The sequence below is a fragment of the Erythrolamprus reginae genome, chromosome 2 (assembly GCF_031021105.1).
Source record: "Erythrolamprus reginae isolate rEryReg1 chromosome 2, rEryReg1.hap1, whole genome shotgun sequence".
Lineage (NCBI taxonomy): Eukaryota > Metazoa > Chordata > Lepidosauria > Squamata > Dipsadidae > Erythrolamprus > Erythrolamprus reginae.
This window is the reverse complement of record NC_091951.1, coordinates 17,443,455-17,502,183: the sequence shown is the minus strand read 5'-3', so window position 1 is coordinate 17,502,183 and position 58,729 is coordinate 17,443,455. Positions and strand designations below refer to the sequence as shown.

General features: G+C 40.3%; 2 protein-coding genes across 2 annotated transcripts; both read right to left on the bottom strand.

The window, feature by feature from the left end:
- Positions 1-1,440: 1,440 nt before the first annotated feature.
- On the bottom strand, positions 1,441-16,626 carry LOC139159202 (vomeronasal type-2 receptor 26-like). The gene is made up of 9 exons (XM_070736553.1): positions 16,540-16,626; positions 15,550-15,792; positions 15,072-15,230; positions 12,131-12,343; positions 11,122-11,248; positions 5,445-5,527; positions 5,134-5,398; positions 4,734-4,835; positions 1,441-2,345 (listed from the first exon to the last, which is right to left on the bottom strand). The coding sequence occupies exons 1-9, from the start codon at positions 16,624-16,626 to the stop codon at positions 1,441-1,443; spliced, it is 2,184 nt and encodes a 727-aa protein (XP_070592654.1).
- Positions 16,627-23,233: 6,607 nt separating this feature from the next.
- Positions 23,234-55,763, bottom strand: LOC139159201 (vomeronasal type-2 receptor 26-like). Its single transcript, XM_070736552.1, has 8 exons — positions 55,262-55,763; positions 52,103-52,995; positions 35,311-35,486; positions 34,369-34,660; positions 33,091-33,885; positions 32,117-32,329; positions 28,930-29,056; positions 23,234-24,138 (listed from the first exon to the last, which is right to left on the bottom strand). The coding sequence occupies exons 1-8, from the start codon at positions 55,761-55,763 to the stop codon at positions 23,234-23,236; spliced, it is 3,903 nt and encodes a 1,300-aa protein (XP_070592653.1).
- Positions 55,764-58,729: the final 2,966 nt, after the last annotated feature.

Below are 58,729 nucleotides of genomic sequence, written 5' to 3'. Positions count from 1 at the left end.
TTGTAATTAACATCATAGTTGTTAAATCAATTTCACAAAGCATTTATAAAGTTTTCCAAAAACAACTCTAAAATCACCTCTTTGATGTATATTACAAAATATTGCAAAAAAAATAAAGATTTTACAAAATTGAAAAGAAAGATGTGGCCCTTCTTTTTAAATTGACTGGAGAGAATCTCACCCACTGACCGGTAAACTTGTTTCAAATATTTGCTTGTTCATTCATTCATTGTTTAAGTTAGTTGCCACACATATTTTTTTGAAACAACTCTAGGCAGCTTACACCATTAAAAAGATTAAAATCATAAAAGAAAAATATTTCTTAAAAAGTGAAAATTGAAATTACAATAAAAATGGAATTATAGTTAAATGATGGGGAGGGAAGGAGCTCAATGTGTGAATGGAGAGGTGGGATTGCCTCTTAGTTCATTAATCATCTCCATTGTGATGCACCATCATTGGGATCTGAAGCTATCTATAGAACCAGATCTTAAGGCTTAAGGAATAAAAAATGGTATTTTATTTGATGCCCATAATATCCAAAATTTGACGTAAAGTCATGTCCTCAGTGAATTGGAAGTTCCACCCCTTGCAATGAAGGCCTATCTACTCACTCTTTGTTTTGTTTTGTTCAATTGCATCATCCTTTCAGACTACAGTTGAAGTGCACATTTGTATTGATGATATTGTATTTCTGTAGACTTGTGTCAATCTATGGAATGGTTCTGCTATCCTCTGATATGTCCCAAAGGTACTTTTTTTCAAGAGGTAAGTATTGTTTTTCTTTGAGGACCTTTCACTTCTAATCCAAGAAGCTTCTTCAACTCTGACTGGATAGTGGAGAATGGAAGGATTTATACTCATTGCAGACAGCTAGTCACTTGGATTCTTTTACAGAGTCATTGAGGCTACTTGGAAGTTTATCTGTGTCCATGGGGCCACCTAAGTAGTGCAAATGGGTGAGGATCCTTCTCAGAACTGCTGAAAGGACTACATTGTGGACTGGAGATGGATGATATTGTATTCCTGCCCCTCATCCCATTCTGGGAAGTCTTGTCTCCTCAGCAGATGCATTATGTTAATATAACTATCCCATTTCTTATCATGTCCTTCACAAGTTTCATGACAATGTAATTAGCTAATTAATTAATTAATTAATTTTGCACTTTTATGATTATCCAAAATTAGCCTTACATTCTTTGTATGTTAATTTCTTTTGATTTCAAATATTCCTTAATTTTCAAAACGAGCATACAAACTCAATAATAACTGCAATAAATAATTAAATAATTGTTGTTGTACTGTTTTTGTATTCTGTGAGCTGCCCTGAGTCTTCAGAGAAGGTTATCATACAAATCTAAATAATAATAATAATAATAATAACAACAACAACAACAACAACAAAGATAAATGTTATGAGTCTGAGAAACCACTTGATGATCAGATACCAACTTTTATCATTAAATGTCCCTTAGTATTTAGATCTGGTCTCAGGATAATAATGTAGCACTTGGGGAAGAAGATGCAGCCCAGTAGCCCAGCACCAGAAGCCAACAGGGAGAAAACCTGCACGGCCACCATGTATTTCCCTTTGGTGCTCAAGTAGGTGGGCAGGAAGGAGATCCAGACACTACAGAAGACTAACATGCTGAAGCTGATCAGTTTGGCTTCATTAAAAGCCCCAGGCAGGTTCCTGGCCAGGAAAGCCACTGTGAAACAAATGGCAGCAAGGAAACCCATGTAGCTGAGAACAACGTAAAACATGGTGACAGAGCCTTCATTGCATTGAAGGATGATCTCTCCATACTGGGAATGCATGTCAGAGTCAGGAAATGGAGGAGAAACTCCCAGCCAGATTGCACAAATTACAATTTTTCCAGCAGAACCAGAAAGGATGATGGAGTTGGCCAAGCTCTTCCCCAACCATCTCCTCACCCTGTTCCCTGGTTTCGTGGCCAGGAAGGCCAGCACTACCATGATTGTTTTGGCTAACACACAAGACACAGCTACTGAGAAGATTATGCTGAACATTGTTTGTCGGAGAAGGCAGGTGGCTTTCCTTGGTTGGCCAATGAATAAAAAGGCGGACAAAAAGCAGAGCAAGAGGGAAACCAGGAGGATGTAGGACAGGTCACGGTTGTTAGCTTTGACAATGGGGGTTTCTAGGTATTTAAGGAATATGGATAAAACCAAGCCTGTTGTTAGAAACAAGAGTACAGCAAAGGAGACCAGGATGATGCCCAAATGTTCTTCATAGGACAGGAAGGTTATTCTTTTGGAGATACATTGGATTCTGTCATCAGTTGAATATTCATCATCTGGACACTTGGTGCATTTTTCAGTATCTGGGAAAACAGTAAGTAATATTATTTTTATAGTTTCTCCTTTCACATTCCAACAAAGACCTTCCTTAGATGATTGTGTGAGACAAAAAAAACATAGTAATTGACAGCCAGTAATGACACAGACTTAGTATGCTGAATAAGTATTATTTACATATATACATAAAGCAGAAATAATCTTGACTAAATGGTGGCAAAATGAGATACACGTAGAGGTACAAGAGATGGAAAATATAGTAGAAAATATAAGGAAAACTAAGAATACAAGAATTAGGGAAATGAGAAGGAAAATATTATGTTCAACTCGCACACTTTCAGCAGAAGGTTAGAGGTAATTGTTGGCACGGCTGTCAAGATAAAGGAGTGTTTATGCATATGATTTGGGAATGCCATAGTGCAGGAATTGTGGCAAAAAGTGCAAGAGGATATAAATAGAATATTAGATATACAATGGATAATCACAAAGGAAATGACAGTATTAGTTAAAAGCAATGTGATGGGAGAATTCAAAGAAATAAAACAAGCAGCAATAGAAAGCGCTCAGGCGGTAATAGTTTTGGGTTGGAAGGATGCGACAAAATGGACAATGCAAAATTGGTATAGGTACAGGGTGGACCATATTCAATTTGAAATGATGGATAAAAGGATAAATTTGGATAATGAAACTGAATTGAAACAACTGATGGGATAGTGGGACAAAGTAAGAAGATATATGATGAGTAGAATCTGAGACCAAGCTACAAGAAATAAATTGAAATCATTCTATAATATGTAATTAGATATTTTGCTCTTGGCTTATACTGGTTTATATAAGAAACATCCCTGATATGGTGGTGGGGTATGTTTATCGGGGTGGTGGGCAATTTTTTTCACTATGCACTGTTTTATATTGTGTGTATATTAACTTTGTTAAAAATCAATACAAATATATTTTTTAAAAAGCAGAAATAATCAACAAGCCCTAAGTAAAATACACTCCCCCCTCAAGGTAAAGGCAAAAGGTGAATGAGCAATCCAGCGTCATCGACAGGAGAGAGTACTGGCGCCCTCTTATGGCTAGTCAGTCAAAGTACTTAAAGTGATATTACAACTGTAAATGTATAAACTACAATAGGCAATTTAACAGACATGGCAATCCCAAATAACAGTATGTACCATGTACTAACAATCTCCTCCCTTGGGGTTAACAATTGTTAAACACAGTTGTAATTAAGGCTTCAGGTTATACCTGGTACAATTATCAATATGTGGTTTAGCCCCCTGCGCCTTGGTGAAATTGTCAGCAAGATTTTCAGTACCTTCCCTACTGGCATTTAGCTTGTCAAAACATTTCTTATCATTGATTAAACAGTATGTCAACCCATTCAGTGTTCCCTCTAATTTTTTTTCGGTGTGGGCGGAAAGGTATAGTGTCTGAGCAGCAGTCCCTTCGGAACTGGGCGGCATAGAAGTAAAAATAAATAAATAAATAAATAAATAAATAAATAAGGAAAAAAATCCCTTCTTTTTTTATTAAAAGAACCTAGCAATTTAAAAAAAAATCCATTACTATTAAAACTAAAACTACCAGCAAAACTATTAATAAAAACAGGTGAGGACTCGGGGTTTTTGTTCTGTTATTATTTAAGTGCTTTTACCATATGCTTTAAATCAAGAGTCACTTCTCTCTCTGTTTCTCTCTCTTTTCTGTCATTTCCTGCCTCAATCATGTTCTCATTTCTCTTTTTTCTCTCTTCCTTCCTCTCTCATCTCTCCCTCTCTTTCTTTCTTTCTTGCTCTCTCTCTCTCTTTCTTTCTCTCTCTCTCTCTCTCTCTCTTCCTTCCTCTCTCATCTCTCTCTCTTTCTTCCTCTCTCTCACACTCTTCCTTCCTCGCTCATCTCTCTCTCTTTCTTTCTTCCTCTCTCTCACTCCCTTCCTCTCTCATCTCTCTCTCTCTTTCTTCCTCTCTCTCACTCCCTTCCTTCCTCTCTCATCTCTCTCTCTTTCTTTCTTTCTTCCTCTCTCACTCTTTTCTTTCCTCTCTCTTGCTATCTCTCTTTCTCTCCCACCTCTTTCTCTCTCTCTTATTCTCACTTTCTCTCTATCTTGCTCTGTCTGTTTCTCTCACTCTCTCTCCTTCTCTCTCCGTTCTTCTCACAGCGGAGGCAGGCGAAGGTGATTTTCAATGTCGGGTGCGCGCGCTCCCCATCCCCCTGCCAGCCAGCCCAGAACATTTAAAATAAGAAAAACCTTCGCCGGCTCTAAGTTCTCATGCTCGAGGAGGGGGTTGGACTATAGGACCGCCAATGTATTTTTCTATATTCTGGTTGCTTCTCTGCTTCCTTGCTGCAGAGGAAATCAAGCAGCCTTTCTTGCTCCCAGCCTCTCCTCCGACCCGTCCTCAACTCACCCACCAGCTGCTGCTGCGACTCTCGGAAGAGCCCAGAAGATACTCGGTGATCCTCCTGTTCTCTCCCCTTTCTAGGAATGCAGTACTTGATGGTTTTAACCCCTTAAAGGTTAAAAAAAATAAGGACACTCGGCACGGCGAGGTGAAGCGACGTTAAGGGGATGGCTCAACCGCTCCCAGGACACTCGGCGAGGCGAAGCGGCGTTAAGGGGACGGCTCAAGCCCCCCCCAACCGCACTTAGCCATGGCGCACTTAGCTGTGTCTTTCAGTTTTTGAACCAGGAGCCAATCGCCAAAGGTAGGCTTTTGCAAAAGGTAGGCGATTGGCTCCTGGGCAGGGTTAAAAAAACACGTGCTGACAGCTGCAGCTAAGCGCGCTATGGTGCATAACTCAGCTTACAGGGATCTATGGACCCACTATCAGCAACCCACAAACCACTCTTAACATTCCTGGCTTGCTTAACATTCCTGGTAGTCACAAAGATATCACCAGGTTCTTCCTTCCGTTGACAAAACTTTGCAATATGTCCTTTTTGTTTACAAATGTAGCAAGTTCTAACAGAAATGTTTTTAGCCATAAAAGTCTTTTTCTGCTGAGGTTTTTCTTCTTTAAACTGCAAACGGTCTCTGCGAAAATTCTCTTCTTCCAGCAATCGCCCTGTAATCTGTCAAAGTAAGTTCATCTTTGGACAATTGTATATGTGCTCCAACCCTGTCCTGCACATATTTCTTTTGCAAAATGTCCCAACACTTGGCAGCTGAGCTCTCACCACGAATGTGAGTTAATTGCTGGTCTGCAAGTAAACCACACATTAACAAACCACAATTAACTCTGCCACTGGACCCATAACCAATGTTGGTATGTCTCGGTGCAGCTAGGCTACATGACATTAGACATATGCTGAGCAGAGATTAAGGAAGAGCGTGGATGTGTGATACAGCCAGTAATGACACAGACTTAGAAACATAGAAACATAGAAACATAGAAGTCTGACAGCAGAAAAAGACCTCCTGGTCCATCTAGTCTGCCCTTATACTATTTTCTGTATTTTATCTTAGGATGGATATATGTTTATCCCAGGCATGTTTAAATTCAGTTACTGTGGATTTATCTACCACGTCTGCTGGAAGTTTGTTCCAAGGATCTACTACTCTTTCAGTAAAATAATATTTTCTCATGTTGCTTTTGATCTTTCCCCCAACTAACTTCAGATTGTGTCCCCTTGTTCTTGTGTTCACTTTCCTATTAAAAACACTTCCCTCCTGAACCTTATTTAACCCTTTAATATATTTAAATGTTTCGATCATGTCCCCCCTTTTCCTTCTGTCCTCTAGACTATACAGATTGAGTTCATTAAGTCTTTCCTGATATGTTTTATGCTTAAGACCTTCCACCATTCTTGTAGCCCGTCTTTGGACCCGTTCAATTTTGTCAATATCTTTTTGTAGGTGAGGTCTCCAGAACTGAACACAGTATTCCAAATGGGGTCTCACCAGTGCTCTATAAAGCGGGATCACAATCTCCCTCTTCCTGCTTGTTATACCTCTAGCTATGCAGCCAAGCATCCTACTTGCTTTCCCTACCGCCTGACTGCACTGCTCACCCATTTTGAGACTGTCAGAAATCACTACCCCTAAATCCTTTTCTTCTGAAGTATTTGCTAACACAGAACTGCCAATACAATACTCAGATTGAGGATTCCTTTTCCCCAAGTGCATTATTTTACATTTGGAAACATTAAATTGCAGTTTCCATTGCTTTGACCATTTATCTAGTAAAGCTAAATCATTTACCATATTACAGACGCCTCCAGGAATATCAACCCTATTGCACACTTTAGAGTCATCGGCAAATAGGCAAACCTTCCCTACCAAACCTTCCCCTATGTCACTCACAAACATATTAAAAAGAATAGGACCCAGAACAGACCCTTGTGGCACACCGCTTGTAACCTGACCCTGCTCAGAATACTAGTATGCTGAATAAGTATTATTTACATATATACATAAAGCAGAAATAATCAGCAACCCGCACATAGTAAGCCCTAAGCAAAATACACTCCCCCTTCAAGGTAAAGGCAAAAGGTGAATGAGCAATGCAGCATCATCGACAGGAGAGAGTACTGGCGCCCTCTTATGGCTAGTCAGTGAAAGTCTTTAAAGTGATATTACAACTGTAAATGATTAAACTTCAATAGGCAGTTTAACAAACATGGCAATCCCAAATAACAGTATGTACCATGTACTAACAAGAAGGAATAAACCTCTGCCAGTGCCCAGAGAAAAGAAATGGTCCCTTTGCTCTGGGCAGTCCAGAGCAAACGGAATGTTTTCCTTTCTCTGGGCACTTGGAGAGGGAATAAACCACTTTGCTTGTGGTGACTCCCTCGCGCTGCTTCCCATACATCCAGCACGAGGTTGCCTCTCAGAATGTCTGGATATGGAAAGGCAAAAGGGGGTGCTTCACTCTGGCCAGATCAACTTGGCTTCAGCCAAACCAAGGAGTCACCACAGTGAAGGAAAGGCACCAGCTACAAAGCAAGCAAGCAAGAGGGGAGCCCTTCAGCATGGGAAAGAAAATGAAGCAGGTAGCAGCAGCAGCCACCTTTCGGTCAAAGGATTGGGAGATTTCCCCCTCTCGCCCACTTGGGTTTCTCTCTCTGGCGCAGTGTATGGGAGGCAGCCTCACGCCAGGTGTATGGGAGGTGTGTGCTCCTCCTTGCCACCTCAGAGTCCCCCCTTTTATTTAAGCCTTAAAGTTTTGGATTTTTTTTATTCCTCTCACCTCACCTTCTTCCTTCTCATGTTTTACTACTCAATCTTAGCATATTATATTGCATTTTAACTTATTATTTGTTCAAATTCCCTCTATTTTAGCCAATTTTATTGTATTTTAACCAGTCACAGTTTTATGACGACCGATGTGGTCCTTTTCCTCGCTTTGATATGGTCGATTGACTAATCAAATAAAGTTGATATTGATGATATTGATTGAGTGACCTTCTTCCTTCGACAGCGACTGTCTTCCTCCTCCTCTTCTTCCTCCTCCTCCTCCCACCCAAATTCCAAGCTTTTATTTCTTTCCTAATGGGTTTGCATGCATTATTTGCTTTTACATTGATTCCTATGGGAAAATTGCTTCTACTTACAAACTTTTCTACTTAAGAATCTGGTACGGAACAAATTAAGTTATTAAGTAGAGGTACCACTGTAATTAGTTTCTGGTTGCCCATCTTAAACCAGTACACAAATTACAGCTATTTTTTTTTAAAGACACAATATATACAACCACCTTGTTGAAATCAATTTAACACAATGCTGGCAAGGGGAACTTCCAGATGATGGGCTGGGGCTGTTGGGTTTCAATGGGGAGGGTGTTCAATAGGGCAAGAGATTAAAGAAAAAAGGCAGCCTTTTCAGGATCCACATGGTGGCAATGTCCCTAAGACATGCATGTATATCTGAATTTACTGTCTTGAAAAGAGTGGCCTTTATTATCCAATTGCAGATGGATTGCTGAATCTTATCCTGATAAGTTTGTTCTTCTATGTTGTGGCATGCATTTGTGAAGTGATTATTTTATTTCTGCAAACTACAGGTCTGCACATGTCTCACTGCATTGAAGAGGAGGAGGACAGTCCCACCCAGAGTGAAGGGAGCATTTCTTTCTCTGGACGCTGGTGGAGGTTTATTCTCTCTCCAAGTGCCCAGGGCCATTTCCATATATCTCCAAGTGCCCAGGCATAATAAACCTCCACCAGCGCCCAGAGAAAGAAATGCTCCCTTCACTCTTGGCAGCGACTGTCCTCCTCCTCTTCTTCTTCCTCCTCCTCCCACCCAAATTCTGAGCTTTTATTTCTTTCCTAATGGGTTTGCATGCATTATTTGCTTTTACATTGATTCCTATGGGAAAAATTATTACTATTATTATTATTATTATTATTATTTATTAGATTTGTATGCCGCCCCTCTCTGTAGACTGGGGCGGCTTACAGCAATGATAAAAACAATATATAATGACAAATCTAATAGTTAGAATCTAAAATAACAATAATACATTTAAAAAGTCTAAAAAACAAGAAACCCCAATATATGAAAACATACATACCATCATATCATACACAAAAAACTACATAGGCAGGGGGAGATGTTTCAGTTCCCCCATGCTTGATGACAGAGGTGGGTTTTAAGGAGTTTTAAGAAGGGTGGGGCAGTTCTAATCTCTGGAGGGAGCTGATTCCAGAGGGTCAGAGTCACCACAGAGAAGGCTCTTCCCCTGGGTCCCGCAAAACAACATTGTTTAGTTGATGGGACCCGGAGGAGACCAACTCTGTGGGACCTAACCTCTACTTACAAACTTTTCTACTTAAGAACCTAGTCACGGAACGAATTAAGTAGAGGTAGCACTGTATATGTCTTCAGAGAGGGGCGGCATACAAATCTAATCTAATAAATTGAATATATTTGAACTCTGAAGCCTCCAACATGGCCTCTTATGGGTCTAAGGTGCACTACTTGGAAAACTGACTCTTCTGACTTAGTGTATTTTTGGGTTTAAAGCCAGGGTGAAATTCAGTAGATTCTGACATGTTCTGGAGAACTGTAGTGGAAATTTTGAGTAGTTTGGAAAATTGGCAAATACCACCTCCGTCTGGCCCCAGAGTGGGGTGTGTTCTGTCTGGGTCACTCCGGAAGCTATGACCAACCCAAAAAGATAAGCCAGACACAGCAGTAGAATCCAAACACAGTTTTATAATGGTAAAGAGAAAAGAAGCCAACAGAAAATGTCCTTACAAATCAGGAAAACACTGGAACTCCAAATAGATACATGAAGGCAATTGTTCATACAGAAACACAGGATCCTTAATGCCAAGACAAGGCTGTTGAGATAACAGACATACACCCCCCACGGGTCTTCAAGACTGCTGGGCCACAAGCCAGGAACAGAAATGCTGAGAGACAATGCAGATAACAGCAACTCCACTCTGATAATACTCCACGCTGCCGAAAGAGTTTGCCTGCCTTATAAACCCTTCCCTGCTAATGAGGACCACACCCAACCCCCTGGTGTTCCTCATTCAACGCTGATAATATTTCTTCAATTGATTCCTCCTTTGATCTATGCGTCTCTGTCGCATACTAATGATAGCTTGTGCTTCGTCATCCAATGACTCCAGAGACTCCAGAGAATCCAAGCTACTGGCTTGAGAGCGCCCCTCCCCAGGGCTCCCATGCCTTTCTTCCTCGTCACTTTCCTCTCTGCTCTCATCCTCCCCCGGGCATGGAGCCAGCAGAGACTCAGCTGGTCTTTCATCTGACTCAGGCTGAACCACAACAGGGTGGAAATGGAGAATTTGCAATATTTTCCCCTTGCTACGCCCACAGAACCGGTAGTAAAAAAAATTGGATCGCACCACTGGTTTAAAGTGTGGATATATTTTATTTATTATTATTTATTATTTAGATTTGTATGCCGCCCCTCTCCGAAGACTCGGGGCGGCTATATTGAGTTGATTGAAAATCCTCTTGAGCTCTTCATATATTCCTGCAACTTATGGATTGACAATGTTGCTTTCTTTGTTCCTCTCTTCCTTGCCTATTATGGAGGAGCTCCTGCTGGGTCTCTTTTTGGATTTGATGAAGGCCCAGTTCAGATAGCTACATGTGCTGAGGGTTTCCTTGATGTGTTTTAGGTTTTTCTTCCCTCTTTGCTGGTAGGGAAACCTTCAGCATGGTGCTGTAGGGGTCTGATAACTCCTATTCTGTGCTTCAAGGATAGTGAAAATCAAAATGTAAATATTGACCACTGTATGTAGGTTTTCTGTAAATTTCAATATTAAGTCTTTTGTTTTTTCTTCTTCTTTGAACCCTAAAACTCCTCCCACGTAGATCATTCTGTTATGTGGTTTTAATAAATATTGAATGACTGAGTGAGTGAGTGAGTGAGTGAGTGAGTGACTGACTGACTGACTGACTGACTGACTGATTGACTGAGTCGGTTTGGGGGGTGGTTTTTGTTTGTTTGTTTTTTGCCTGTAAGATAAAATTGATTAGGAAGAGCAAAACTCATTGACCTGAAACCAATCTTCAAGTTTTCAACAATTTAGATAGTAAACACAGAGGGAAACTTCCAAGCTGACAAGTAGAAAAAATACTTCCTTTAACAAAATTCATCTTGCACAATCCACTAATTTCTTCCGTCTCTTCCTGCCTTATTCTTCAAGATTTTATACTTTATTCCTTATTCCTTATTTATGGAATAAATTGAACACATTCAAAATAGAAATGAAGAATAAAATAGTCACGTTTGCATATGTCTTTTAACATGCATTTTGGTTTGGTTGAAGTTTGGGTTGAATCCAATGCCTTTTCCTCTGGCGTCACTCACCTTCCTGTGTTGAGATGGTCCCCTCTGGACAACGAATACAATCATAGCAGCAGATTGGTTCTTCCTTCTGAGTCCGTTTTACAAATCCAGGGTGACAATTATCCACACATTTGGACTGTGGCAGAGACTAAGCAGGGAAAAAAATCAATTCCAAAAATTACTGCCAAATTTGTATTTAAGTTGATTAAAATTAGTGAGGTGAAATCATGAGAACATGTTACTCAAAAAGAGTATGCCAGCACATGGGACATGAATTTGAGCCATGTGTGGGAATGGGATATTTCTAAAACCCAGTTAGGTATTCAAGACAAGGTGCTTTCTATTGAAGAATTACACTTTTGTTGTTAGTCGCTACTTTTGTCCAACTCCTTGAGCCCCCAAGAAATATAGCACTTCAAAAATCCCAGCCCTCCACTATCTACCAAAATTAAAACTACTATTAGATGACATGGAAAGACACACCCACATTTATTTATGACTTAAATTTGGAGAATTCTTTGTTTCAATGGAAGACTTAATGTAGATGACAATCAAGATAAGCAATTGCATTCAGGGGCTAAGTAGCAATTCATTACAAACTGATCCTCATAATTTAAATTGTCAAAAGGACTTTTGGGATGGGGGCCAAAGTTAACATTTAATCCTTCATTTTTCTAGTTTAAGGCATTATCTCATATTTCCTTTCTCTCACTTATCATATATATTCTCTTTCTTTCATATATCCTCTCCTCTAAGTTCACTTTTACCCTTATATATATTACTACATGTCTATTTTTCTTCCTATGTATTTGTGTATTGGACAAATGAATAAATAAAAATAAATAAATAAATAAAAATAAAATTGGACAAGTCATTATGTTTCCATTTTGACTTAACACCTTGGATCACCTTCCTGTCAGTAGGAGGTCTATTCCAGTGGTGAAACAGAGGTATAAATAACTCTGGTCAGACATGGGCTCTTTAAAAATATCTGAGCCTGCTCAGAAAAGTTTTCAGTATTTCCAATCACCTTGTTCAGCAACTTTAGCCGTAAAAGAGCATCTTGATTGGTAATTAGCCTCTGTGTTTCAAAACTCCCCAGTTGCTCTTTGATGGGATCCTTCTTGGAGAAAAGCAACCAGCTTATGATATTCAGATCTGCTGCTACGTTTCCACTTCGGTCCAAGTATATTTTCTCCCGGGAAAAATTGCAAAATTCATTCTTCTCCAGAAAAGGATGGAACTAGAATTGAAATATCCAGGAATTTTGAAAGCAATTTGAAACATCCTAAAAGAGGGAACAATTTTAAAGCTCAGCCAGTGAACAAGAGATGTTCAGTCCTCCCTTCACTATTTGCCTAAATACTATTAGCACTTAAACTTTATACTACTTCACAGTGCTTTTACAGCCCTCTCTAAATGGTTTATAGTATCAGCATATTGCCCCCAACAATCTGGCTCTCCATTTAACCAACCTTGGAAGGATGGAAGGTTGAGTCAACCTTGAGCTGGTCAGAATCAAACTCCTGGCAGCAATACTTACATTGTAACCACTGTGCCACCACACCTAAATGCAAAGATTGAACAGCCATCAGTCTGAAAAGCTTAAATTTTATTCCTGCAATGAGGAAGGGTTAGACTAAATGCTTGCAGGTTTAGCTGAAATTTAGGAATATAAAATTCTATCATGCTAATTACAAATCCATAATGTATACATTTTAAATAATTTTTATAATAGCAGTGTTTAATATCAAAATATAACTGTCATAATGCCTGCTCTTTGGAATATAATCCTGTGAACTAAATCTGGCTTCAGCTTGGCCAGATTGGTGATTCGAAGAACAAGTAAGTTGAAATGGTTCCCCTACATAGCCTTTAAAAATTTTTCTAAATAGGAACTACAATATTTTGGGAGTATAAGACACACTTTTCCTCCCCCGAAAAGAGACTGAAAATTTGGGTGTGTCTTATACTCCGAATGTAGGGTTTTAAAAAAATGTTTTTCCCCCAGCCCTACTGACATAGTAATGATCTTCACGTCTTGCAGGATTTTTTCATTGCTACTCTGAAGAGGTTTTTTCCAGCCCTTACCAGGGAATAAAATAATGTGCTGAAGCTGATCAGACTAAGGATGCTAGCCAGAGGAATACCTGGTTGGTAGATTTTCCCCCTATTTTCCTCCCCCCAAACCAAGGTGTGTCTTATACTCTAGTGCATCTCATACTCCAAAAACATGGTAGGTTTGATGAATCCTAGTTAGGAACCCATACCTGCCTTGGCTCTAGCCCTTGAGTTCCCAATTTCACTTTCTCCTCCATCTTTCTCCTTCTAGCTATTGAGGAATATGCAACATTCAAGGCATGGGCCAAAGTCTTAACAAAACTTAAAAAACGGTGTTCATTTTTTATCTGAATTCTGTTCTTTTTCTCTGGCATGTCCAATGGTGCTATCTGGGTACATCGTCTCCGGCCCTTGACAGAAAAGACATGTCTTGAAAAAGAACAGCGAAAAGACTTGTCTTCAAATTTGGAATCCAAAAAAAGATTGGGTTGAAGAGCATCATCGTTTAGCCATTTTCTTTTTTGAAAAGAAAAGGCCCAAATACTATGGATATATTTGTAAAGTGTATGTCTTGTCATTGTCAGTTTCTCAACTGTTGTAGTGATCCAGACTTTCCCTTCAATGGGTCCTGGCAAACCTTCAATTTTTTTTTTATTTTTTTTTTAAATTTTTTATTACAAATATATACACATTTACATACAATATATGTTTTATATTAATACAAGGCTAAATCAACGCGTAACAAATACACGAACAAACAAACATGACAAACAAACAAACAAAAATATTCTTAAAAAAAAGATCTAATTGCTTATTTAAGTACATTAATAACAATAACTATTCACTTAGCATATTTTATAATATTTGTACTTGTATTCCCTTCAGGAGGTAGGTTTTGAATGATTTTTGATTTTAAATTATTTTCTGGTGAAACATGTTGTGTCCTCAGCGTATACCATTTTCTCTTGTAGGTTGTCACTGTTTTTTAAATCATTTAATTCTTTCTTATCCGCCTTCTTTTATTCATATTCAATTTCTTTAATGTCATACAGATCTTTTTTTATAAAAAGGTTTTTTGTATATATGTCTTTTGTATTTTTTTTCTATGTAATGAAAAGGATATAAAGTATTGTTAATTTGATTTTTTCTTTTGAATTTTATTTCTTTTCTTAAACCAGTTATAAAGATGTATCCAGGTTTTATCGTGTTCGGAATCCTCTTTGTTTTTTAATTTAATTGTTAGTGCGTCAAATTCAGCACAGTCTAATATTTTTTTAATTATCAAATCGTCTTCAGGTGGTTCGGGTTGCTTCCAATTTTGAGCTATCGTTATTCTAATTGCTGTCAATATATGAATTAATAAGTAGTGTTTGTTTTTTTCAATTTTTTGATCTATAATTCCCAGGAGAAAGGCTTCAGGTTTTTTATTTATCTTCATTTGTAAGATCTCTTCTATCCAATTCTGCATTTTGTTCCAGAATTTTTTCATTTTTGAGCAGGTCCACCAAATGTGGTAATATGTCCCCATTTTTTTGCACCTCCAACATTTTGGGCTTGTTCCTTTATACATTTTGGCTAATGTTGCCGGTGGAAGGTGCCACCTATAATACATTTTGTATATGTTTTCCTTATAAGCTGTAGATTTTGTTAATTTATAGTTCTTGGTCCAAATTGATTCCCACTTATCTAAATTTATGCTATAACCAAAATTGTTAAATGGATCTGCTGAACTCTATCCACAAGGGAGAAAATTTCTAAAGAGTGTACGAAGACATTGACTTTTCGCCACTTAGAAATGGCATTCTGAGAGGTTCTATAGCTCTAGTCATTGAGAATTGATGTGAGATAACAACACAAATCCCATTTTTGAGAAGCATAGGAGTGAAAGTTCTCATGAAATTCTCTCCCACCTCTGTGTCTGTTGAAAAGAGACCAATCAAAGTCCATCGGAAATGGAGGAGAAGTTGGACAATTCCTAAGTACTGGATCCCATTTTTGGGGAGCATGTGATGGAAAAAGGGAATTTGACTTTTATCACTCAGAACCTCTGAAACAATTCCATAACTGATCTGAAGACACAATAAAGAATGGTGTATTATATTTAGATCAGATGAAATAATAATAATAGTAATAATAATAATAATAATAATAATAATAATAATAATAATAATAATTTAGTAGATTTGTATGCCGCCCCTCTCCAAAGAAATCCAAAATGTAAGCTTTTAAGACAGCCAATGTGGTTCTTATCGACATATTAGAATAGTTTATGGTTCTTAACCCTAGAATATTAGCAAGTTTGAATATAAATATATGTCCCATCTGGGGTCTAAGATACTCCTCCTCATTGACTCTGTTATCCACCCATCACCACCCTTCTCACTTTACCAGATAGAGAAATACACAAATAACCTGTGGGACTTTGTAGGTGCCTACGAATGTTGATATCTGAATTGAGATTTCATCAAGAGATCCATCAAGAACAGCCATCAGGTTGTCCTTCTTGCCACAGCTGTAGTTGGGAACATTGGCCTCTCCAGTTGAGAGCATGTCTAGCAAGGCATCTGAAGTGCCACGGGTGTTTGAATAGTTGTCATGGATGTTGTAGCCCAGTGTCAGATTGTACAAAAGCTGAGAATTTATGTTGACTTGTTGAATGGCAAAAATGAAGCGTAGGATTCTTTTTGGATTAGTAACTGTAATACTGTAAAAAAACCTCCACTGTTTAATTTTTATGAAGGTTGGGAAGGTGGGATAAATATCTGTTATTCACAAATATATCATTATTTGTAGTAGTGCTACTTTTTAATTTGTGCAATGGCCAAGATTCAAAATTATTCAATCATTAAAATGGAATAATCAGCAAAGAGGATTTAACATAACTGACCCAGAAAAGCAATTCTAAAAACAAGCCATCCTCTATTATTACTTGAATCAAGCATTGAATATCAACGAATGGTTATAAAAGTAAGGAAATGCATCGAGCAGAGGCAACCAGAAACTTTTTAATAACCTAGTTATGATTAACTCAGGATTGTACAAGACTTGGAGGGGGGGGGGGGTTGCCCTGACTTTGGATTTGGATCTCTTAAAAGAAGACATAAGAGAAAAGCCATGGAAATTCAAATGATTCAAGATATTAAAACAGGTCCTACCATATACCTATCCTATATGGAGTAACTGAAAGAAAAGAAGACTGGAAATGGAGGGAATGTAACTCCATCCCATTGAATGACTTACGAGAAAGGCTGAAAATAAGGAGCTGTGTTGAAAGACAGTGTTGTATCAGATATCATTGTGGCAATGGAGACTATACTAATGAAGTAGTCTCCTGGCTTGTAATAGCTCTGTAGTTTTTTCCCCTTCTGCTTCTCCAACCTCAACAGGCACTTCATTTTCAGCTTCCCATAGACTGGCTGGGATATCAGCAGAAGCAGAAACAGAAGGAGGAGGTCCATAATTCATGGGGCTGAATCAATCCTCTTCCTATTTCCAAGGAAGAACAAAAGAGTTCGAAGAATTCAAAGCATTCTCACAAGATGGAAATGAGACTGACTTTCTTGACTGAGAGGGAGATAACCGAACTTAACCTGGAAATGAAAGAAAGAAAAGGTACATTCAAGAAGTACAGTCCCTGAATGTCCCATCATTTGTGCAACATGGAGTGTGACCTGAGACATTTATCCTTTCTGATGCAAGATCCCTTTCGAGTTGCTTCAGTCTGATGTTTACATCAAAGGCAATCACTGGAGGAATACCAGGCAAGATCTCACAGACCAGGAGTTTAATAGTTACTTTAAAAAGCAACATCTCCTGTGGGGATTCTGAACTACTTCTGGGCCTCCATGTGCAGAGAAACTGGAGAAAAGCATAGTGAAAAATCATAGCTATACCCTAGGGGGCACTGATCAGAAGTGGCTGTGATCCTTGCTTTCTGTTGTGAGGGCTCCAATATTTGAGACTTTCAAAGGAAGACTGGACTGCCATTTTTCCAGAATGGTGTAGGGCAGTGGTGGTGAACTTATGGCACAGGTGCCACAGGTGGCACGCGAGTCATATATTCTGGCACACGAGCCATTGCCCTTGCTCAGCTCCAATATGCTTGTGTGCACCAGCCAACTGATTTTTACTTGCATAGAGGCTCCAGGAGGGCATTTTTTGGCTTCCAGAGAGCCACCAGGGGGTGAGGGAGGGTGTTTTAAAACTCCCTCAGCCCAGGGAAGCCTTTTGAGCTTGAGGAAGGCAAAACACGAGACTACTGGGCCCATCAGAAGTTGGGAAACAGAGAATTTCCAGCCTCCAGTGGGCCTCCAGGAGGCGGGGGAAGCAGTTTTGCCCTCCCCAGGCATTGAATTAAGGGTGTGGGCACTCACGCATGTGCAATAGTGCACATGCATGCTCGTTTGGCACCCAAAGGAAATAACGTTCACCATCATTTGTTCACCTGGCATGTATTACTGAAACCTGGCTGGGCCCAGAGGGAGGAGTTCCTCTCTCTGAAATTTGCCCAGCTGGGTTTCAGATATGGCATCAACCTAGACCCCAGGGAAGGGGGGAGGAGTGGCTATTATAGCCAGGGAGAGCCTTTGCCTACGTGGACTCATTGCTCCAGAGATTGCGGGTTGCGAGTCTCTCTTGATGAAGCTGGACTTAGGGGTTCAGGTGGGCTTGTTTCTCACATACCTGCCTCCCAGCTGCGTGTCAAAAGCCCTGCCTGTGCTGCTCGAGGAGGTAGCCGGGTTGGCGGTGGTTGGGGTTATTCCAGATGCACTCGTCCACAGTTCGGCGGAGTCTCTTGCGGAAGCCTGGAACAAGGCTGCAGCGGAGGCTCTTGATTGGATTGCGCCTTTGCGACCTCTCCGTGGTGCTAGACCCCGTAGAGCTCCATGGTTCAACGAGGAGCTCTGGGAGTTGAAACACCAGGAGAGACGTCTAGAGAAGCGATGGAGGAAGAGTAAGTCTGAATCCGATCGAACACTTGTAAGAGCTTTTATTAAGACTTACAAAGTGGCGCTCAAGGCGGCAAGATCCGCGTATCATGCCGCCTTGATTGCATCAGCAGAATCCCGCCCGGCCGCTCTGTTTAGGGTGACCCGCTCCCTTCTTAACCAGGGGGGAGTTGGGGAGCCCTTACAGAGTATTTTAACATGTTTTTCGCTGATAAAATCGCTCAGATCCGGGCGGACCTCGACTCCAATTGGAAAACAGAGTCGGCTGACCACGAGTCAGTCGAGGTGATTGGGACCCATACTTGTCAACCTGTCTGGGAAGAGTTTGATCTGGTGACGCCTGATGAAGTGGACAAGGCCATTGGAGCTGTGAGTTCCGCCACCTGTTTACTGGATCCGTGTCCCTCCTGGCTGGTTTCGGCCAGCAAGGCGGTGACACGGAGTTGGGTCCAGGAGATTGTCAACGCTTCCTTGAGGAGGGGATCCTTTCCATCATCCTATAAAGAGGCGCTCATGCGCCCCCTCCTCAAGAAGCCTTCCCTGGACCCAGCCGTACTTAATAACTACTGGCCAGTCTCCAACCTTCCCTTTATGGGGAAGGTTGTCAAGAAGGTGGTGGCACTCCAGCTCCAACGGTCCTTGGAAGAAGCCGATTATCTAGGTCCCCAGCAGTCGGGTTTCAAGCCCGGTTACAGCACGGAAACTGCGTTGGTCGCATTGATGGATGATCTCTGGCAGGCCCGGGACAGGGGTTTATCCTCTGTCCTGGTGCTTCTTGACCTCTCAGCGGCTTTCGATACCATCAACCATGGTATCCTTCTACACCGGTTGGAGGGGTTGGGGGTGGGAGGCACTGTTCTCCAGTGGTTCTCCTCCTACCTCTCCGGTCGATCGCAGTCGGTGTTAGTGGGGGGCCAGAGGTCGACTCTGAGGTCTCTCCCTTGTGGGGTGCCTCAGGGGTCAGTCCTCTCCCCCCTGCTATTTAATATCTACATGAAACCGCTGGGTGAGATCATCCAAGGGCATGGGGTGAGGTATCATCAGTACGCTGATGATACCCAGCTTTACATCTCCACCCCATTTCCAATCAACGAAGCGGTGGAAGTGATGTGCCAGTGTCTGGAGGCTGTTGGGGCCTGGATGGGTGTCAACAGACTCAAACTCAACCCGGATAAGATGGAGTGGCTCTGGGTTTTGCCTCCCAAGGACAATTACATCTGTCCTTCCATTACCCTGGGGGGGGAATTATTGACCCCCTCAGAGTGGGTCCGCAACTTGGGCGTCCTCCTCGATCCACAGCTCACATTAGAGAGCCTTCTTTCAGCTGTGGCGAGGGGGGCGTTTGCCCAGGTTCGCCTGGTGCATCAGTTGCGGCCCTATCTGCTCACAGTCACTCATGCCCTCATCACCTCGAGGTTCGACTACTGTAATGCTCTCTACATGGGGCTACCATTGAAAAGTGTTCGGAAACTTCAGATCGTGCAGAATGCAGCTGCAAGAGCAGTCATAGGCTTACCTAGGTATGCCCATGTTTCACCAACACTCCGCAGTCTGCATTGGTTGCCGATCAACTTCCAGTCACAATTCAAAGTGTTGGTTATGACCTTTAAAGCCCTTCATGGCACTGGACCAGAATATCTCTGAGACCGCCTGCTGCCGCACGAATCCCAGTGACCAATTAGGTCCCACAGAGTGGGCCTTCTCCGGGTCCCATCAACTAAACAATGTTGGTTGGCGGGCCCCAGGGGAAGAGCCTTCTCTGTGGCGGCCCCGGCCCTCTGGAACCAACTCCCCCCAGAGATTAGAACTGCCCCTACTCTCCTTGCCTTTCGTAAGCTCCTTAAGACCCACCTCTGTCATCAGGCATGGGGGAACTGAGACATCTCCCCCCGGGCATATACAATTTATGAATGGTATGTTTGTATGTATGTGTGTTTAGAAAATGGGGTCTTTTAAATATTTTTAAACAGTAATTTAGATTTGTTGTAAATTGTTTTCACTTTGTTGTGAGCTGCCCCAAGTCTGCGGAGAGGGGCGGCATACAAATCTAAATAATAAATAAAATAAATAAATAAATCACTGGTGTAGGGACTCCTGCCCGAGCGGGTGTTGGATTAAATGACCTACAAGGTCCCTTCCAACATACGTAAGTAAGTAAATAAATAAATAAATAATGCTGAACGAAGATAGTTCGTCACTCGTGCAATTGGGCGTTGTCCTTCAAAACAGCCCAACCTATCAAAAACAGCATCCCAAAAAAATATTAGGAACACAAGTTAAAATAGTGAAGAAAATGGTAAGGGAACACCTGTCCAGGAAGAACTTTCTGATGGTGAGAGCAATCAACCAGTGGAACAGCCTGCCAGTGTTGGTTGTGAATGCCCCATCACTTGACCCATTCAAAAGGAAATTGGACTGCCATCTGGCTGGGGTGGTGTAGGGTTTCCTGCTTGAGCAGGGGCTTGGATTAGATGACCTTTCAACTCTAATGATAAATAAAATAAAAGGTCATCCTATTTTGTTTTACTGCATACATCCTGGGTTATTTCATTAAAAAAGAGTATTATAGCTTATGTCTATTATTTATAAAGTTTGCTAGTACATTAAATACTTTTATAAAAGAGAAACTCATTATTATTTTCCTTCAATGACTTGTCATTCTTTGAATTTATTTTCTTTTCCATCTCTTGGGCGAAGAGGCCTGGATAGTCTTAGAGGTCACTTCTACAGCTACAGGTACAGTGGTACCTCTACCTAAGAACGCCTCTACTTACAAACTTTTCTAGATAAGAACTGGGTGTTCAAGATAGAGATATTTAGTGTAATTTTCTATTCTCTTTCTTACATTTTTTGTTTAAAAATAGTTTTTATTGTGTTACAAAAATCTAAAAAGAAGGAAGAGCAGGTACATCATAATTTACATCATTATGTCGACATATAGTATTCGCTATACAATTATTGTACTCATCTCATATAGATATTCTATCCAAATAAACTATATCATTTCAGTAAAGGAAACTTAATATTTCAATACTAAAAAAAAAAAAAATTAAACTATGTATCTGAGTGGTTTTTACCCTCTGACTCTTCCTTCACCCACACCCCCCATGAACTGTTTCTGACAGTTCTAACTTTTTTTGATTGAACGTTATGCGGTATATGGTGGCTGCAGTTTTCCAATATTTTTTCTGCTGTACACTTGAACTAAAGTCCGCTTGGATTTTTTTATTTCTTAATTTCTTTAGAGACTTAACTTCATTTTATTTTTTATAGATTTAATTTTATTTTGATTCTATCCTTTTCATTTTTAATTTCTTATATAAAGCAGTTAGTAATTAGGTTGGTAATTGGATTAATTAGGCAATATTTGGTGATACTATTTGGTTTATTTTTTCCCCTTTGACTACGCTACCGTAAGAATTTTTCAAATGTTTTTTTAAGGGTATTTTATTAATAGGCGTTAACTATTTGTAAAGGGTATTGATTATATATGAAATTTGATAAGAAAGCGATTAGGGGAGATTTGAAACTTTTCAGCCTATTCAATATGAGATACAAGAATTTGGAACAGCTTAAATGGGGTCTTAGCTAATAGTATATTTATATAGCATTAAAAATTGGGCAGCTATTTTTATTCATATGTCAAAAGTGAAGGTGGTAGCATTGTATTCTATAACTTCCTGAAATCGATTTATTGTAAAACAATTTGATGTTGTTGTTATAATTTTTATTGTACTGTGATTGGCGAGAGAAAAGTAAAAAAATTCTTTGCCAAAAAAAATACTTTTATAAGAGAGAAACTCATTATTATTTTCCTTCAATGACTCAACATTCTTTGAATTTCTTTTCTTTTCCCTCTCTTGGGTGAAGAGGCCTGGATAGTCTTTGTGGTCACTTCTGCAGCTACAGGTACAGTGGTACCTCTACCTAAGAACGCCTCTACTTACAAACTTTTCTAGATAAGAACCGGGTGTTCAAGATTTTTTTGCCTCTTCTCAAGAACCATTTTTCACTTACAAACCCAAGCCTCCAAAACTGTAACCAGAAAAGGCAGGGAGAAGCCTCTGTGGGGGCCCCTCTAGGAATCTCCTGGGAGGAAATAGGGCCTCCACCCTCCCTGTGGTTCTCCCAATTGCACACGTTATTTGCTTTTACATTGATTCCTAGGGGAAAAATTGCTTCTTCTACAAACTTTTCTACTTAAGAACCTGGTCATGGAACAAATTAAGTTAGTAAGTAGAGGTACCACTGTATGCGTGTATCAGTAGGAGGTTCTAAAACCTATTGCTATTGGTTTGTGCTCGTGCAACACTTCTGTGCATTCGCAGAAGCATCCCAGGCAGGTGGGTGTTGCCACCTGACAAAACTGCTACCGGTTTGCAGAAACAAGCGAAACCGGAAGCAACATGCCACTGATATGTAAATACTGTATAAATGTTAAATTCCTTTTTTCTCACATTTCAGTTGTCTCCTAAAGGATTTGTCTGCCTTCACTAATAATTTCTCGATAAGAAAAGTTTTTAAAAGTTCAAGCACTTTAATGGCCCATAAATCATATGATTCCTTTGAAGTGGTCATTTTATATTCTGGTAATCAAGCTTCAAGGTTTTGTTATTCAATTTATTAAAAAACAAGACAGATTTTTTTCCCACAATAGAGATTCTTTGTAATTAACGTCATGGTCTTTAAATCAGTTTCATAAAACATTTATAGAGTTTTCAAAAAATGACTCTAAACTCATCTCTTTGCTGTATATTATAAAAGATCACAAAAATGATTTTGCAAAATTGGAAAGATTTTGCAAAATTGGAATCAATTACCACCTGACTGGTAAACTTGTTTCAAACATTTGTTTCTTTATTTACTTATTCAGAAAGTCAGTCAGTAAGTCCTATATGATAATATAATCTTATTTCTTATCTTGTCCTTCCCCAGTTTCATGATTATTTCAATTATTAATTAATTTATTTTACACTTTTTTGTTTATCTTAAGTTAGTCTTACATTTTTGTATGTTTATTTCTTTTGGTCTGAAATAAAATTAATTGTCAAAACAAGCAGGAAAACTCAATAATAACTGTAATAAATAATTAAGTGTTATGAGCCCGAGAAACCACTTCATGATCAAATACCGACTTTTATAATTAAATGTTGTTTAGTATTTAAATCTGGTCTCCAGATGATAATGTAGCATTTGGGGAAGAAGATGCAGCCCAGAAGACCAGCACCAGAAGCCAAGATGGAGAAAATCTGCACGGCCACCATATATTTCCCTTTCGTGCTCAAATAAGTGGGCAGGAAAGAGATCCAAACACTGCAGAAGACCAGCATGCTGAAGGTAATCAGTTTCGCTTCATTGAACGCCCCAGGCAAGTTCCTGGCCAGGAAAGCCACTGTGAAGCAAATGGCAGCAAGGAAACCCATGTAGCTGAGAACAACATAAAACATGGTGACAGAGCCTTCATTGCACTGAAGAATAATCTCTCCAGACTGGGAATGCAAGTCAGAGTCAGGAAATGGAGGAGAAACTCCCAGCCAGATTGCACAAATTACAATTTTTCCAGCAGAACCAGAAAGGATGATGGAGTTGGCCAAGTTCTTCCCCAACCATCTCCTCACCCTGCTCTCTGGTTTAGTGGCCAGGAAGGCCAACACTACCATGATTGTTTTGGCTAACACACAAGACACAGCTACTGGGAAAATGATGCTGAACATTGTTTGTCGGAGAAGGCAGGTGGCTTTCCTTGGTTGGCCAATGAAGAAAAAGGAGGACATAAAACAGAGCAAGAGGGAAACCAGAAGGATGTAGGAGAGGTCACGGTTGTTAGCTTTGACAATGGGAGTTTCTAAGTATTTAAGGAATGTGATTAAAACAAAGGCTGTTGTTAGAAGCAAGAATACAGCAAAGGAGACCAGGATGATGCCCAGATGTTCTCCATAGGAGAGGAAGGTTATTCTTTTGGAGATACATTGGATTCTGTCATCATTTGGATATTTATCATCTGGGCATTTGGTGCATTTTTCAGTATCTGAGAAAACAGTAAGTAATATTATTTTTACAGTCTCTCCTTTAACATTCCAACAAAGACCTTCTTTGGATGACAGCTAATGCTCAGAGACAAGAAAGCCATAATAATTGGTAAACTGAAATATAGATATGGACATAGCCTGGTTGCCCATCTTAAACCTAATGTAGGAAGCTTACAATCCAGTTTAATATTAGCAGTTTTGACTTTAATGGCTGTATGTTGCATCATTTTCTGAGGACAGCACAATTGCACTGTTATTCAAGCTGTATACTCACTACTTTAAATTGTAGCCAAATGTCATTTCTTTAGTGTTGTCACATGAAAATATATACTGTATTTTTCAGAGTATAAGACACACTTTTCCCCCTAAAAGTGACTGAAAAGATGCCAAAGCCTCACCCCCCCACTGGCCCCACCCTTCAACCATTTTTTGCCTTTGTATGTCATATTGTTGGCCTCTGAACGCTCTGTTTCCTGGTGACAACTTCTGAACTATATCAGGAAAACATAAAATATTGCAAAGCCACTCCCCTTTGAATACAGTCCAAATCCTTGTTCCAATGAAGATATGAAGAAAAAATTCCTCACAAATTGTTGTGTATACTCCTGTTCAGTTTGAAGATTTTGAAGATTCTGATTCAGACAGTGTTTATGAATTAGTGGCAGGTCCTGGTTTACAGGTAGCAGAACAAGGTGGAGACCAACCACAGGATGTTTCTATGAGTTCAGACTCCAGTGAAGGAGAGATGGTTAAATAGATGGTTAAATTTTCATTTCAGACAATTACAGAGATTAAGAGAGCAAGTGTCAGGGAAGAAATATTAAGGTGAAGAACAGGTTAATTAATTAAGTAATTAATTTGTCACATCCAGGTGTCAGTGGAGAAGAAGTTTTCAATTCTGCTATAAATCAATATAGAGGTACCGCTCCACGGCTTTGAAGCAAGCTCTGCTTTTTGTGTCTTTTATCTGCTGTTTTTATTACTCTGGGCTAATGCTTCCTAGTCATAAATCTTAAGATAAGGGAGGAATGCTTGGAGAATGTTTCATTCATTCATTCATTCATTCATTCATTCATTCATTTATTTATTTATTTATTTATTTATTTATTTATTTATTTATTTATTTATTAGATTTGTATGCCGCCCCTCTCTGCAGACTTGTTGATTTAACTACTAAAGAATGAGATAAAAGTGTTTGCCTGCAAATGACGTAGTTTTGTAACAGAAGAGAGAAAGAATAAATATCATGCTTTATAAATCTCTGCATTCAGTAAGCCTTTATTCCCATTAACAAAGGCTCTAGCCGGAAACCAGAACAGTATTGAAAATTCCATTGATTGTCCAATGATTTTTGGGATTTGTCAACTACTACTATTCCCAACTTCGCCACTTTGACTGCATGTTGATTTAACTACTAAAAAGAATGAGATAAAAGTGTTTGCCTGCAAATGATGTAGTTTTGTAACAGAAGAGAGAAAGAATAAAGATCATGTTTTTGCTTTATAAATCTCTGCATTCAATAAGTCTTTATTCCAATTAACAAAGGCTCTAGCCGGAAACCTTTTTGGCAATCCTGAAGCCTCCAACGTGTGTATTTTTGTATTTTATCTTAGGATGGATATATGTTTATCGCAGGCGTGTTTAAATTCACTTACTGTGGATTTACCAACCATGTCTGCTGGAAGTTTGTTCCAAGGATCTACTACTCTTTCAGTAAAATAATATTTTCTCATGTTGCTTTTGATCTTTCCCCCAACTAACTTCAGATTGTTCTTGTGTTCACTTTCCTATTAAAAATACTTCCCTCCTGGACCTTATTTAATCCTTTAACATATTTAAATGTTTCGATCATGTTCCCCCTTTTCCTTCTGTCCTCCAGACTGTACATATTGAATTCATTAAGTCTTTCCTGATATGTTTTATGCTTAAGAAGACCTTCCTCCATTCTTGTAGCCCGTCTTTGGACCCGTTCAATTTTGTCAATATCTTTTTGTAGGTGAGGTCTCCAGAACTGAACACAGTATTCCTTCTCTTCTGAAGTTTTTACTAACACAGAACTGCCAATACAATACTCAGATTGAGGATTCCTTTTCCCCAAGTGCATTATTTTACATTTGGAAACATTAAACTGCAGTTTTCATTGCTTTGACCATTTATCTAGTAAAGCTAAATCATTTACCATATTACAGACGCCTCGAAGGAATATCAACCCTATTGCACACTTTAGAGTCATCGGCAAATAGGCAAACCTTCCCTACCAAACCTTCCCCTGTGTCACTCAAAACATGTCACTTAACAAGGGTAAACAAGGTGTCTTTTGCTGCAGCACATGGAACATGAATTTGAGTGCTATGTAGGAAAGGGATATTTCTAAAGTCCAATTAGATATTCCAGATGAGTTTTATTAGTTGCTATTTTTGTCCAATTCTTTGAGCCCCCAAGAACTATATATTTCCAAAACCCCTGCCCTCCACTACCTCCCAAAATTAGAACTACAATTAGATGACATGGAATGACAGAACCACATTTATTTATGACTTTAATTTGGAGAATTTGACTTTGAACGTCACATTATTGGCCTCTGCATATTCTGTTTTAAACCTGTTTCATGCTGCTGTTATCGCCACATTGCCCAACATTTTTGGCTTCAGCATACTGCATTTTTGGCCTTCAAATGCTATGTTTTAGATCTGTTCCAGGGTGGGGGGGGATCACCCCAGCACATTGCTGCCGATCTCCACCTCCACAATTGGATCCGTGCGTCACATTTTTACTGGTAGACAGAGACAGAATTTTTTTTCTTGTTTTCTTCCCCAAAAAAGGATTGTGCATGTTATACTCCATAGCGTCTTATACTCTGAAAAATAAAGTACTTAAATATTTACAAAATGCTATACTGTATATGCATGGCTGGCTTTACTGCCTTCAAAAGAATGGCCTTTATCTTCCAAATGCAGATAGATTGCTGAATCTTGTCCTGGTAGTTTTGTTCATCTCTGTTGTGACATACATTTGTGAAATGATTGTTTTGTTTCTGCAAAGTACAGATCTACACATATCTCACTGCATTGTACTGCATATATACCACATTGCACAGTTTGTATCTGGGTGTTTTATTCCTGAAGTAGACAAGGTTTTTGGCAATCCTGAAGCCTCCAACGTGGCCTCTTCTGGGTCTAAGGTACACTACTTGGAATATTGATTCTTTTGGCTTAGTGTATTTTTGGGTTTAATGTGTGGATCCTGAGCTCTTCAGATATTCCTGCAACATATGGAATGACAATTTTGCTTTGTTGTTCTTTTAATTGTTACTGTTATGGAGGAGCTCATGATGGGTTTTTTTTGGATTTGATAAAGGTACAGTTGGGATAGCCACGTGTTATGTGGGCTTCCTTGATGTCTTTTAGTTATTTTTCTTTTCCATTTTCACTGGTAGGCAAACTTTCAGCCCTTTTGTGTGGGGTTCTGATCACTCCTATTTTGTCCTCCAGCGGGTGGTGAGAATCAAAATGTAAATACTAATCTATGTGTGTGAGCTTTCTGTAAACTTCAATGTTAAGTTTTTTTGTGAGTGGTCCACGACCAGCTCAGTTACTCACAGATTCTGAGGAGGATGAACCAGGTCCATCTTGGTACTCTAGGTCAGTGTTGTTGACAGCTGAGTCAGAGACTGAGAGTGAGAGAGAATTGGAATCTGAGAAATCTGGGGAGCCCCCAGACACTGTAGAAACCCCAATTATGGTAATGTCTGACTCAGAGGAGGAGGGGGACATTGGAGCCCCTATTAGATGCCAGGGTTAGAAGGTCACGAAGCAGACAGGAATATCTTTATAGGAAAAGTTCTAGAAGGTGAGTCTATGGAAGAAAGTCTAGACAGTGAATATCTCTAGGAAACAATTGACCACACCCAGACAGTATATAAGTGAGGATTTATGGGTAAAGAGCTGTGGAGTTTCATCGTTTGTAATGATGGAGGTCCTAAATCCGGGGTTCCAGAAATGCTTTGCTGGCAAACTGCTGTTATCCGTTTAAGTTCATTGTGCAGAGATGCAGCTGTCTGAAGTACACCTGAAGATTCGTGAGTCTGTGATTAGAAAGATATTATAGCACTGAAGAATGTCTAAATTGGATTTGGCTCCCAGTGGCAGCTGCTCTTTTATCTATTATCCAATTTGACCGGGAACGCTGCCAACATGGACAAAAATACTGACCTTGTTTTGTACAACTCGTTCTTAAATATAGTTTTATTTTGGGTTGGAATTTTATGCAAGTGTGTGCTTCTTTGTTCTGACCCAATAGGCCCAAGCAGAAAAAGTCTTTTGTTTTCTTTTGCCCCTTGAACCCAAACACTCTGGTCCTCCCAAGTAGATCATTCTGTTATGCAGATCTATGACCTTATTAAATATTGTCTGTCTGTCTGACTGACTGACAGACTGACTGACTGTATAACTTTTGGCCTGTAAGATAAAATAGGTTTCAATGAGCAAAACCCTTTGACCTGAAGCCAATCCTCAAGTTTCAATGAATTTAGATGGTAAACAAGGAAGGAAATTTTCAAGCTGACAAGTAGAAAAGATATTTCCTTTAGCAGAATTCATCTTGCCCAATCCACTACTTTCTTCCCTCTCTTCCTGCCTTATTCTTCAAGATCTTATTCCTTCCAATATATAATAAATTGGACATGTGTAAAATAGCAATAAAGAGTAAAATAGTCAAGTTCACACATGTCTTTTAATATTTGATCAAATTTTTGGATTGAATCCAATGCCTTTTCCTCTGATGTCACTCACCTTCCTGTGTTGAGATGGTCCCCTCCGGACAAGGAATGCAATCATAGCAGCAGATTGGTTCTTCTTTCCGAGCCCGTTTTACAAATCCAGGGTGACAATTGTCCACACATTTGGATTGAGGCAGAGACTAAGCAGAAAAACAAAATTCATTCCAAATTATCTGCCAAATTTTTGTTTATTAGATAGATTGAAATATAATGAAACTGTGCTTAAGAAAGAAGCTTCTGAACTATAGATCAGGAAAATATAAAATATTGCAAAGCTATTCCCCTTAGAAAACAATCCAAATCCTTGTTCCAGTTAAGATATAAAGAAAAAATTCCTCACAAACTATGACTGACAATCTTAAATGAGGTATTATTTAGTTATATCTGTACATTTATATTTTCAATTCATACAGCTGCCATGCTGGTGAAATAAGACTAAAGACTACTGCCTTGTTTCTAGAATTATAGAGAGGCGAAAGCATGAGAACATGTCACTTAACAAAGGTAAGCCAGGCGTCTTTTGCTGCTGCAAATGGGACATGAATTTGGGCCCTGTGAGGGAAAGATATATTTCTTTTTTATTTTTAATTTTAAAAGCTTTTATTGGAAATTCATAAAAACAAACAGAAGTACATACAGAGAGATAGTAACTATCTCTAGTATCTTCTATAGTAACTCTATGTTCATATATAAATAAAAATAAATTTGAATACATGATTTGTATTAAGAAAAAGAAGGAAGAAAGAAAAGATAAAAAGAAAACATGATCAAACCATTTAATACCTTCTTAATCAATTTGAAAAAGTTTTCCAGATCTTTAAAGAGTCTGGAATTTATCGAATTGTAAATTATGAATATTTTTGCAAATCTGACATCAATAAAGAGAGGTAGAGCTCTCCAAATAGATTTTTATCATATTTCCTCTTTGTGGCATAGGTAGAGTAATTATTCCCTTTTCTTGTTCTCTTTTGTAACTAGTTATACCATTTATCCCAGGTTTTATAGAAGACAGACTCTTCTTTTCCTTAAATACATATCGTTAATCTATTCGTTTTTGCCAGTTCCATTATTTTGTTTTTGATGTGTACGCTGGTAGGCGTGGAGTCTTTTTTCCAGTTTTCTGCATAGCAAATTCTAGCAACCGTAATCAAATGTATGATTAAATACTTGTCATCCTTTATTAATGTTTATATCAACTATTCCCAATAATAATAATTATGGTTCAAATTTAATCTCAATTAGTAAAATTTCTTTTATCCACTTCCAAATTTTTCTCCAATAGTTTCTGGCCTCTACACATGTCCACCATATGTGGAAAAAGTACCTGACTCCCTTTTACATTTCCAACAACTTGGAGAAAAACCCAGATAAACTTTTCCTAGTCTTACAGGAGTAAGGTACCATCAATAGAAAATTTAATAAAAGTTTTCTTTATAAGCGGCAGAGATGGCTAATTTCAAATTGTAATTCCAAAGATTCTCCCATTTGTCCACATCGATTGTATGACCTATATTTTGGGCCCATTTGATCATTACTTCTTTAACTCTCGCTTCCTCCATTTTGATTCTAAATAAGCATTTGTAAATTCGTGAGATTGTTTTCCGGGCCCACTAAAACTTTATCAATTTCTTGATTGTTTAGTTGAAAACCAAATTTTGCAAGATCTGTTTTAAATTTATTTTGTAGTTGAAAGGTATATTTCTAAAGCCCAGTTAGGTATTCAAGACAAGGCCCTTTCTATTGAAGAATTACACTTTTATTGTTAGTCACTAATTTTGTTCAACTCTTTGAGTCCCCAAGAACCATAGCACTCCAAAAGCTCCTGCCCTCAACTACCTCCCAAAATTAGAACTACAATTAGATGACAAGGAAAGACACACCCACATTTATCTATGATTTAAATTCGGAAAATTCTTTGTTTCAATGGAAGACTAAATATAGATGATAATCAAGATAAGCAATTGCATTCAAGGACAGTTTTGCTGTTAGTTGCTACTTTTGTCCAACACTTTGAGCACCCCCAAGAACCATAGCATTCCAAAAGCCCCTGCCCTCCACTACCTCCCAAAATTAGAACTACAATTAGATGGCATGGAAAGACAGACACACATTTATTTATGACTTAAATTTGGAGAATTCTCTGTTTTAGTGGAAGACGGCAGCTGACAATCAAAATAAGCAATTGCATTCAACAGTAAAGTGCCAGGTGTCCCGCTTTCAGTGGGACAGTCACGCTTTTCAATCATTTGTCCTGCGTCCTGCCCCATTTGAAAAATGTCCCGCTTTTTTTTCTCCCAACCAGACCCCTCGGGAAGAGGCTGGAGGGAGGGGATTCCAGTCTCTCTGCTACTGCCTTGCCCTCCCCGCCCCTAACCCAGCTTAGCTGGAGGTCTCTGCAGGGAGGAAGAGGAAGAGATCTCTGTGTGTGAGGAAAAAAGAGCGAGAGGGCCCACTAAGGTAAAGGGGTGCCGCGGCGGGGGTGGGTGAGGCGCGCATTTGCTGAGGGGAGACGGTGGCGCTGGGCAGAGCTTCGGTTACCTCGGCGCTTCTGGAGGCAGCAGCCAGCGCAAGGGCGACGGCCAGGCGCTTCTCTCCAGGCTGCGCACCTCAGGATCTGCCAAGGGGGAAGCACAGCATTGCTTTCCAGCACCTTGGAGCTGGTGTTTATACCAACGCCTACTATCTTGTACATATATGTACATCTTCGGAGAGGGGCGGCATACAAATCTAAATAATAAATACAAATCTAAATAATAAATATTTTGACAAATAAATGTTGTTGTGAGCCACCCTGAGTCTTCAGAGAGGGGCGGCTTACAAATCTAATAAAACTTAAACTTAAACTTAAATAAAATAAATGAATAAAATAAGTATTTAAAATAAGCTTCTGTGTACGCGCAGAAGTGAAAAACAAATTTGTGGCATTTATGGCGCCATTGGGACAACAGGCTCAGGCACATGACAGGCCTGGGTCGCTACCGGTTCCAGAGATTGAGGCTGCCCAGTTACTACTGGTTCTACAGAACTGGACTGAATAGGTAGGAACCCATGTCTGAGTGGGATGACTATCCCTGTCAGTTGAAAAGGAGGCAAAAATAATTCTGGTCAGATATGGGCTCTTTAAAAATATCTGATCCTGCTTTTCAGGGCACACTAAAACCAACTATACTGACAGAAAAGTTTTCATTATTTCCAATCACCTTGTTCAGCAACTTTAGCCATAAAAGAGCATCTTGATTGATAATTAGCTTCTGTCTTTCAAAACTCCCCAGTTGCTCTTCGATGGGATCCTTTTTGGGGAAAAGCAACCAACTTATGATATTCAGATCTGCTGCTACATTTCCACTTTGGTCCAAGTATAGTTTTTCCCAGGAAAAATTGTAAAACTCATTCTTCTCCAGAAAGGGATGGAACTAAAATTGAAACATCCAGGAATTTTGAAAGGAATTGGAAACATCCTAAAAGGAGGAGCAATTTTAAAGCTCAGCCAGTGAAAAAGAGATGTTCAGTCCTCCCTTTACTATTTGCCTAAATAGCAATAGCACTTTGACTTTACACCACTTTACAGTGCTTTTACAGCCCTCTCTAAATGGTTTATAGAATCAACATATTGCCCCCAACAATCTGGCTCCCTATTTTACCAGCCTTCGAAGGATGGAAGGATGGGTCAACCTTTATCTGATAAGATTTAACCTGTTGGCAGCAATACTTACATTGTAACCATTGTGCCACCACAGCTAAATGCAAAGACTGAACAGCCATCAATCTGAAAAGCTTTAATTGGACTCCGGCAGTGAGGAGGGGTTATGCTAAATACTCCCAGATTTATTTATTTATTTATTTATTTATTTATTTATTTATTATTTAGATTTGTATGCCGCCCCTCTCCGCAGACTAGTTGAAATATAGGAATATACAATTCTATCATGTAAATTACAATCTTTATGTACAATGTATACATTAAAAAAAATTATAATAGAAGGATGTAACATCAAAATATAATTGTCATAGTCCCTGCTCTTTGGAACATAATCCTGTGAACTAAATCTGGCCTCAGGTTGGCCAAATCTGTTAGTGTTTTGCAGAACAAGTGAGTTAAAATGGTTCCCCTACATGAGCATTGGATTTTTTTCTAAAGAACTAGTTTTGATGGATCCATATCATGACCCCATACCTGCCATGGCTCTAGCCTTAAAGCCCCCAATCTCTCTTTCTTCTCCATTTTTCTCCTCCTAGATATTGAGGAATATGCAACATTCAAGGCATGGGCCAGAGTCTTAACAACACTATAAACGCGGTGGTCATTCTTTATCAGAATTCTATTCTTTTTCTCCTGCATCTCTACTGGTGCAATCTGGGTGCATCGTCTCCGGCCCTTGACAGAAAGGAAATGCTTTGAAAAAGAACAGTGAAAAGACTGGTCTTCAAATTTGGAATCCCTAAAAAGATTGGGTTGAAAGGCGTCATCATTTGTCCATTTTCTTTCCTGAAAAGAAAAGACCCAAATACTATGCATATAGTTGTGAAGTATATGCCTTGCCATTGTCATTTTCTCAACTACTGTGGTGATCCAGACTTTCCCTTCAATAGTGCCCGGCAAACTTTCGATTGTTAAATGGATGTGGCGAACACTATCCATAAGGGAAAAAAATTCTATGAAGTGAACAAAGACATTGACTTGTTTCCACTTAGAAATGGCATTTCTGAGATGTTCTGTAGCTCTAGCCATTGAGAATTGTTGTGAGATAACGACACAAATTCCATTTCTGATAAGCGTAGGAGTGAAATTTCTCATGAAATTCTCCCCATCCTCTGTGTCTGTTGAAAAGAGACCAATCAAAGTCCATCTGAAATGGAGAAGGATATAGACCATTCCTGAGTATTGGAACCCATTTTGAGGAAGCAGCTGATGGAAAAAGGGAATTTGACTTTTATCACTCAGAGCCTCTGAAACAATTCTATAACTCATCTGAAGAAACAATAAAGAATAGTGTATTATATTTAGATCAGATGAAGTCCAAATGTAAAGTTTTAACACATCCAGTGTGGTTCTCACAAATATATTAGAATAGTTTATGATTCTTAACCCTTAAGCTATATCAAGATAAAGAATATCATATCCAGAATATTAGGATGTTTTATTATAAGCATTTGTCCAATCTGTGACCTAAGATACTGGTCTTTCTCTTTTCTAATAAAATTAACATTCACAAAATTGATTTGTTGTGTCTTCTATCTCTAGAGCACTGCAATTGCAAATCAGTTCATTTTGAACATTTGCTTAAATATTTCATACTTAACATTGTGTCCAGTTTATTCATGTCTTACTTGAGTCCACAATGGCCATGGTGAAAAGCAGTTCTTGAATTCCAAAGAAAAGATATGATTGAATCTATTACCCACCCATCAACAACCTGCTCACTTTACGAGATAGACAAAAACACAAACAAACCTGTGGGACTTTATTGGTGCCTACTAATGTTGACATCTGAATGGAAATGTCATCAAGAGATCCATCAAGAACAGCCATCAGGTTGTCCTTCTTGCCACAGCTGTAGTTGGGAACATTAGCTTCTCCAGTTGAGAGCATGTCCAGCAAGGCATCTGAAGTGCCACGAGTGTTCAAATAATTGTCATGGATGTTGTAGCCAAGTGTGAGATTGTACAAAAGATGAAAATTCTTATTGACTTCTTGAATGGCAAAAATGAAGCATAGGATTCTTTCTGGATTAGTAAATATAATACTGTAAAAAATACCACTGTTTAATTATTATGAAGGTTGGGAAGGTGGGATGAAGATTTAATATTCACAAATATATCATTCTTTGTAATAGTGCTCAATTTAATTTGTGCAATGATCAAGATTCAAAATAATTCAACCATTAAAATAGAATAATCAGCAAAGAGGACTTACCATAAGTGACCCAGAAAAGTAATTCTAAAAACAAAACCATAATTTATTCTTACTAGAATCAGACATTGAATATCAATGAATGGTTATAAAAATAGGGAAATGGGTTGGACAGAGGTAAATACAATTTTTTCAATAAACTAGTTGTCATTAATCCAGGATTGGATAAGAATTTGGGGGCGGTAGATTTAGATTTGGGCCTCTTAAAATAAGATGTAAGAGAGAAGCCATGATAATCCAAATGATTCAATAAATTAAAAACTGGTCCTACAATATAGTAGTAAGTGAAGGAAAAGAAGAGTGTTATGACTGGAAATGGAGAGATGCCCAAGTATGTTGTGTTCAGGAAACTCCGCCCCATTTAGCGACCCCTGCAGGTCTTTCTGTTAATATTTAATAATGTGACCCATTTTACCCAGCTTGGTGTCCGAGTGTTCATTTCCCGTCCAAGGCAATGCAACTCCATCCCACTGAATGACTTACGGGGGAGATTGAGTATAAGGAGCTGTGTTGAAAGACAGCATTATATCCAATATGGTTGTGGCCACTGAGACTATACTAATGAGGTGGTCTCCTGGCCTGTAATAGCTCCATAGTTTTCTTCCCTCATGTTTCTGAAAACTCTGCAGGCACTTCATTCTCAGCTTCCCAGAGACTGGCTGGGACATCAACAGAAGCAGAAACAGAAAAAAGAAGTCCATACTTTATGGGTCTGACTCAATCTTTTTCCTGTTTCTAAGAAGGAAAATGATAATTCGAATTATTTAAAGAACTGTCACAAGATGGAAATGAGAGTGACTTAATTGACTGAGAGAGGGATAAACAGAACTTCATTGGAAAGGAGAGAGAGGAAAGGTACATTCAAGAAGCATAGTCCCTAAATGTCCCCAAAATTTGTGCAACACAGAGTGCGACTTGAGACATTTATCATTTTCTGATGCAAGATCCCTTTCAAGTAGCTTCAGTCTGATGTTTACATCAAAGGCGATCACTGGAGAAATATCAGGAGAAAGCTCACAGACGAGGATTTTAATAATTACTGTAAGAAGAAACTTTCCTCTGGGGATCCTGAACTACTTCAGGGCCTCCATATGCATGGGAGAAGCTGTAGAAAAGCGTAGTGAAAAATCATAGACATACCCTTAGAGGGCATTGGTCTGAAGTGGTTGTGATTCTTCCTTTCTGCACATGTCTAGAATGTGATGCTGAAGGAAGACAGTTAGACACTCAGGAAATTTCAGTCTACTCTCTTGTCTCCAAAAACTCCTGATGAAGGTCACCCAGAACTAAACAGTTTGGTGCCACATTAGGTTGATAACATTATTTATTTATTTATTTAATGTTAGAGTTGAAAGGGACCAGGAAGGCCATCGAGTTCAACCCCCTGCCCAAGCAGGAACCCTATAGTACACCAGTCAAGTGGCTGTTCAATCTTCTCTTAAAAATGTCCAGAGTGTTGGAGTTCACAATGTCCGCTGGTAGGTTGTTCCATTGGTTGATCACTCTGACCGTCAGGAAGTTCCTCCTTATCTCCATGTTGAATCTCTCCTTGGTCAGCTTCCAGCTGTTGTTCCTCGTCTGGCCCTCTGGTGCCCTGGAGAATAAAGTGATCCCCTCCTCTCTGTGACATCCCCTCGTAGACTTGTAGACTGCTATCATGTCCGCTCTGGCCCTCCTTTTATATAGGCTATCCATGCCCAGTTCCCTCAGTCTCTCTTCATAAGTCTTGGTTTCCAATCCCTTAATCCACTTGGTTGCTCTTTTTTGAATCTTCTCCAGAGTTTCAATGTCTCTTTTGAAGTGTGGTGACCAGAACTGAATACAGTACTCCAGGTGTGGTCGGACAGGGCATAGTAGAGTGGTATTAAGATTTCCCTGGTCTTGCAGTGTATTCCCCTGTTGATGCAGCTTAGGATTGTATTGGCTTTTTTAGCTGCTGCTGCACATTGTTGGCTCATGTTTAGTTGATTGTCCACCAAGACTCCGAGGTCTCTTTCGCAGACGCTACTGCTAAGAGGGGTTTCTCCCAGGTTGTATGTGTGTCCAGGGTTTTTTCTGCCTAGGTGAAGGACTTTGCTCTTGTCGATGTTAAACATCATTTTGTTGGTGTGGGCCCACTGTGTTAGTCTGTCTAGGTCTTTCTGTAATTTGAGCCTGTCTTCTAGGGTATTGGCTACCCCCGCCAGCTTGGTGTCATCTGCGAATTTGATCAGTTGCCCTTCTGATAATATTAACTATATTAATTATAGTTCTGCTTGTTTTCTAATGCTAAGGAAGAAATCTGTAACCTTGAACGCTGTAACCTTGAACGCTGCCTAATGTTAAGAATAAGACCTAATGTTAAGAATTTTTTAATTTACTCTTCCATTAGATCCATCATCCAGTTCGCACAGGTTTGGCTGAATCGTTTGTTAATTTTTTGCCCAGTTTTGCGAACTGGCCGATTGCACCACTGGCTCACCATACTCTGCCCCACCCCTCCCACCCACTCCTTAGCTCCCCTTGCCTGCCTTGGCCTCACCTAGTGATGCACACAGCCCATCTGCTCTCTGGTTCCTTGCCCACCTGCCTGCCGCCACCTCTTTCATTTTATTTCTAAAAATATCAATTTTGGGATGATATTTGAGACAAAGGGTCTAGAAATAGATAATTGGCCAACTGTACTATTGGGTAAATGTGGAATAAGTTATCAGGATAAACTTTTTTCCTTTACATTCAGCGTTCATGTAAGACACAGAGAATCAACTCCTCCCCAAGATTCGCACGGTTCCCACTCTCCCAAGTCCCGGCCTTTCAGAAGACACTGAAGACACATCTTTTCTGGAAGGCTTGGGGCTGTCATACATAGATATTTTGTCCCAGCCTATGCTATGACTGAGATATGGATAAATACGGAGAGGGACGGCATACAAATATAATAAATAAAATAAATAAATGTGATTGAAAAGTTTTAAGACATAGGTTTTTAAGGTTGGTTAAATTGGTTTTCGTGCATGTAATGGGTTTTAGAATTTAAATTAGCCTAGTTTTAAATTCGTTTTTTAATATGTTATATTTATGTATTTATTTTTTGTTAGTATATGGTACATAACCTACTTTGGGGTTGCCATATAGTAAACTAACAATGCTGGTCTATGAAAGTAAAGACTGTATCTTTAAGAACTTTGATGGCTTGGCCATAAGATGGCGCCAGCACCATTCCCTGTGGGGGGAGTTATTTTGAGATATCTTTGCTTGCGAGCTGTATTATTCTTTGCTGTGTGCAGTTTGTAATCTATTGTTAATATTGTTGTATATTTGTAAATAATAATATTGTTAATACTAACTCTGAGTCTTTAATTGGCTAACCCTCATTATCTACACCACTGCAACAACTCTGCTGATTGTATGTTGAAGGTTTCACACAGAGCTGCACCGAGACATAATAACATTTTTTATGTTATAAGCCACTCTGAGTCTTCTTCGGAAAAGGGCAACCTACAAATTAAAATCCTCTCTCTCTCTCTCTCTCTCTATATATATATATATATATATAGGCCTCTCCCATCAGTGAAGAAATCCAGCAAAAAATCATCCCCAGAGAAAAATCTTCCATATGTCCAAAACTCTATGGCCTTCCAAAAATAAACAAGGAAGGAATACCTCTCAGGCCAATAGTCAGTTCTATAGGCTCCCCTCTACAAAACCTTGCCAAATTTTTAGCCAAATACCTTCAACCATATACAGAAACTATTACCTCATATGTTCAAAATTCATTCCACTTTATACAAATAATTAAAAAACAAAACCTACAACCCGATGACCTACTTGTAAGTTTTGATGTCGTGTCCCTGTTCACACAAATACCTATTAAAGAAGCCTTGACAGCTATCCAGGACAAACACAAACCCCCCAAATATATCCTAGACCTTACCAACCACTGCCTGACCAATACATACTTCATCTATAATGAACAAAGATATAAACAGATAGAGGGAGCCCCCATGGGATCACCTCTCTCACCTGTCATCGCCAACCTCTATATGGAATATTTCGAAAATAATGCATTAGAGCAATCCAAATACAAACCTAAACTTTGGCTGAGATATGTTGATGATACCTTTGTAATTTGGCCACATGGTAAAGAAAAACTAGACAATTTCCTCACACATCTCAACAGCCTACACCCCAAAATACAGTTTACTATGGAAACAGAAATCAATGATCAACTTCCCTTTCTAGATGTACTGGTCTATAAAAAACCCAATGGCAGCCTAGGACATACTATCTACCAAAAGAAAACCCATACCAACCGTTATCTAAATGCACACTCACACCACCACCCCGCACAAATCACCTCAGTGGCCAAAACTCTCATCACCAGAACCAAACGCTTAGCTGACCATGAGCACTTAAAAACTGAATTGAACAAACTCAAAGATGTATTAATTTCTAATGGATTCAAAGAGAAAACAATAACAAACCTAATCAAAAAAGAGACACCCCCCAAAAAACAAGATCAAGAACAGGACAATGGCACCACCATCCTTCCTTACATCAAAGGCACCACGGATAAAATTAGTAAAATTCTGCACAAACATAACATCAAAACTTCATTTTGCACTAACCAAAAAATATCTAATATCCTAAGGAGCCCCAAAGATAAAATCCAATTGGAATACCAAGGAATCTATGAAATCCCTTGCAAAACATGTGCAGCCACATACATTGGATAAACTAACCGAAGAGTGAGCCAACGCATAGCAGAACATGTGAATGCAGTCAAAAAAGAAGAAAAGACCTCCTCCCTTGTCCAGCACATTAAAAAAACAGGGCACGAAATTGACTTTGAAAAAACTAAATTACTCCACAAAACAGAGAATTTATATAGAAGAATTTCCCTAGAAGCTATAGAAATTGAGAGGAGACCCCTTTGCATAAATAAAAGAGATGACACGTCCCGCCTACCAGAAATTTGGAAACCAGCCTTAAACAACCAAAAAAACACTTCATAATAATCAGCATGTCAATCCTTCTAATAATTATGATTTTAGAATTTTGATATTTGGAAATCAGCCTTAAACAAAACACTTCATAAAAATCTCCATGTCATTCCTTCTAATAATTATGATTACACCAACCAATCAGATCACTGAAACATAATCACCCAATCTATTTGCTACATTCAAAACAAATCTCCACCCCCACACTATATGCTAGGAAGAAATGACAGTTGCTAACATTCCATTTTACAACAACACAAAGATTGGAACTTTAGCCTGATGATGGTGAATGTGATTTCACCGAAACGTCGCATAGACATGCAAAATATTACACAGGGCAAAACCCGAACTCAGAACAATCTACATATATATATGTAGATTGTTCTGAGTTCGGGTTTTGCCCTGTGTAATATTATATATATATAATATATATATATATATATATATATTCCAGCTAAAAACATTTGATACATACAGAATATAGTTGTCGGCTATGAATAAATTAACTGCCTTGAAATGGTCCTGGGTTGGGCCTAGAGGCAAAAAGGAGCTGTGACGTTCCTTCAATATACCAGGGTGATCCAACATAAAAAAACATTTGACATATATATATGTGTGTGTGTGTGTGTGTTTTTTTTGTAGATTTTCACTGGTACAGGTATGACGGTCTTGGTATATTTGGGTTTCTTCCCGTGTAGGATTTGGAAATTTCTGGCGACGTTTCGACGAGGTCTCACTCGTCATCTTCAGGCTGGTGTTTCTGTCCTTGTTCTCAGGCGAACACTGTGAGACCTGCGCTGCCTTCCTTCTATAAATACTGGGGGCTGGGTGTGGTTTGATGGCTCAGCAATTGCCTGCTGTGTAGAAACTTCCTGGTGAGTCCGTGGGGTAACATCTGGGGTCGTTGATGTAGCTGAGGTCTGCTGATTAGTTAATGGTTGTAGATTAGGCGTGATAGCCTGAGTAGTTGGAGCTTGCAGGCTACTTGATTGTTTTGCAATGTGTGTTCTGAGTCTGGTTTCTATGGCTGGGATACGTTTGAGGGCTGGTTTCCAGATGTCTGGTAAGCGGGAGGTATCATCCCGCTTGTTCATATTTTGGGGATGTTTTTCTATCTCGATGGCTTCCATGATTATTCTTTTGCTGTAGTGTTCTGTTTTGGAAATTAATTTGGTACTGTCAAAATCAATTTCATGTCCTGTAGTTTTGAAGTGTTGGAAAAGGGAGGAGGTTTTTTCTTTTTTCCTTAATGCATTCTTATGTTCTGCAACACGTGCATTTACTCTCCTGTTAGTTTGTCCAATACATGTGGCTGGGCAGATTTTACATGGTATTTGATAAACTCCCTGGTTTTCTAGCTGGATATTGTCTTTCGGGTTTCTTAGGATGTTGGCTATTTTTTTATCTGTACCAAAGGCTGTCTTGATGTTGTGTTTGCGGAGAATTTTACTGATTTTATCTGTGGTGCCTTTGATGTAAGGGAGGAGGGCGGTGCCATTGTCCTTTTCTGTGTCTTGGTTCTTGGGGGGGTGTCTCTTTTTTGATTAAGTTGTTAATTGCCTCTCTTTGGAATCCATTGGAAATTAATACATTTGTGAGACTGTGTAATTCATGTTCCAGGTGGTCTTTGTCGGCTAGGCGTTTGGTTCTGGAAATGAGGGTCTTGGCTACAGAATTGATCTGTGCAGGGTGGTGGTGGGATTTTGCGTTAAAGTAGCGGTTGGTGCGTGTTCTTCTGGTAGATGGTATGTCCTAGGGAGCCATCGGGTTTTTTGTAGATTAGGATATCCAGGAAGGGAAGCTTGTTGTTGGTTTCTATTTCCATGGTGAATTGTATTTTGGGGTGTAGGCTGTTGAGATGTGTGAGAAAGCTGTCCAGTCTTTCTTTCCCATGTGGCCAAATTATGAAGGTATCATCTACATATCTAAGCCAGAGTTTGGGTTTGTATTCAGATTTGTCCAAGGCGTTGGTTTCAAAATATTCCATGTATAAGTTTGCGATGACGGGTGACAGGGGTGATCCCATAGGAGCTCCTTCTATCTGTTTGTATCTTTGTCCATTGTGGATGAAGTATGTATTCATCAGGCAGTGGTTGTAAGTCACTGGGTTGTAGGTTTTGTTCCTTTATCATCCCCAAAGAAAAATCATCCAGATGCCCCAAGCTCTATGGCCTCCCCAAGATACACAAAGAAGGAACAACATTCAGACTCATAGTCAGCTCCATAGGCTCACCCCTACAGAATCTTGCCAAATTTCTTGCCAAACAACTCCAGCCCTATGCAGAATCCATCATGTCTCATGTACAAAACTCATTCCACTTCATAGAAATCATAAAGGAACAAAACCTACAACCCAGTGACCTTCTCGTAAGCTTCGATGTCATATCTCTCTTCAACGAAGTGCCTATCAAAGAAGCCCTGACAGCCATCCAAAACAAATACAACCCCCCGAAGCACATCTTAGATCTGACCAACCACTGCCTGATGAATACATACTTCTTCCCATGTAGGATTTGGAAATTTCTGGCGACGTTTCGACAAGAGCCGGGGTGGCGCAGCAGGTAGAGTGCTGTACTGCAGGCCACTGAAGCTGACTGTAGATCTGAAAGTCAGCAGTTCAAATCTCATCACCGGCTCAAGGTTGACTCAGCCTTCCATCCTTCCGAGGTGGGTAAAATGAGGACCCGGATTGTGGGAGCAATAGCCTAGCTCTGTTACAAAGTGCTATTGCTAACATGTTGTGAGCCGCCCTGAGTCTAAGGAGAAGGGCGGCATAAAAATCAAATAAATAAATAAATAAATAAATAAATAAATAAATAAATAAATAAATAAATAAATAAATAAATAAATAAATAAATAAATAAATAAATAAATAAATAAATAAATAAGGTCCCACTCGTCATCTTCAGGCTGCTGTTTCTGTCCTTGTTTTTATATATATATATACACCAGGGTGATTCAACACAAAAACATGTAACCCTTTCCTGGTGCAGAGCTGAAGGGATTGGATACTGTAGCCTAGAGGATAATTCTCTGCCTTACAAGGCAAAGGTTGCAGGTTCAAGTCCCAGTGGGTATGGCTAGCTGATGAGGCCAAAATAAGGCCGAAACCATCATCAGGCTGAAGTTTCCAAGCTTCGTGCTGTTGTAAAATGGAATGTTGGCAACTGTCATTTCTTCCTAGTATATAGTGTGGGGGTGGAGATTTGGTTTGAATGTAGCAAATAGATTGGGTGATTATGTTTCAGTGATCTGATTGGTTGGTGTAATCATAATTATTAGAAGGATTGACATGGTGATTTTTATGAAGTGTTTTTTGTTTAAGGCTGGTTTCCAAATTTCAAAATTCCAAATTCATAACTATTACAAGGATTGACATGGTGATTTTTATGAAGTGTTTTTTGTTTAAGGCTGGTTTCCAAATTTCAAAATTCCAAATTCATAATTATTAGAAGGATTGACATGGTGATTTTTATGAAGTGGTTTTTTTTGTTTAAGGCTGGTTTCCAAATTTCTGGTAGGCGGGACGTGTCATCTCTTTTATTTATGCAAAGGGGGCTCCTCTCAATTTCTATGGCTTCTAGAGCAATTCTTCTATATAAATTCTCTGTTTTGTGAAGTAATTTAGTTTTTTCAAAGTCAATTTCGTGCCCTGTTTTTTTAATGTGCTGGACAAGGGAGGAAGTCTTTTCTTCTTTTTTAACTGCATTCACATGTTCTGCAATGCGTTGGCTCACTCTTCGGTTGGTTTGTCCAATGTATGTGGCTGCACATGTTTTGCAAGGGATTTCATAGATTCCTTGGTATTCCAATTGGATTTTATCTTTGGGGCTCCTTAGGATATTAGATATTTTTTGGTTGGTGCAAAATGAACTTTTGATGTTATGTTTGTGCAGAATTTTACTAATTTTGTCTGCGGTGCCCTTGATGTAAGGGAGGATGGTGGTACCATTGTCCTGTTCTTGATCTTGTTTTTTGGGGGGTGTCTCTTTTTTGATTAGGTTTGTGATTGTTTTCTCTTCGAATCCATTAGAAATTAATACATCTTTGAGTTTGTTCAATTCAGTTTTTAAGTGCTCATGGTCAGCTAAGCGTTTGGTTCTGGTGATGAGAGTTTTGGCCACTGAGGTGATTTGTGCGGGGTGGTGGTGTGAGTGTGCATTTAGATAACGGTTGGTATGGGTTTTCTTTTGGTAGATAGTGTGTCCTAGGCTGCCATTGGGTTTTTTATAGACCAGTACATCTAGAAAGGGAAGTTGATCATTGATTTCTGTTTCCATAGTGTTCTGTCTGGGTTCCCCCAGACCTCAACACCAACTGGAAAAAACAGCCAGACACTCTGGTAAAAGCCAAAAGTAGTTTATAACTGGAAAAAATAAGCACAGAGGAAAACCTGTTCTTCCCAACAGACAGGATATAATACGGTACAGCAGGGTCCTGATGTCCAGACAATACAGCAAGCTTCTTGCTGGCACACCCCCCCAAGGTTTCAATAGTCAAAGGCACAAACCAGGATTCCAAGACGCCAAAGTTCACAGTCAGGTCCCATGACTCTCAAAGATAAAACTCCACAAGCCAGGAAGGGTGGGTCTGCCTTTTAGCCTTTCCCAAGAGCACCACACCCAAACCCAGCTGCTGCCACTTTAATGCTGAAAGTATTTAGCCAATTGACTCCGTCTCTGATTAGCTCTTCATTGTCGCAGATCAATTATGGCTTGTGCACTTTCCTCTAAGGAATCCAGGCTGCTTGCTGAGGAGAGCTCCCCCTGGTGGGACTCTGGCTGTCCTCCCTCTTCTTCAGCCTGGGATTCCTCCTCGTCTGTCTGCACCTCCTGTTCCTCAGCCTCTCCCTCTGAGCTGGAAACCGACAGAAGGTCAGCCGTTCCCGGAGGGGCCTCAGACGGAACCACAACACCTAGTAAACTGTATTTTGGGGTGTAGGCTGTTAAGATGTGTGAGGAAATTGTCTAGTTTTTCCTTACCATGTGGCCAAATTACAAAGGTATCATCAACATATCTCAGCCAAAGTTTAGGTTTGTATTTGGATTGCTCTAATGCATTATTTTCGAAATATTCCATATAGAGGTTGGCGATGACCGGTGAGAGAGGTGATCCCATGGGGGCTCCCTCTATCTGTTTATATCTTTGTTCATTATCACTGAAACATAATCATCCAATCTATTTGCTACATTCAAACCAAATCTCCACCCCCACACTATATACTAGGAAGAAATGACAGTTGCAAACATTCCATTTTACAACAGCACGAAGCTTGGAAACTTCAGCCTGATGATGGTGAATGTGATTTCACCGAAACGTCGCATAAACATGCAAAATATTACACAGGGCAAAACCCGAACTCAGAACAATCTACATAGGGAGGGGCTATATGTTTTTTTATGTCGGATCACCCTGGTATATTGAAGGAACGTCACAGCTCCTTTTTGCCTCTAGGCCCAACCCAGGACCATTTCAAGGCAGTTAATTTATTCATAGCCGACAACTATATTCTGTATGTATCAAATGTTTTTAGCTGGAATTTTAAAATTAAGGGAGACTAGGATGGTCCCATTTCGGCCTTGTTCTGGCCTCATCAGCTAGCCACACCCTTCCTTACTGGGATTCGATCTGGCAGCCTCTGCCTTGTAAGGCAGAGAATTAGCAGTTGAGCCACCAGACCTGATCCCTCCAGCTCTGTACCAGGGAGGGGCTATATGTTTTTTTTTTTTGATCCGACATAAAAAAACATTTTTACAACAGCACGAAGCTTGAAACTTCAGCCTGATGATGGTGAATGTGATTTCACCGAAACGTCGCATAGACATGCAAAATATTACACAGGGCAAAACCCGAACTCAGAACAATCTACATATATATATATATTCGGGTTTCTTCCCTTGTAGGATTTAGAAATTTCTGGTGACGTTTTGACGAGGTCCCACTCGTCATCTTCAGGCTGGTGCTTCTGTCCTTGTTCTATGGCGAACACAGCAAGACCTGAGCTGCCTTCCTTCTATAAATACTGGTGGTTGGGTGTGGTTTGGTGGTAGGTAGATAGGTAGGTAGGTAGGTAGGTAGATAGATAGATAAATCTGTTTACTGTTTTCATCTATCATGTTTTTTTTCTTATAGAAATTCTCATTATCATTAAGTCCACTTGTATTTTCCATGAAATAACTGCAAAAAATCTGTTTGTATTTCAGTCTGTAGGGGTAATCAGATAATTTCAGTTATCTCCAAAAGGATTTGTTTGCCTTCACTAGTAATTTCTGGTCAAAGTACAGTATTAAAAAGTTCAAGCACTTTTCCAGCCCATAAATCACACAATTCCTCTAAAGTAATCATATTGTGTTCTGGTAATCAACTTTCAAGGTTTTGTTTTTCAATTGATTAGCAAACAAGACTTTTTTTCCCACACCAGAGATTCTTTGTAATTAACATCATAGTTGTTAAATCAATTTCACAAAGCATTTATAAAGTTTTCCAAAAACAACTCTAAAATCACCTCTTTGATGTATATTACAAAATATTGCAAAAAAAATAAAGATTTTACAAAATTGAAAAGAAAGATGTGGCCCTTCTTTTTAAATTGATTGGAGAGAATCTCACCCACTGACCGGTAAACTTGTTTCAAATATTTGCTTCTTCATTCATTCATTATTTAACTTAGTCGCCACACATATTTTTTGAAACAACTCTCGGCAGCTTACACCATTAAAAAGATTAAAATCATAAAAGAAAAATATTTCTTAACAAGTGAAAATTGAAATTACAATAAAAATGGAATTATAGTTAAATGATGGGGAGGGAAGGAGCTCAATGTGTGGATGGAGAGGTGGCATTGCCTCTTAGTTCATTAACCATCTCCATTATGATGCATCATCATTGGGATCTGAAGCTATCTATAGAACCAGATCTTAAGGCTTAAGGAATAAAAAATTGTATTTTATTTGATGCCCATAATATCAAAAATTTAAGGTAAAGTTATGTCCTCGGTGAATTGGAAGTTCCACCTCTTGCAATGAAGGCCTATCTACTCACTCTTTGTTTTGTTTTGTTCAATTGCATCCTCCTTTCAGACTACAGTTGAAGTGTACATGTGTATTGATGATATTGTATTTCTGTGAACTTGTGTTGATCTATGGAATGGTTCTGCTATCCTCTGATATTTCCCAAAGGTACTTTTTTTCAAGAGGTAAGTGGACTCTATTGTTTTTCTTTGAGGACATTTCACTTCTAATCCAAGAAGCTTCTTCAACTCTGACTGGATAGTGGAGAATGGAAGGATTTATACTCATTGCAGACAGCTAGTCACTTGGATTCTTTTTACAGAGTCATTGAGGCTACTTGGAAGTTTATCTGTGTCCATGGGGTCACCTCAGTAGTGCAAATGGGTGAGGATCCTTCTCAGAACTGCTGAAAGGACTACATTGTGGACTGGAGATGGATGATATTGTATTCCTGCCCCTCATCCCATTCTGGGAAGTCTTGTCTCCTTAGCCAGGGCCGCCATCAGGAATTTTGGGGCCCCATACAGCCTAAGTGTCTGCCCCCCCCCCCCACCATTTTAAAACTACAATGAAATTCTAGTAAAATACAGTGATCCCCCGGTTATTGCGTCCCCGACCATTGCGAACAGGGTAATTTGCGATTTTTGAACCCGGAAGTCAGAACACCATCTGCGCATGTGTGCCCTTTTTTTCTATGGGCACGCATGCGTAGATGGCGCCGGGCAGATCAGCTGCTGGGCGGCTTCCCTAGGTCTTCCCCCTCTTGGCCGGCATCAGCGAGGAATTTCCCCACCACCGCCCACGCAAACTCCTCGCTGCTGCCGCTTCGCTCGGGCCGCTTCCCAGCTGAGTACTCAGCTGGGAAGCGGCCCGAGCGAACGGCTTGTCCGCAGCCTGCCTGCCCGCACGCCCACGGCTCGCGCGCCCTTCTCCCGCCCACGCCGTTCGCTCGGGCCGCTTCCCAGCTGAGTACTCAGCTGGGAAGCGGCCCGAGCGAACGGCTTGTCTGCAGCCTGCCTGCCCGCGCGCCCGCGGCTCGCGCGCCCTTCTCCCCCCCATGCCGTTCGCTCGGGCTGCTTCCCAACTGAGCCCTCAAGCCAAGCGCAGAAGTTCGCCTTTGGCGCTTGGCTTGAGGGCTCAGTTGGGAAGGCGCGCGGGTGTTTTAAAATGTCCCCGCCGACATGGGGGGCTCGCTAGCACACCCCCAAACCCGGGTTGGGGGTTCGGGGGGGTGCTAGCGAGCCCCCCATGTTGGCGGGGATGTTTTAAAACACCCGCGCGCCTTCCCAACTGAGCCCTCAAGCCAAGCGCAGAAGTTCGCCTTTGGCGCTTGGCTTGAGGGCTCAGTTGGGAAGGTGCGTGGGTGTTTTAAAACGTCCCCGCCGACATGGGGGGCTCGCTAGCACACCCCCAAAGCCGGGTTGGGGGTTCGGGGGGGTGCTAGCGAGCCCCCCATGTCGGCGGGGACGTTTTAAAACACCCGCGCGGCTTTCCAATGAGTCCCGAAGACAAACGCAGAAGTTTGACGTTTGTCTTCGGGACTCATTGGAAAGCTCCGATCGTTTTAAAACAGTTGCGCCGTTCTCCGCTGAGTCCTGGCGAACTTCCCCGCTTTAGGAGTCAGCGGAGAACGGCGCAACTGTTTTAAAACGATCGGAGCTTTCCAATGAGTCCCGAAGACAAACGTCAAACTTCCGCGTTTGTCTTCGGGACTAATTGGAAAGCCGCGCGGGTGTTTTAAAACATCCCCACCGACATGGGAGGCTCGCTAGCACACCCCCAAACCCGGGTTGGGGGTTCGGGGGGGTGCTAGCGAGCCCCCCATGTCGGCGGGGACGTTTTAAAACAGCCGCGCCGCCCCCAATCTTCGGCTCCTCGCTAGCGCTGCGGAAGTTAAAAACACCATCTGCACATGCGCAGATGGTGTTTTTACTTCCGCAACGCTACTTCGCGAAAACCCGCTCGTTGCGGGGGGTCCTGGAACGGAACCCTCGCAACGAGCGGGGGATCGGGGGATCACTGTATTAACAATTCAAAGCAAAAAAAGCTTAATATTTTCATGAAAAATGGACCACTGTAGTACCGCAAACTATCCTAAACACATTATCCAAGTTGTGCATTTGACTCCCATGCTGTGTTGCAAATACCATCAAGTTTAATTATAATTTCTCTACCAGGAAAACCGCCTGGATGATCTATTAGCAAGCTACTATCTCTTTGCCTTGGAATTCACAACACTGCATTCTTTCTTCTCAAGGTTGTTGCTATTAGAATTCAGGCACCAAAAGATAATTTGTTTCTTAAAAGTTGCTATGGAAAAAAGATTGATGCAGCAATCACTAAACAGCCCTCGATTCCCTGACTTTGTTAGCAAACTTTGTATTTGTAACCCAAAAAGGGCATTTGCAATTACTTGGGAAAAAAATTATGCTCAAATTTATATTATTATTGTTGTTCAGATAATGGTGGAAGGAAGGAAGGATGGATTACAGGCTTTAAAATAATTTTTATAATTTGGTTTGTGAGGTTCAGAAGTAAAGAAGGCAGAATTTGAGCATATGTGATTATGTTTCTTTAGAATTTAGGACTTCATGTATGAATGCATTGAATTTAACGTGTTATTTTTATGTTAAAATACGAATGGCTACAACCAGTGTAATAAGCTTCTGTTGCAGAGATGTGCATGCAGGAATGCTGAACAAAATGGAATAAGGTTTTGACTTCAAAACCACCAGCCAAAATGTGGACCACTCACATTATTTACATGGGAAAAATGTGCTTACAATGCCCTGTTTCAAAAGTTCTCAACCTTCTTTGCCTTTACTATGCATCACTGCCCTTAAGGGATAGCAGAAATTATAAATTCAAAATGACTGAAGTAGAAAGGCATTTTGAAGCAAGGAAGCAATAAAAACAGTATCTGCAATTGAGAGAAAGGCCACACCAGGGCATACAGGCAGGCTGTGCCTCAAACAAAGACCATCCATCTGTGTCCACCTCAGCCAAAGCTGACTTACTTTTCAAAACAGACCCCAGCACATCAAGAAAAAATTAGAGACTTCCATCCTGCAGCCCCAGGAAAGGCCAAATCACAAAGTCTCAGCAACTGCATTCATCAAAATCTGCATTAGCAAATCTTTTTTAAAAGGATGCTAAACTCAGGAAATATAAGGGTTCCCATTAAGTTGCAATACAGGAATGATACTCCTCTCCACTCCTTTCCCCGCCCTAATCAATCCCCACCAAAGTTTCAGGATGGACACCCAGAACTTTCTGACTGCTTCAGGCATCATTTGATTAATGATGACAAAATGATGGGGTAGGGAGAAGTAAAAACAAGGTTCCTGCAGAGAAGCTGAAAAACCTCTTGCAATCCTCTCTTGCCAGTATGTGCAAGTTTTTTTTTACATCAGTACATTTAAACCCACCTAACCAATTTCCATGACATTCTATACTGCTCAAAAAAAAATAAAGGGAACACTTAAACAACAGAATATAACTCCAAGTAAGTCAAACTTCTGTGAAATCAAACTGTCCATTTAGGAAGCAACACTGATTGACAATCAATTCCATTTTGTTGTCAGCCCATTCAACTTTGTACAGTACAAAGTATTCAATGAGAATATTCCATTCATTCAGATCTAGGATGTGTTCTTTGAGTGTTCCCTTTATTTTTTTGAGCAGTGTAGTATCCAGTTGTCATTGGAAAGGGTTGACCATCACATGGTATAACTTACTTTGGACTGGAATGGGAAAAGTCAGAATTTGGGCCCTCAGGTTTCCTTCCAGCATGGGGGTGGTGCCCATTTTTATTTATTTATTTTGTCAAGTACGTATTGGTGACATACAAAGAGATAACAATATATGCACAATATTAGTAAAAGAGAAACATTAAGACAGGGGACGGAAGGCACACTGGCGTACTTATGCACGGCCCTTATTTTTGCCCAACTCCACTAACTTGAGTTTAAGCGGATCTCTGCCCCATTATGTCGATCCGAGTCGAGAGTGCCACAAAAACAAGTCAGAATGACCCCTTTTTAAGCCTAACCCGGTTGCACCAAAGAAACCGTTCACCCCGTTGCATTTTCAAGTTTCCCTCCCAGGCTTTCCTTTGAGCAGGAGCGAGGGAAGGGCGAACCCATCCCGTCTAAAACCCCGATCGGCTTCGACGCTTCTCAACGTGCCTCCCCCCCCCCACTGCAACTCTTAAAGCACGGCAGATGGACGCGGCAGAGGCAGGGAAATGTGACTGCGGGGGGGGGAGCCTTCCGCCGGAGGAGCTTTAACCGCCTGATCTGCAAGACTGATCTCCCTCAAACCCCAGCTCTGGTCCGTCGGTTGAGCTGACGCGCTTCTCCCGCCTGTTCTCGTGAATGGATGACACCTGGATTCTCTCCTCCTCCCCCCCACCCAACTCCCCCACGCTTCTCCCTTTTAGAGTTGTTTGCTAAGTGGCACTAAACTCCTCGTCTCTCCCCACCCCAACCCCGTCCATTCCCGAGCCATGTGTTGGAAAGAGAGGAGGAGGAGGAAACTGAGACTGTTGACAACGGAAGGCAGGAGATACAACCTCCTACCTTCGCCGCGTGCTTTATTCCAGGAGGACTGCGCTGCCAAAGGCTCCGTCGAGGCTTTGAATCCTGCTTCGCGAGGGCGCGGAGTCCCGCTCCCATTGGTTAGGCAGGCAGCCGGCAAGAGAGGGCCGGTACTGCGCCTGTGCAAGGAGCTGCTGACTTGGCGCAGGGAGGCCGGCGGGCGGGCCCCATTAATTGGTCAATTTGGCCGGGCCCGGGACACCAGTCCCAGTAGTACCCATCTATCGGCGGCCCTGTCCTTAGCAGATGCATTATGTTAATATAACTATCCCGTTTCTTACCATGTCCTTCACAAGTTTCATGGCAATTTAATTAATTAATTAATTAATTAATTAATTAATTTTTCACTTTTATGGTTATCCTAAATTAGCCTTACATTCTTTGTATGTTAATTTCTTTTGATTTCAAATATTCCTTAATTTTCAAAAGGAGCATACAAACTCAATAATAACTGCAATAAATAATTAAATAATTAAATTCAAGAATTAAATAATTGTTGTCGTGCTGTTTTTGTATTCTGTGAGCTGCCCTGAGTCTTCAGAGAAGGTTAGCATACAAATCTAAATAATAATAATAATAATAATAATAATAATAATAATAATAATAATAATAACAACAATAACAATAACAACAACAATGATAAATGTTATGAGCCAGAGAGACCACTTCATGATCAGATACTGACTTTTATCATTAAATGTCCCTTAGAATTTAGATCTGGTCTCAGGATGATAATGTAGCACTTGGGGAAGAAGATGCAGCCCAGTAGCCCAGCACCAGAAGCCAACAGGGAGAAAACCTGCACAGCCACCATGTATTTCCCTTTGGTGCTCAAGTAGGTGAGCAGGAAGGAGATCCAGACACTGCAGAAGACCAGCATGCTGAAGGTGATCAGTTTGGCTTCATTAAAAGCCCCAGGCAGGTTCCTGGCCAGGAAAGCCATTGTGAAGCAAATGGCAGCAAGGAAACCCATGTAGCTGAGAACAACATAAAACATGGTGACAGAGCCTTCATTGCATTGAAGGATGATCTCTCCATACTGGGAATGCATGTCAGAGTCAGGAAATGGAGGAGAAACTCCCAGCCAGATTGCACAAATTACAATTTTTCCAGCAGAACCAGAAAGGATGATGGAGTTGGCCAAGCTCCTCCCCAACCATCTCCTCACCCTGTTCCCTGGTTTCGTGGCCAGGAAGGCCAGCACAACCATGACTGTTTTGGCTAACACACAAGACACAGCAACTGAGAAGATTATGCTGAACATTGTTTGTCGGAGAAGGCAGGTGGCTTTCCTTGGTCGGCCAATGAATAAAAAGGAGGACAAAAAGCAGAGCAAGAGGGAAACCAGGAGGATGTAGGACAGGTCACGGTTGTTAGCTTTAACAATGGGGGTTTCTAGGTATTTAAGAAATATGGATAAAACCAAGCCTGTTGTTAGAAACAAGAGTACAGCAAAGGAGACCAGGATGATGCCCAAATGTTCTTCATAGGACAGGAAGGTTATTCTTTTGGAGATACATTGGATTCTGTCATCAGTTGAATATTCATCATCTGGACACTTGGTGCATTTTTCAGTATCTGGGAAAACAGTAAGTAATATTACTTTTATAGTTTCTCCTTTCACATTCCAACAAAGACCTTCTTTAGATGATTGTGTGAGACAAAAAAACCATAGTAATTGATAAAGTGAAATATAGATATAAAAAGATATACAGTGGTACCTCTATCTAAGAATGCCTCTACTTAAGAACTTTTCTAGATAAGAACTGGGTGTTCAAGATTTTTTAGCCTCTTCTCAAATACCATTTTTGAGCCCAGAAAAATTTCCCAGGAAATTTGAGAGTGGCACGAAGGTCCAGCCAGTTTCCTGCCATTCCCCCTTTAATCCCGGCCATCTCGGGCTTTTCTGGGGTGCCAGAGGAACTTTTATGTGGCACTTAAGGAGGCTTTGGCAGTCCAGAGCGAATGAAGCAATTTCCTTTCTCTGGGCGCTTGGAGAAGTGTTGGTATGTCTCGGTGCAGCTAGGCTACACGACATTAGACATACACTGAGCAGAGATTAAGGAAGAATGTGGATGTGTGATACAGCCAGTAATGACACAGACCTAATATGCTGAATAAGTATTATTTACACATATACATAAAGCAGAAATAATCTTGACTAAATGGTGGCAAAATGAGATACAAGTAGAGATACAAGAGATGGAAAATATAGTAGAAAATATAAGGAAAACTAAGAATACAAGAATTAGGGAAATGAGAAGGAAAATATTACGTTCAACTCGCACACTTTCAGCAGAACGTATGGGGTAATTGTTGGCATGGCTGTCAAGATAAAGGAGTGTTTATGCATATGATTTGGGAATGCCCCATAGTGCAGGAATTGTGGCAAAAAGTGCAAGAGGATATAAATAGAATGTTAAATATACAATGGATAATCACAAAGGAAATGGCAGTATTAGTTAAAAGCAATGCGATGGGAGATTTAGAGAAATAAAACAAGCGCTCAGGCGGTAATAGTTTTGGGTTGGAAGGATGCGACAAAATGGACAATGCAAAATTGGTATAGGTACATGGTGGATCATATTCAATTTGAAATTATGGATAAAAAGATAAATTTGGATAACGAAACTGAATTGAAACAACTGATGGGACAGTGGGACAAAGTAAGAAGATATATGATGAGTAGAATCTGAGACAAAGCTACAAGAAATAAATTGGAATCACTCTATAATAGAAACATAGAAACATAGAAGACTGACGGCAGAAAAAGACCTCATGGTCCATCTAGTCTGCCCTTATACTATTTCCTGTATTTTATCTTACAATGGATATATGTTTATCCCAGGCATGTTTAAATTCGGTTACTGTGGATTTACCAACCATGTCTGTTGGAAGTTTGTTCCAAGGATCTACTACTCTTTCAGTAAAATAATATTTTCTCATGTTGCCTTTGATCTTTCCCCCAACTAACTTCAGATTGTGTCCTCTTGTTCTTGTGTTCACTTTCCTATTAAAAACACTTCCCTCCTGAACCCTATTTAACCCTTTAACATATTTAAATGTTTCAATCATGTCCCCCCCTTTTCCTTCTGTCCTCCAGACTATACAGATTGAGTTCATTAAGTCTTTCCTGATACGTTTTATACTTAAGACCTTCCACCATTCTTGTAGCCCATCTTTGGACCCGTTCAATTTTATGTAATTAGTAATATGTAATTAGACATTTTGCTCTTGGCTTATAGTGGTTTATATAAGAAACACCCCTGATATGGTGATGGGGTATGTGTGTGTGTCGGGGTGGTGGGCAATTTTTTTCACTATGCACTGTTTTATGTTGTGTGTATATTAACCTTGTTAAAAATCAATAGAAATATATTTTTTAAAAATCAGAAATAATCAACAAACCGCACATAGCAAGCCCTAAGTAAAATACAGTCCCCCCTCAAGGTAAAGGCAAAAGGTGAATGAGAAATCCAGCGTCATCGACAGGAGAGAGTACTGGCGCTCTCTTATGGCTAGCCAGTCAAAGTCCTTTAAGTGATATTACAACTGTAAATGTATAAACTACAATAGGCAGTTTAACAGACATGGCAATCCCAAATAACAGTATGTACCATGTACTAACAATCTCCTCCCTTGGAGTTGACAATTGTTAAACACAGTTGTAATTAAGGCTTCAGGTTATACCTGGTACAATTGTCAATATGTGGTTTAGCCCCCTGCGCCTTGGTGAAATTGTCAGCAAGATTTTCAGAACTTTCCCTACTGGCATTTAGCTTGTCAAATCATTTCTTATCATTGATTAAACAATATGTCGACCCACTATCAACAACCCACAAACCACTCTTAATATTCCTGGTTTGTTTAACATTCCTGGTAGTCACAAAGATATCGCCAGGTTCTTCCTTCCATTGACAAAATTTTGCAATATGTCCTTTTTGTTTACAAATGTAGCAAGTTCTAACAGAAATGTTTTTAGCCACAAAAGTCTTTTTCTGCTGAGGTTTTTCTTCTTTAAACTGCAAACGGTCTCTGCGAAGATTCGCTTTTTCCAGCAATCGCCCTGTAATCTCAGTCAAAGTAAGTTCATCTTTGGACAATTGTATATGTGCTCCAACCCTGTCCTGCACATATTTCCTTCGCAAAATGTCCCAACACTTGGCAGCTGAGCTCTCACCATGAATGTGAGTTAATTTCTGGTCTGCAAGCGTAAGACCAACTAAACTGCGAGCTTTCAAATTGTCCCAGTTAAAGTCTTTTATCTTCTTGGCATCCTCCTCTACATCAAGATCCAAATTGGGAGGTTCAGCAACAATATCCCATAGTTCAACAACATAGTACATTTATCAGTCCAGGTGCTGTAGTTGCTTCCATCCAAAAATACTAACTGTGATACAATGCTGGCTAAAGTAAACCACACATTAACAAACCACAATTAACTCTGCCACTGGGCCCATAACCAATGTTGGTATATCTCGGTGCAGCTAGGCTACATGACCTTAGACATATGCTGAGCAGAGATTAAGGAAGAGTGTGGATATGTGATACAGCCAGTAACGACACAGACTTAGTATGCTGAATAAGTATTATTTACATATATACATAAAGCAGAAATAATCAACAAACTGCACATAACAAGCCCTAAGCAAAATACACTCCACCCTCAAGGTAAAGGCAAAAGGTGAATGAGCAATCCAGCATCATCGACAAGAGAGAGTACTGGTGCCCTCTTATGGCTAGTCAGTCAAAATCCTTAAAGTGATATTACAACTGTAAATGATTAAACTACAATAGGCAGTTTAACAGACATGGCAATCCCAAATAACAGTATGTACCATGTACTAACAAGAAGGAATAAACCTCTGCCAGTGCCCAGAGAAAAGAAACGGTCCCTTTGCTCTGGGCAGTCCAGAGCGAACAGAATGTTTTCCTTTCTCTGGGCACTTGGAGAGGGAATAAACCACTTTGCTATGGTGACTCCCTCGTGCTGCTTCCCATACACCCAGCACGAGGTTGCCTCCCAGAATGTCTGGATATGGAAAGGCAAAAGGGGGTGCTTCACCCTGGCCAGATCAACTTGGCTTCAGCCAAACCAAGGAGTCACCACAGTGAAGGAAAGGCACCAGCTACAAAGCAAGCAAGCAAGAGGGGAGCCCTTCAGCATGGGAAAGAAAAGGAAGCAGGTAGCAGCAGCAGCAGCCACCTTTCGGTCAAAGGATTGGGAGATTTCCCCCTCTCGCCCGCCTGGGTTTCTCTCTCTGGTGCAGTGTATGGGAGGCAGCCTAACGCCAGGTGTATGGGAGGCGTGTGCTCCTCCTTGCCATCTCAGAGTCCCCCTTTTATTTAAGCCTTAAAGTTTTGGATTTTTTTTATTCCTCTCACCTCACCTTCTTCCTTCAGCAGCGACTGTCTTCCTCCTCCTCTTCTTCCTCCTTCTCCTCCCACCCAAATTCCGAGCTTTTATTTCTTTCCTAATGGGTTTGCATGCATTATTTGCTTTTAAATTGATTCCTATGGGAAAATTGCTTCTACTTACAAACTTTTCTACTTAAGAATCTGGTCATGGAACAAATTAAGTTATTAAGTAGAGGTACCACTGTAATTAGTTTCTGGTTGCCCATCTTAAACTAGTAGACAGATTACAGTTATTTTTTTTTAAAGACACAATATATACAACTACCTTGTTGAAATCAATTTAACACAATGCTTGCAAGGACAACTTCCAGATGATGGGCTGGGGCTGTTGGATTTCAATGGGGAGAGTGTTCAATGGGGCAAGAGATGAAAGAAAAAAGGCAGCCCTTTGAGGTTCCACACGGTGGCAATTTATTATTTATTTATTTATTATTTAGATTTGTATGCCGCCCCTCTCCGAAGACTCGGGGTGGCTCACAACAAGATAGAACAAATAAATAATCCAAATAACTTTAAAATTTTGAAAAGATTTAAAAGAACCCCATATACTAACAGACGCACACACAAACATACCATGCATAAATTAAACATGCCCGGGGGAGGTGTTTCAATTCCCCCATGCCTGACGGCAGAGGTGGGTTTTAAGGAGTTTACGGAAGGCAGGGAGAGTAGGGGCAGTTCTAATCTCTGGGGGGAGTTGTTTAGTTGACGGGACCCGGAGAAGGCCCACTCTGTGGGACCTAATCGGTCGCTGGGATTCGTGCGGCAGAAGGCGGTCTCGGAGATATTCTGGTCCAGTGCCATGAAGGGCTTTAAAGGTCATAACCAACACTTTGAATTGTGACCGGAAATTGATCGGCAGCCAATGCAGAATGCGGAGTGATGGTGAAACATGGGCATACCTAGGTAAGCCCATGACTGCTCTCGCAGCTGCATTCTGCATTCTGCACAATCTGAAGTTTCCGAACACTTTTCAAAGGTAGCCCCATGTAGAGAGCATTACAGTAGTCGAACCTCGAGGTGATGAGGGCATGAGTGACTGTGAGCAATGAGTCCCGGTCCAGATAGGGCCGCAACTGGTGCACCAGGCGAACCTGGGCAAACGCCCCCCTCGCCACAGCTGAAAGATGGTTCTCTAATGTGAGCTGTGGATCGAGGAGGACGCCCAAGTTGCGGACTCTCTCCGAGGGGGTCAATAATTCCCCCCCAGGGTAAGGGACGGACAGATGGGATTGTCCTTGGGAGGCAAAACCCACAGCCACTCCATCTTATCCGGGTTGAGTTTGAGTCTGTTGACACCCATCCAGGCCCCAACAGCCTCCAGGCACCGGCACATCACTTCCACTGCTTCGTTCCCTAAGACATGCATGTACATCTGAATTTACTGTCTTCAAAAGAGTGGCCTTTATTATCCAATTGCAGATGGATTGCTGAATCTTATCCTGATAAGTTTGTTCTTCTATGTGTAGCATGCATTTGTGAAGTGATTATTTCGTTTCTCCAAACTACAGGTCTGCACATGTCTCACTGCATTGAAGAGAAGAAGGACAGTCCCACCAAGAACAAAGGGAGCATTTCTTTCTCTGGGTGCTGGCGGAGGTTTATTCTCACTCCAAGTGCCCAGGGCCATTTCCATATATCTCCAAGTGCCCAGTCATATATATATTTCCATATATATGCCTGGGCACTTGAAGAGAGAATAAACCTCCGCCAGCGCCCAGAGAAAGAAATGGTCCCTTCACTCTGGACAGCGACTGTCCTCCTCCTCTTCTTCTTCCTCCTCCTCCCACCTAAATTCTGAGCTTTTTATTTCTTTCCTAATGGGTTTGCATGCATTATTTGCTTTTAAATTGATTCCTATGGAAAAAACTATTATTATTATTATTATTATTAT

Coding starts and splice junctions, on each gene's coding strand:
- LOC139159201 (XM_070736552.1), bottom strand. CDS start 55,763: ATGTACTATGTTGTTGAACTATGGGATATTGTTGCTGAACCTCCCAAT. Junction 35,487..52,102: donor AGGGACATTTAATGATAAAA/GTCAGTATCTGA, acceptor TTGATGTCCCAG/CCAGTCTCTGGGAAGCTGAG. Junction 33,886..34,368: donor GCACCAATAAAGTCCCACAG/GTTTGTTTGTGT, acceptor TTGTTTCTTCAG/ATGAGTTATAGAATTGTTTC.
- LOC139159202 (XM_070736553.1), bottom strand. CDS start 16,626: ATGAATTATGGACCTCCTCCTTCTGTTTCTGCTTCTGCTGATATCCCA. Junction 15,793..16,539: donor AAAATGAAGTGCCTGTTGAG/GTTGGAGAAGCA, acceptor ATAAATTCTCAG/CTTTTGTACAATCTGACACT. Junction 5,528..11,121: donor GACCATCTCAACACAGGAAG/GTGAGTGACGCC, acceptor GTTTACTTGCAG/ACCAGCAATTAACTCACATT.